The sequence below is a fragment of the Cavia porcellus genome, unplaced genomic scaffold, assembly GCF_034190915.1.
Source record: "Cavia porcellus strain 051 isolate PalLab524CR breed Dunkin Hartley unplaced genomic scaffold, mCavPor4.1 scaffold_7, whole genome shotgun sequence".
Taxonomy (NCBI): Eukaryota; Metazoa; Chordata; class Mammalia; order Rodentia; family Caviidae; genus Cavia; species Cavia porcellus.
The window spans coordinates 84,228,581-84,300,669 of NW_026947490.1; positions in this window are offsets into that span (position 1 = coordinate 84,228,581).

Genomic DNA, 72,089 nt, shown 5'->3' on the forward strand with positions numbered 1-72,089 from the left:
ATATTTGGAAAGATTTATTAACTATAGTAATGTTTTCATTCAGCTATCTATCTAGCAAAGATTAAAAACTCCAGTTGATTTTGTTTAAAAGAAACAGGCCAGTGGAAAAAAAATCTTTCTCCATTACAATGAGATGAACACACACACATACACACACACACACACACACACACACACACACACACACACATACACACACATACATGTCCAGATTAACTAAAACCAATTCTTTCTTGCCAAAATTCCAGTTTGAATGCAGGGTTATAAATAAAATATTTGGAAGATTAATGTCAACAGATTGTTATCTAAGTTTCCATCAGATTTTCAGTTCTATGGTCTTTGATCTCCTCTCATCCTGGGTCAGGTCAAGACACAGGTTTTATTTCCACCCTGAGACAGGCTGACCTCAGGAAGACCTTCCTTGGTCCAGGAGTTGATATTGCCATGCTCCATCATCCACTATGTCCTACACTATTGTGTTTCAATTTCATACTTATTTTTGCCTATGATTGAGATGCTGCTACAGAACACATTCAATGTATCTCTGAATTTTGGTATTATGTCCACTGAATCATGTTCTACCTCTGTCAGCATTAATGTTTGTGAAACAAGGTTAAAAGCACTCCATGGCACAGATTATGTCAGAGATGGAAACAGCCTCCTTGTTCTCTAGAAACCCAGTCATGTGTATTATGCATGTCCAATTCCAGATGTTCTGGAAACTTGAAATTTAATTGCTACCTTATAAATGCTTCTTTCTGTATTCAAATCATGAACTTCACACTTTGCTTCCAAGACATTCAGTATATGAAGTGTAACCATCACTGTCTGAGTCAAAAGAAGAATGATGATGGAAGAAAAAATACCTTTCTATATAGAAACATCAGATGAGCCTGTAGACTACACATGCACCAGTGAAATCACTATAAAGAGTGTCAAGACAGGAACCTGAAGGAGAATTTGCTAAATTGGTGCCACTTTCCATGAAAATGAAATTGCAGCAGCAACAGGACAGGGTACTGGGGTCTCAACTGCCAGTCAAGCCTCATGGCACACATCTGAAGGGATCAGGTTGAAGCCAATATACAGGTCGAGTCACAGATTTCACATATTTTAAGGAGAATCCAACTTCATCAGATAACCTCTAGTCTGTCTCCATCTCAGAGCACCTTATCCCACACTTGCCTTTCGAGCCTCTAGGTTGTTTCCTTGAGTATTTGATTCCTTCTCTCTAAGGAAATCATCCAGCAACCTTGCTCAAATTCTAGTGTCTTTTGTCAACATGTGACCATGGGCCCAAAACATGGTAGCAAAAATATAAAGGAAGACTCCCCATAATGTATTGCCCTCATCTCCCCGTGCCTCTTTCCAGTTGACAATGCACACAGCCATGCTGCATCACCCAGTAGCTGGTGATGAAAGACCAACTATTTGAGACTAAAGGGACAGGGAAAGTGATCCAAAATCTATACTGATGAGCAGGGGCCATTCCTGGATTAATATTGGCTACTGCAATGCTCGACAAGAGCATTAGTACACTTAAGATGAGGATTCTCTTGTCTTTACAGAGCAGATATTGACTAACTGTATTTTCTGCAAGTATACTTCTACATTCAGTAAGTAAGATGGGAACTATAATCCAATGATTTCATATTATGTAGTCTGGAAATGATTCCTAAACCGGGGGAGGGGGGGTGAGAACAGGCCAGATATATTGTGAGATGAGGCCAATCATTTTACTGTCTTGTGAGAAATCAAGTCCTATTTTAACTTTTCAGGGCAGATATTGGAATCCAGGACATTTATACAGACCTATCTCTTCAGCAATATTTTTCATTTGCAGACAGGTTTTCACTATGTTTCCAAGTTACCAAGCCTTGGTTTAAATTGCAAAGTTGAAATCCTCTTGCCTCAGGTTCCCAGATTGCTTAAATCAAATGAAATCCCCAACTTTCCTATATCTCAACCATTTGATTTAAAAAATGATAAAACATCAAAATTAGAGATAGGAACTACATTGTAGTAATTCATCAACAGTATTCTACATCAAGATCAAGTGTGCAGAAATGCCAACTGCCTCAATGTATATTAAAGTACTGGAGAGTAATATATTTCACACATGAAAAATTACACAGATAACATTTTATATATATTTACAGTTTTGGAATATATTGAAAAATGTATACAAGTAAACAATTAAATGGTACTAAATACAGAAATTGGCATAATAACCACAGTGTAATCAGAATTTTGTGAATGTGTTCTCTTTCTCTTCATATCTCATCCTGTCTTGCACTTAACTTTCTTGTCAGGTTGTGACATCAAGTGATGGCTCTCAAATGAAGAAAATTACATAATTGATGACTCTAAGTAACATGAGTTTTATTTATTGTACTGAGAATGAAACATGACTTAGACTTTCCCAACATTTATTTCTGAGTTTTATTTTAATATCATAAGATGCTGCTGAAATGCCACTGTGGAACATGTGCCTAAATGGATACTATGAGAGTTTAGCAGTGCTATGCCCCAAAGACTGTACAGAGAAAAGCAAAAGGGGTGAATTATCATCCTGCATGAATTTATTGCTAGAAAACTAATGCTACAACCTGGGCATGGAAGTGTATGCTTGTAATCTGCGGACTTGTAAGGCTAATGCAGGAGGATTGCTGGAAGTTCAAGATCAGCCTGGACTACAAAGGGAGTCCAAGGTTAGCCTGGACTACAAACTGAGCTCATGACTAGCCTGGACTACAAAATGAGCCCAAGATCAGCCTGAATTTCATAGCAAGACCATTACAGACAAAACAACACTAATGGTACAGTTTTCATGCATTGAATTCATGCACTTGTAGTTGTTGCCTTATTTATTGCACACTGGTGATTCTTTCTGGTGTCATGATATAATATCATTTCCATCACTCACTAGTACTATTCTGGCAATCATATTCCATGCATTTTCCTTTGAAATCTAGGAACTTATGTGAAATCATGATTCACTTGCATATTCAGGCTGTTTATAAATGACTGCCTTATTCTTAGAGGGATGGTATTTATATTTGTAGAAAAGTACATGATGTGTAATAGGGAGTAGGAGCATACTTCTTTCAAAATAGAGAGGATCAAGAAAGAGTAAAAACATAAATTAGGTATGTTAATGCAACAATAATGAACTCACACCTAGTATACACACTGATGCCTTCCAAAGATGAACATTGTGTACTAGAAACAGGCACTAATGCAATTATACATATTTTAAATTTTCTTTTGCTTTTGTAATTATCTTATCATAAGCATACACACATAGTTGCATATCATGAGCTTTTGTGAAGGACACTGCTATTGTGTTTGTGAAGATCCTCCTATAAGAAATAATTGATACACACACATCCAAGTGCAAGAGAGTGGAAAAAATAGGTGTTATGTATGAAGATGTCAGTGGATCAAAAATGTGGGGAAAATTTTTAAAAACCTTGAATTATCTTTAAACATTGTGATATTTTTAATAGTAAGACTACAAATAGGACAGCTAGTTATGTGTGATACTGAAGCATGAAATGAATGTGCTTTGGAATATCTCCATCTTCAAGTATGATCACTTGAAATTTGATCAATACATATTCACATCAAATGTTTATGGTATTTCTACAGGTCTTGACTACATGAGTAATTTCAAAAGTATTTTCAAAATAGTCACTTATATATGTACAATTTTTTTTCATAGTTCTGACTTTCATGTATTTGACCATACCCAGAAATACTAAGTGCTTTCTTACACAGCATACATAGACATGATATTGGAGGTTAGCATCTCTGTTAATGTAAACTTTTTCTCAATACATTTTTTTCACAGTTATAACCCAGTGTGTGGGAAATTTAGCATTTATAAAATGAAAAATTTGCAAGAAGTACTTCTTACATTGACTAGTTACCTGAAATGTTTCCCTGTGTGCATTATTTCATTATTTGATGACATTATTTTGCACTGACTGCTTTTCTACATTGTTGGAATGCATAGGGTTACTTCCTTATATGAACTCTTTCATGTCATTATAATCACTGGTAGTGGACAAGTTTTCTGCATTGCTTACATGCATACAGATTCTCCCCCTTGTGGGTCCATTAGGAACAAAACAAACTGAATGTTTTCCCAAGTTGCTAGCCTACGTAGGTTTTTTTCCAATTGTGAATTCTTTGATGCATTTACAAGCTATGGGTTTGATTGACAGATTTCCCACATTGCTTACATACATAAGTTTTGTCTTTGTGTGGAATCTTCTATGTCTACAAAATGTGGATTATCAGCAGATCTTTTAAAATATGACTTATGTAAGTTTTCCCCAAAGTGTGAATTATTTTATGGACAAGATTATAATACTGACTGAAACATTTTTCACATTATACACCTACATAGGCTTTCTCCCTACTGTGAGTTCTATCATGTTTTTTATAAAACGTTTGTGTACTCAACATGTTTCTAAATGTTTTGCATGATAAAATTTCTCCCTAATTTAAGTTCATTCTTGTTTCTGACACTGACTGAGTCTGCCTTACGATTTTTGATGCTATATCTTAACCTTAGGATGGCTACATGGATATAGGCCATGAATAAAAGCATAATATTGAATATGAATGTGTATACACTTCTTGGTAAACAGAGTGGGGAGCCCCAAACAGAGGGAGATGAATTCTCTTGTCCCAAGAAGAAATTAAGGTGACTTGCCAACCATCAAAGATCCCACCATGACTGGCTGACACTTTGACTTGCCAGGGTCCCACTGCACCTTGCCAAGAGGTCTGGCCATGACTTGCTGAGAGTCCTACTGTGACTTAGCGAGACATCCTGCTGTGACTTGCTCAGGCCCTGCAAGTAAACTCCTGGGGTCCTGCCACGACTGGCCCATGTTGCACTGCAACTTGCCGAGGCGTCAGTGGTCCCACCACTTTGACTCACTGAAGACACAGTTACATTGAGTTCAGGTGCCAGTGAGCCCAGTGGAGAGCTGAGTTGGCATATTGCTTATGTTGACCTGCAATGAGTGACAGGAGTGGAGCCATTCCATAAGTAGGGGAGCCCCAGTTGATGACATTCTGGGATCAGGCAGAACTGGCAAGTACAAGGTGCAGCAGTGATTTCCGTCAATTGTTCCCTTCCTCAACAGAGAGAACTAGGCCTGGGTCACATGACCTGGCTGAGACCCAATAGGTTATCTGAGGTCAAGACGTTGCAGTGGTGGCACACACTAACCAGACTGGCCCAGTGGGGCCTCGGAGGTTTGGCTGGTCTGGAGAGAGGTGGTGCAAAGTAATACAGTAGTGCAGCCCACAGCAGCTTGACTGATTTTGAGGGGAGGGGCCCGCATACACTGTCCCTGTCTGCAACTCACTAACACACAGCAGTTTGAAGGATCATCAGACCAGTGCACTTCAGAAGAATTGTAACCAAGAAAGAAAGAAACGGGGGCCTCCTGGAAGAAACACATAAGATGGGAAAGAGGAAACAACAACAAAAAGTCCCCAAACCCCAACCCTGAAAACATTGACCCAGGACAGGTAAATACAAAGAAGAATGAGAACAGCAAACATACAGTATCAGACACGGTGACAGTGGACATAGAGATATATTTGGGACCTTATAGATGAGTTCAAAAGTGAGATATTCAGTCAAATAAAGCAAGATATAAGAAGATTAATAAAAGAGATACTAAGCACCTCTCAAGCAGACACAGATGGAAGAAGGGAGGAACTCAAACACAGAAAAGAACCCTTTGGTGAAGAATATAAAAATAAATATAGGATACATGAATCAGATTCAAAGATCACCAGGAAGTGAAAAACTGTATGGAAAGATGGCAAGTCAGCTTGAATGAAACTAAGGATAAGATTATCCAAACTGGAGGACAATTTTGCACTGTGGGAGTATGAAAGGGAAAACTTTTTAAAAATAACAAGGAAACAAGCAGTAACAATACAAAGGCTAGTAGATGACAAAAGGATCTATAATTTGAGTATAAAGAATGTAAATGAGAAGCTGGGATACAAACACAGGAACTACAAAGATTATGCACAGAAATAATTAAGGAAAACTTCCTAAACATAGGAAAAGAAAATGATATTCTGATATATGAGGCATACAGAATTCTGGCCACCTACAAGCAAAACAGAGCTACACCCAGGCATACAATAATCAAGATACCAGAAATTCAATATAAGAACAGAATATTAAAAGCTGTTAGAGACAAGAAACAGATAACCTACCGAGGAAGACCTATCAGAATAACGACAAACTTCTCAACACAAACTGTCAAGTCAAGAAGTTCCTAGATCAAAATATTCCAAGCCCTGAAAGAAAATAACCTCCATCCCAGATTGATATACCCTACTAAACTGTCTCTAAAAATTAATGGAGAAACAAGATGCTTCCAAGACAAAGAGGAACTTGGGAAATTTGCAACCACCAATCCAAGTCTACAGAAAATACTCCAGGGCATTCTAGAGAGAGAAGAAAAGTGCTAGCATTGCAGGAACAGTGGCAGAAAGGCATCAGTGAATAGAGCAGAAAAAAGAAGGAAGAAGATAAGCAGACAACTGATGGCAAAAAGTAGCATAACAGAAATGAGGCAGAGAAGATTTTATTCAAAACTGATACGATTGATAGTATCAAGTCTGAGAGTATAGGCAACTACACTGAAGATGACACGACTATACAATACATATTCTGGTTTGATAACTGCCAGTTTTTGAAGTTCTATGCTATGTACAATGTTCTGCTTTTATTAATATTGTTACATACTGACATATTCAATTATACTATGTCTGATGATATACCCAGTTCTGTTGGAGATAGCAAGAGACAACACAGGAACTATGGTAGAATGATTTGTACAATGGTCTTATATGTTTATTTCATTTCATGTATTTATAGGAACATGTTTTGTTTTGCCTTGATTTGTTTTGTTTCTCCCTCTAACATAGAAAGGATAGAAATACATGTTAAGACTCATGCACATGTAGAATACATAAACAGTTTATGAGAACTGATCATATGACACATGGTGAAATGAACAGATCCTTTGAAGAAAAAGAGACACTAAAATACCCAGTGTTGATCCTGGAGTGTCATAATGTGAAACCCAGCAATAGTACTATTCTTTGTTCAAGGTGATGTTAGCCTGCTTTTGTTTATTCAATCTCAACACAATTGAAGTGTTGGATAACTGCATGTATGTTTAAGGGTACAAGATTGATAACCATATTTCTAAGTTTTTGTTGGATAGTTGAACAGAACTTGTTGCAATCTCACTGTTTGAATCCCCACTTTATATGCTCCACTTCAGTATCTTGAATAACTATTTATAAGAGGATAATCTGTAATCATCAACTAGTTATTTCTTATGGTTTATTTTTTTGAAATTATGTATAATTTCTACTCGTTTTCTGTTTTGCTTAATCTTTCTTTAAATTAAGAGTTTTAAAAAGACACTACAGTACCCAGGGCTGATCATGGAGTGTCATGATATGAAATTGAGCAATATTATTATTCTTTGTTCAGAATGATTTTAACATGCTTTAGCTTGTTTAATCTAAACATAAATGAAGATATGGATAACTGCATGTATGTTTAAGTGTATAGGATTGACAACCATGTTACTAAGGTTTTTTTGGATAGTTGAACTGAACTATTTGCAGAATCATTGTTTGAATTTCCACTTTACATATTCTGTTTTTGTATCTTGAACAACTATTGGTAAAATTACAATATATAAAAATCAAAAAGTGATTTCATACTTTTTCTCTGAAAGTATATATTACTTCTATTGATTTTGGTTTTTTTTAGTTTTTTTAAAATAAAATTTTAAAAAATTTTAAAAAAAGACTACAAACAAATGGATCCAATATTTATGTGTAATTTATAAAAAAGAAACAAAAATATTTCAGGATAATTCTGTTTCAAGTTGTCTTCAAAATGTATGAACATATATTGACAGCAATAATTTTATATTTTGCCAGGTCTCCTCTACATGAGTAATTTTGAAATTATTTTCAAAATAGTCATTTACATATGTATGATTTCACATAACTAGGTTTACTTTCACACTTTTGTCAATAACCATGAATACTGAATGCTTTCCCACATTGCATATATAAACTCGGGAAACAACATAACATCAGTCACAAGGTTAACAGCTGTCAGTTGAACTTTTACCAAATATTTCTTACATGCAGTTATGCTGCAATATGAGGGGAATCTTATGTTTGCAAAAGGGAAACACTGCAGCAAATCTTTGCTACACTGCCTACATACACAGAATATCTTCCTTGTGTGAAAAATTTCTCTATTGATGTGCTACATATTATCCACCATTGTTCAAATGCATAGAATTACTACATGGAGGGAGTTCTTAAATGTAGTGGCAATCTCTATGGTGTGTAAAGATTTCCTATATTACTTATGTTCATAGGGTTTTTCCCCAGTGTGGGATCTTTGATGTCATAAATTGAGAATGTATCAATAACTCCATTTACTTATTTCTCATGTAGATAAGGATGTTTAATAGAGTGAATACTTTTCTACACAAAAAAGCTACTACTATAGCTAAAATACATCAAAAATTGCTTACATCAATGGAAAGAGTTTATTTTCAGCACTTCTGCAAACTGAGTTTTGGCATATTGGTTGTACCATAGAGGTTCTACCCAGTGTGAGTTCTTTCATGAATAATAAGGTGACTGCTTTGTTAGAAAGATTTCCCACATTGTTTACATACAAAGCATTTCTTCCCAGTGTGAGTTCTATCATGCACTTTACAAGAGACTGTACTAAATGCTTTTCCACATTTGTTGCATACATAAGGTTTCTACCCAATGTGAATTCTTTCATGTCTAATAAGGTGAAATTTTTGACAGAAAGATTTCCCACATTACTTACACACAAAGGGTTTCTCCCCAGTGTGAGTTCTATCATGTCTTTTACATTTTGATGCAGTCCGGAATGCTTTCCCACATTTGTTGCATACATAGGGTTTCTCCCCTGTGTGAATTCTTTCATGGTTAATAAGCCTGTTCTTTTGGACAAAAGACTTCCCACATTGCTTACATACAAAGGGTTTCTCTCCAGTGTGAATTCTATCATGCACTTTACAATCAGAGGCTTTACTAAATGCTTTCCCACATTGCTTACATACAAAGGGTTTCTCTCCAGTGTGAATTCTATCATGCACTTTACAAGAAGAGGCTTTACTAAATGCTTTCCCGCATTTGTTGCATACATAGGGTTTCTCACCTGTGTGAACACTTTCGTGATTAGTAAGGTTACCCTTTCGATTGAAAGATTTCCCACATTGCTTACATACAAAGGGTTTCTCTCCAGTGTGAATTCTATCATGCAATTTACAAGCAGAGGCTGTACGAAATGCTTTCCCACATTGCTTACATACAAAGGGTTTCTCCCCAGTGTGAATTCTTTCATGTCTAATAAAGCTACTTTTTTCAGTGAAAGATTTCCCACATTGCTTACATACAAAGGGTTTCTCCCCAGTGTGAATTCTATCATGCACTTTACAAGCAGAGGCTGTAGTAAATGCTTTCCCACATTGCTTACATACAAAGGGTTTCTCCCCAGTATGAATTCTTTCATGTATAATAAGATGGCTCTTTCGGGTGAAACATTTCCCACATTGGTTACACGCAAAGAGTTTCTCCCCAGTGTGAGTTCTGTCATGTATTTTACAATTATATGCTCTAATGAAAGCTTTCCCACATTTGTTGCATACATAGGGTTTTTCCCCTGTGTGAATTTTTTCATGCATAATGAGCTTACAATTTTGGCTGAAAGATTTCTCACATTGCTTACCTACAAAGGGTTTCTCCTGAGTGTGAGTTCTATCATGTACTTTACAAGCTGAGGCTGTACTAAATGCTTTCCCACATTTGTTGCATACAAAAGTATTCTCCCCAGTGTGAATGTTTTTATTTTTTGACAGTTACTGTGTTTACTGAATGCTTTCCCACATTTCTTGCATTCATATTGTTGCTTTCCAGTGTGAAGTTTATGTTTTTTAAAGAAATTACTGTGAGATAATGCTTCTGAACATTTCTCAGTTATATGATGTTTCTCTCTACCATGTTTTCTAACATGTTTTTCAATATTGGATGAAGAAATAGAACTATTCTCATATTGTTTTTGTTTATACGAGTTTCTCAAACTGTGGTATGTCTTGTGGATTTGAACACTGTTAGGTGTTGTTTGGGCTTTCAAACTTTTTTTACTTATAGAGATTTCCTGCCCAGCATGATTTTGTTCACTAAGATCAGATCTGTCCTCCTCATATTGCCCATATTGACAGGGACTCTGTGCAGTCTTCCTCACTTCATGCTTCTGAAAAGGCTGGAGATCACTGTAAATCTCTACATATTCACTACATTTATATTGATGCTCTTGAATTTTCAAATAATTTTCTTTATCACATCTGTAAAGAAATACAAAGAATGATATCTATCACATGTAAAAGGCTCACCATTAGCAATAATTTTATGATGACAAATTTAGTTTGATTCCAGCTAAGTAATTCTAATGGTTAACTGACTCACTGCCCTGCAGGACTTCTTTCAAAGTACTATTCATTCTAAAATGGATGGTATTCTTTTGGCAATTTGAATTTTTACTCTTTTTTTTTCTTGGTACCAGGGATTGAACTCACAACTGCATGCTTGCTTATGCCCCTGAGATAAAACCCCTGCTCCATTTTGGCAATTTTAAATTGTTATGTGATTCTAATACTTAATATCATTTTAAGAGACTGGTACAAATGAATACCAAACATTGATCATTTTTTTTAGTTTTTCATGTCTTCATGCTCCCCTTTGTCTATTTCACCTGATTGTCTTTCTCATCTACAAACTTAAGGATTTCTGTCATATATTATCTCTCTTTATTTTCACTCCTCAGATTTGTTTTTAATTTCTCATTAAAGAAAAAACCTGAGTTGCGGCTAGGGATTTAGCACAGCTTCATAAGCACCTGCCTGGCAAGCATGAGGTTATGAGCTCAATCCACTGTACCAAAAAGACAGAGAGAGAGAGAGAGAGAGAGAGAGAGAGAGAGAGAGAGAGAGAAATTCTGTGATACTTCATTTTTAATTATGATTCACTTCACTTAAGGTCCAGCACTTTTTGTTTCTTGGTAAATGATATCATGATTCCCTGTATAGCGTACTTTTTTCAACATGGAGTTAAACACAAGTCATAGAGTGAACTATATTTGCTGATCTATTATTTGTTTTGTGGGGAGAGATTTTTAATGACCCTCAACTTGCCCAAGCTCAACTTCAACTGCTGATTCAGCCTCCCCAGCTGCTGGGATTTCAGGAATGCACCACCATGGTGAGCTGACTCCACATTTTGTTTACCTTTGCATGCAGTGATAGGCATCACAGCTTTTCTCATTGCTTAGCTATTGTTGAGTTGGTTTATGTATTAGATATTGTAAATGCCCTTTCATGTGATTTAAGAAACAACACAATCATGGATCACTAACATTTGATGATTTTAATGTATTTGACAATATACTGAGAGAAGCATTATACATAATGACACAGTACAACACACTCAAAAGTCATGAGGTAGAGTCAGGAGGATCGCTGTGAGTTTCAGGCCATTATGGGCTTTACAGTAAGTTCAAAGTCAACCTGAACTACAGTATAAAATCATGGCTCAAAAGACTTAAAAAAGGATATCATTGTGGATGTACATGTGAAACAATATGAAACATGTTGTCTTAATTTTCAGACCACTGAATAGTTTTTACCATGTTTGTATTTTATGCATCCATCAACAATGTATGAGGAATGTTAAACTTGAATAACTCAGCATTCTATAGGATATATTCAAAGTACTTATTATAACAAAAGAAGTCATTTTCATTTTGAATACTGATTCTATATGAAAATAATTCTTGATCATGAAAGTCTCAGTATTCACATGTATACATAAATGATATTTTGAAGATGAGTTTCTATCAACTTTCACAATTTGTTCATTTCCTACATATCAGAATACAATATTTAAATTTACTCCTATACATTTCTATGATGTTGATCATGAAGGCAATTTTTAAACTGAAGCATTAGTTTGTATTATTTACTTCATAGTATTAGAATTTCCTCTGATTCTTACATTGAAATACGTTTCTATGGATTCCCAGATAACACAAAATAAAATCAAGTGTATCTCTTGATATTTTTCAGAGGTTAAATAAAGTATAACATGATCTCATTTCTTCAAGTTCCTTTGTTGTAATATTTATGCTCACACACTGACAATTAAGTAATATCCCCTTTCTCTAATGTGTTTCAGTTACCTTAGATTTCTTGAGCAATTTTTGTCCTCTTCCTTAATTTGCTGATTATTCCATATTCTTCCTGTAATATGGACATAGAAATAAAATCACTCACTATAACTGTACATTAAAACATCACTGATTTGATTTATACTCAGTATAATCAGACTTGAGATATACAAACAAATATCAAGTATATTAAACTGCATTACTGAGCAATAATTAATGCTGTTTGTATAAATAAATAATCATGTCATCCTTACCTGTGGCAGTAATATTCATATATGTTTCCCACATCACTCCTCTGTAGAGCTTCTTTTGGGATAGAGTCAGCAAATCCCATTCTTCTGGGGTGAAGTTCACAGCTACATCCTCAAAGGTCACTGTCTCCTAAATAATGACAAGGGTCCTGAAGTTCTGGCACACACAACCTGATATATCTCAGTGCCTCTCATAAATGGTCTAACTGAAATTCATTTTTTCAACTATTAACTGCATGTCATGGTCATCAAACCTCAAATACATTCAAATATAGTCACCCAGTAACACTGACACTGGACTATAACACACTGCCAAAGCAATCACAGAACTGTAGCATGGTTTGTCCTGGAGGGCCATCAATAATGTAATTTTTCACTTACTTTAAAGCAGACCTCAAAGAGTGAGCATACAAAGCACCATTCACAAAATACTTGTTTATTCATAACACTGAGTTCCTCTTTCTTTATCAACAGCATTATTGTCTTGAGTCTAGATTTATAGATAAATATTTAGTGGAATATGAAAGGAGATTTATGAATTATTAAAATTTAATGACAAAAAATTTTTATTTGACCATTCTATAGACAAAGAAATTAGGGAAAATGTAGCTATAAGCCTATAGCTCAGGGATACTAACTTATCTCCTTGTGCTTATATAGTAGAAATTCCACTAGGGTGCAAAGGAAGATAAGGTGGAAAAAAACATATTTGAAATGCAGTAAAAATTGAGGCATAGCAAATTAACTGGTCACTAAATGCAGAAGAAAGATTTCAGTCCAATTGAGTAGTATATGCTTGTTCTCTCACTTCAAATGGTGATGTAAGAGGATTACCACAAATTTCACACTTGCCATGGATACAGTGCCAAGCTTGGGCTATGTAACAAGGACAGTTCAGACTACAAAGTGAGGCCATTCGTCAAACTCCCATACCAAATGAAAATTAAAATTAATTCACTGTCATTGACAAGTCACAGCTTTGTATCAGGGATATATCTCCACGGTACAAACACTTGTCTGACATTTGCAAAGGCCTGAGTATAATTTCCAGTACCAAAAAGAGAATACAAGCACATGTTTGATTATTTCAACTACTCTAGAAGTAAGTTAGAGAAAAAAAGCCTACAAACCTTCAATATTTGTGCACAAGTAAACATTTTGCATAATAAACAGGAAAACATTTGACGTCCAACATTCATACCAGTGGACAAATGGATCTCAGAAAAGGAAGAAAACCTTCAATTCATCCACATGGAAATAGAATATTATGTCACAATTCAGCTGGCATTGTGCTTCTAAGCAAGAATGTACAATATGTTTCTTGACATTCAGAAAGAAACAGGTATGTCCCTAGAAATCTGGCCTGCACACTATCCTTGCCTATGTGCATTGGTGAACTATTGAAATGGGAAAGAGAAACATGAATTACTGTGAATTTATACTGAAAAACATTCAGTTAGTGCAAAACTCTCCTCTGAAGAAAATCACACAACCATGAAAATTAGAAGAAATTGAAATCCATGAAGATTGGAATTAAACAAGAAAACCTTTATTGGGAACACAATACAAAGATTTTACATAGAGTTAAGTTCAATGAACACAAATGTAAAAATAAACAAAACTTATGTGATCCAGGAGAAATAATGAATAGAAAAGAAAATCTAAATCACATTTGTGAAAATAACCAAGCAATATTCAAGTGTGGAAGACAAAATAATTAAATTTATTCTTAAGTTCCACAAACTCCTTTACTATGGAGTTTATGAAAATCTACACACAAGTGATTTCTTTCTAACATCTACAAAATATTTTGTTCTATGATTCCTGGAAATACACGTGCTTCTTTTCAAGTGAAATGAAAGACTCAGAAACTGTGACCAAGAGAATAAATGAGAATGAACTTTGGCCTTGATTCACATATCAGCCCTTGTGAATGACAGTGAGAAATGATTGAACTGATAAGTACCACCTCAAAATATATTTCTCTGTGCAATTTCAATTGTAGTTTCTAGAAACTTAAAGGGAAAAAGTTAAAAAAAATCATTTCCATAAAAGAACACATTGTAAACTCTGGAATACTTCCAAAGAATTGTCATCAATCGTGCAATAATACTTTCTGACCTGAAGGTATTTTTCACATGGTTACCTTCATTTCTTGCTTAAGACCCATTGGTGAAACTTTCTGAATACACCTGTGACTCTTTCATTGTTCTCATTAAATCACAAAAAGGAATACGATTTGATATTTGAGAATAAGATTTTCTTTAAGTGATTAAAGCAATAAATTGCAATACAGGTATTAATTGATTTGTTTCTGTTTATCTGTCTTGAGATATGAAATGATCAGACAGTTTCCATATTAGATAGTGAAAGCAAACTACAGTTACAAATATCAGTGTAACAAACTCAGTGCTAATAGTTGTGAAATTCAAAGATCACTGAAGGAGAACAGGTCAGCCTATCAGGAGAGGACACATTATCAGGAGAACAGGTCAGAGTAAAAGGGACTGAGAGAACAGGTGTCAGAGCTGATTAACAGCTAGACCACTAGGTAATGGGCAAATACTCTCATGATCTGGAGAGCAGAGGTTATTACGTGCACACTGATATGATGGGTTAAATAGAAATCTATGCAACAAGACATACCTCGATGACATTGACTCAACAAAACATGCTGAAGTTACATTAGCTTCATTAAATTCCACATGTACAATCAGCAGTTATTTAGAAACAAATATCATCCTTAATATATGTACCTTACACAGAGCAATCAATTACATTAACAAAAACAGAATGGGAAAAGAAAAATCAGTCATTTACAAGTATATATTTAAGAGTTCAAAACATCTTCATCAGTGACTGGCAGCTCAAGAAGGCTGAGCTATCTTTAAAGTCACACATACATTCAACAAGATAACAATTCAAAGCAATATATCATATGGATTGTTTTGAATGTTTTGTCACAGAAAGACATAGCAAACTGTCCTCACAGCAAGCCAAGAAGTATTCACACATGTAACCCAGGTTCAGTGCAGCAATACAGAATGTAACATAGTCAGTGGAGTGGAAGTCATGCAAAGCAGGCTCTTACACAATACTGGAATAAAATTGTAAATGAAAAGCAGAAAACTTATGAAAGCTCCTAAATGAGAGATTAAATCACAAATTTTAAATAACATGTTTCAACAAAAAGCTTAAATAATTAAGGATTTCACACTCCATGACAATGAATGTACATTTAGAATTATTTCAGTTCCTCAAAATTGATGCCTCAAAACGTATTAAAAACAGTGAATGCAGGTACTGGAAAAGAACAAAGAATTCAATTATAGAACATTAGAGAACATAATGCAGAGGGAGGCTCAACAGAGCAGCTGTGAGCTGAATGCATGGCATCACTCAGCATGGCAGTCTTTGGGAAGTCTGAGACTAGGGCCATCAGAGCACATAACAGGTCCATCCCTGAGCCTCTGGAAGCTAAGTTTCCAGAGAGAACTAGAGAAAATTGCTACAATATAAAAATATTAATCACTCCACAAGAAATATGATATTTCATTGCTCTATATTTGTTCAGATTCCAAAGAACAATAGAGAAGTATCTCTTATAAGTATTAGAGGCATTACTGAGTAATTAATGTAACTAAATACATAAATATCTGAGGAAAAATATCCTACATTGATGTCAGTGGACACAGAAAATACACAAGATGAAAAAATTAGCAGAGAATAAGTTGGAATGCATACAAATATATTCACTTTCAAATAGCAGTCTATATGGTGAAAAAATTAAATTTGCAATAAAAATTAAGAGAAATTTCAAGATAATGTACCACAGACAATGTCTCTGGATTGAAATAGATATTTGCCACATAAATATAAATGTGGTATCAACAATGGATTGAAATTATGAGCATTGTACCACATGCTATTTACACTGACATAATTTAAAAAATATGAACACTACATATGGAACATATAAAGAGCACAAAGTGCATCATTTAATGTGTCCTTTTCAACAATGTCCAGTCATTGATACCTCACTATCAATGAGGTATGATAATCACATGAGCAATGGTGCTTCATTTTCTGCACATAGAGAAAAAAATTCTTGTACAAGATCAGGGATATACCTCAGCAGCACAGTGCTTATTTGGCAATGTAGCATTGTGAGTTTGATTCCCAGTTTTAAAAATTTGCATGTACATGTGAATGCCCTACTTCACAGATCAATTTTTATTTCTAACAGGCAACCCCTTTGCAAGTTGTCCTTTACAGCATTATTTCACTTTCTGCTTTTTAAATTCCTACCATAACATCATATTTTCATCATTATAAGGAATAGAACCTAATGTATTCAACAGTTTACTCATTTATTGCATGACCCTAGATGTAAGACAGTAGTTTACACATGCCTGGAAGGGTCTTAGTAATTATTTTCATCATAGTCATAGTAATATGTCTGTTAAAATTTATTGATGTTAAACTTTTAAAAAAATTCTCATGTGATTTTTAAACATCCTAGAAGGACTTGGAATTGTGAGTGTGTCCACTGATTCTGGAATCTACATCATTATAATGAAACACAATGTAGAGGATACTATCTGTCTGCTTGAGACCACATATTTAAACTCTCATTTTATTTATCACAGTTAGATGTCCTTGGCAATTCCTATGACTGGGTTAAAATATCCAACAGTGTCACTACAATGGATTCAAGACTTATGAAAACTAAACCTGAATGGAGAGCAGAAGAAAGGCTACGTGCAGTGTCCCACCCTCAATTTGCCCCTGTGAGAAGACAAGGATTCAGCATGGTAAATTTCCTGTAATAGACTTTTCCATCTCACGGAATGAAAGTTAATCTCTTGTGGCTTACTACTTTTTCTAAAGTAATGTACTCAACTTTGCATGCCTGATGCCTAGACTTCTACTGTCACATTCGGAGTGTTTGAACACTGAGGTTATTAGGAAAGACATGTCTGGGTGTGGCCTCATGTTACAAGGAAACATGACCCACAAGATTACATCTTGTGCATGGCGCCTGCCTGTCATACTCTGTCTCTGCTGAAGAATCTCCACTCAAATGTTCAAGATTTGATTCTGAGAGCATGAACAAACTGAGGCCAATATCATAAGGCAATGCCAAATATCTGTGCCCATGAAGAGAAAAGTAACAGACTTGTTTTCCCCTTATTATTCCAACCAGGTCATATTGGTTGTTGTCAAGCACATAGAAAGTGAGTCATTTGCCATGTGCTATAAATCAGTAATCCACAAAGAAGTGCAGAGCATTAAAAATGGACTGGGACATTCATACTCATCATGAGACACACCACAGTAATCATTACAAAATATTAATCTTTATTTTGCTAAGAATTCCCTTCACAGATATTCTACATACATAGTAATTATTTTCAGATTCTCTTAAATTTTTTCAGAACATAAAGAAACATTTTACCAGTAAAGGCTTATAATCACCAGAATCCCTTCCTCAGAAAGAAAAGACTCACAAAATTATCTGTACATTAGACACAATCATTCCAATATTCTGCAGCTTGCCATACTCAATGAGTACTACATCACGCTCACGAATTTAAAGCAGTAATTCATATCATGAAAAACCAAATATGCCCAAATCTTATTTTAAGTGGAAAAAATTAATCACAAAATAGACAATGTGCTTTGCCTATTTTTCCTGGGCATTGTCATCTTCCCCATTCTACTTGAGTGAAGGCCCCAGGAGCTGAATCTATTCATTTTCATGCTCTAATCACCTTATTGAATGATTTCTGTGTGCTCACACAAGTATGCATATAGTCCATACTCTAATAAAGTCTTAGATACCTTAGAAACTCCTCTCCCTTTAAAAGAGATGAACCTCCTGAAAATATGAATCCTTCTGATGATAAATCACATCACTCAGTTGAAATTATAAACCTGAAGCTGTGTTACAGAGATGACATTAAAATATATATTACAGAAACACTTGTAGTGTCTAATTATAAACTTAATGCTAACCTCTCAGCTCAGTTTAAGCTAATTTAAAATTTCCATTTCATCCTCTTGTCTGGGGGATATAGGTCAAGCAGTATGACTGTATGGCCATGTCAGTACAACAATAAGTAAAAAAATCCAGGGAAACACAGACACAAGATAACCAGAGTAGTGCTGACATTTCCAAACAGAATTGCACTGCACTCCTGATAGAGCTGCTCAAGAGAAATAGGTGAATACAGCTATCCAAACTGGAAACAACTGGTAATTCAGGCTACTGTTTTACAGGGGACAATAAAAAGTCTGGAAAGAGTGACACAAAAGAGATATTTGAGTTTCCTTAGTAAAATGACTTGATCAAACTAAAACTAACTGACAACAAAATGAATTGAATATGCACAAAAACAAACCTGTTATTGTAAGCGCTATCATTAAGAATTAGATTTATTAAGCCTACTGAATACAATTGATTTGATCTGTATTTCAGATATAACAGAAAGAAATTCATAATACAATGCTAAATATCACATTTACCTCACTGAATGAAGGACACTCTGAATCATTGGTTGTTCATGCATGGTGTCCTTTTTCAGAGAGTGGAGACTCATCTCTGTATTCTCCAACATGAGCATATAAACTTTGCATTGTGCCATGTATCACTAGCACAAACTATGTGTCAACTTAAAAATTCAATGTAAGTTTAATCTCAAACATTTTCTCTTCATTATCCAAGCCCCATGGACTTTAGAAAAGATAATTTGAGATGGACATAAACTTTCAATTGAGAGAATCGACTCCCAGTTTGTAATGTAACCCCCCCCCCCAGCTATAGAACAGAGCAGTAAGGAATGTGTCACTCCCTAAATCCTCCTTGAGAAATTGGGGCAGGACAGGAAGGAATGCATCTGCTAGTCATTAACCACAAGATGATCTGTCCTCTGTAAAGATAAAGATAAGTAAAGGAATGTGCTAGATTAGACCAGGACTCTCGGTCTCCATGGTTACTCAGCCCCAGACCCCTCGAATCAGCATCTGCCAAGTCCTGCACCTTTCAAAATTAACCAATGTGATCTGCTTCTGTAAACCTGCTTGCTTCCCGCTTGTGCCCTTAAAAACCCTGCACAAATTCCCCTCGAGGCCCTCCGCACTCGTTTGCCTGGAGGACCCCATGCGCATGGAAATAAACTTTTTTCCCTCACCAAGAGTTGAGTCCTTGGGGTCTCTTTCCCTGCGGCGTTGGCCCTAACACAATGTGCATCTCATATTGAAAAACTTCTTGTTCAGTTATCCAGGGTGGCCTTGATTTTTAAACCCTTCTAACTCTCCCAAGAGGCTGGTATTAAATTTGTGCACCACCATGACTCAGTGTTGTTTACTTTACCCCAACAGTGAATTCTTGGTGAAATTTCATGACATGAAAATAAAACACTGATCCAGGCATGGTAGTGCATGCCTGAGTCCCTAGCAATACAATGGATGATGTATGAGATGCTGAGCATTAAGGACTGTGTAAACTACAGAAAGGGACCCAACTCCCTCCAGCAAAGCAGAGGCACAACCTTCACCACCAATATAGCATTTTTCTGTCATCTCCTCACTGGCAGTTGAGCTAGTTAGAAATATTACATGCACCAGGCAGGGCTAGGACCCAGAAGGAGCCTGCACAGAGGACCAGATATCTGGTGACTTTGGAAGAGACACACACCACTTGCTGTGGACCAGATCTCAAGATACATGGCAAAGAAATGCAACCACACCCTTAAGTATAATCCTTAGGGATTAGATATGGATCACCTTGAGAAGACAGGAGTTGCCATTACAACCCCGTATAGAAAAAGTCACTGACCCAAAAAGAATTCTAGCTTGTTACATGACTCAAAGTCCCATTTTCTCTGATTTAGTCAATTTTACCTGAGGAAGGAAACTGATTGTTTGACCATAGCTCTTTTGCATCTCATGCCTGCCTGTCTTGTGAGTTCTTCATCTGTCTTTAGACTTGCCTCATCTCATTGTTTTACATTATAAAAAGTCCTAGAAAGTGCAGAGTCTTTGGCAATCCACATGGGACCCCTTCTGTCTCTCACAGAAGCATTCTTTCACTCAATAAATACTTCTCTCTTAACCTTGGTTGTACCTAAAATTCATTCTTAAATTTAAAATAACATGAACTTTTGTTGGACATATAGAGCGATGACAGTTTCATTCCCCTATATCAAACTCAGCAGTCAAAGTGCTGGCAAAGACTCAACTCTTCTTGCAACCATGTGCAATAAGACGTCATATTGAAATGCCAAAAAGTTTTTATTAATTAAATCTTTTTCAAAATTTGGAGGATGTACATAACGGCCAGATTTCTAATGTCAGTCACTGATCAATAAGGAACAACATATGTGCCTTAAAATCTTTGGTGTCCAAAAGAAACTCCTTCCCATGTTATTTTTGCTGTGATGTCCAACATATTTTCAAGCCTTCAATACTAGGGTTCTAATTACCTATCTTACCGCAGAGATAATTAGGAGAGCTGATCAGCAGACAGAGAAAAAGTTTTATCCATGACTAAGTTTCCATACTTTCTATTGGCCTGTGTGGTTTTACCTACTCTCAGACCTACCAAGCAGACAATCCTCCAGTGCTGTCACAGTAGGTCAAACTCACCTCAGAAGTCCTTTACTGTGCTGGCTGCTGAATGAGCCTCCCTCCCCATTCCCCTGCTTTCTGATTTCCTTTCTATCATGTTGGCACACATTATTTAAAACATTTGTCCTTATTCTTTAATACTCATGCAGATGCTGACCATGTGAAGATACCCCTACTTCAGGAAAAAGTCCATCTCACTGTTCAAATTTATTTTTGAGACAAGGTCTCATGATGTAATTCAGGATGTCTTATCCTGGAAATAACTTCATGCCCCAGGCTTGTCTTAAACTTGCAAGAATCCTCCTGTATCAGCCTCCTGAGTAATGGGATTAAGGCCATGTGCCACCAGACCCCTCTCAGTGCTTCAAATTTCAGGTCAAACCTAAGCACAACCCAAATGTAACAATTATTTTCAGTTTTGAAACCTACTTCCATTTCCACTCTCATTATTTATCACATATCTACATCCCTGTAGACACCAGTTTGCTATGTTTCTCAGTGTGGGATAAACAGGCAGCCCCTACAGGAAGTTGTTCTCTGCAGGAAATTTTTCCTCAGGAGCTAATGCATCAGCATCCCCCAAATACCTCAAGGCATTCTAAACTCTATGAAAAGCTGTGCTTAATAGTTCAATTTTAAAAAGTACTTATCTACTTAACTTATAAATAAGGCACTCCCTAAGGAAATGGCCTGAAGTAAAGTTGGAAAGTAGAGGCTAATATGAATTAAAATGACAATAGACCATGATCTAGGACTTTTAACCTACAGTGAATTTTCTCCCTCACAATGAAATGCAAATTCCAGTCTACTAGAGTTCCTTTGCAATTGGTAAATACTAAACTCCTGAGATAACAGAATTGTAAATACAAACAGGTAGCTTATCTCTAAACTCTGTTTCCTGTAGATCCCAGAGGCCGAATAAATGGTTTGGAGAATCTCAGCTCAAAGTATTTCTTTTTCTTAGTGCAGTGACTCTGGACTGTAATCTCCTCACACTGGAGGGAGACAGAGGAGGATGGCCTGGAGCACAAGGGCAGACCAGACCACAGAGAGACACTCTGTATCCAAACAATAAAAAATAAAACAGAAAAGAAAGAAAGATGGAGATCTATTTCCAATCCACAGAGTCAAGTGTACCCTCATGGCTGTCTGCCCACACAGGAAACATTCCAGAAGTGAAGGAGCTCTTCTCATTTTTATTTTGCTTCCAGAACTCATAACACAGTGTCATGAGATCATGAGTTCTGTTCATGCATAACATCACTGCGAGTAGAGGTCTCACATAAGGAATTCAAATGATAATGTTTTGTCATTTTGAGGACAGAATTCAGGTTTGCCTCCAAAGCATTGTACTCGGTAAACACCGCTGCGCCTGAGGCTGTGCAAAAGACATTTTGGGCATACAGGGGTTTTGCCCAGTACCTTCCAGACCTCCCAAATTCCACCCCATTCCCAGCTCCGATAACATCATTACCATTGTGATGCTTGAGGGTTTCCAAGGATTCTTTGCAGCCCGCAAGAAGTTCCAGAAACTAGAGGTTCACTCAGCTCCAGGCTGTCAGCACGGAACTCACCAAGAGGGTGAGGAAGAACCCTCCTCCCTTGGCCCAGCTGATTGGGTGTTCACCCACTTGCACCTTTATCAATGATTGGCTCCTGTCCCCATCTCTCTCCTGTGATGTCACCTCACCTGCCAGGATTCATACTTTACTCTTGGTTTTACAGTGCTGTCCTGGGTTTTCTTTTTCTTTTTTTAAAATTTTATTTAAAAGGAAAAAGAGAAAAAACAGAACAAAACAGTGTAAGGGTACTAGTAATACAGAACTACAAAACAAAACAAAACAAAACAAAAAAACAGTAAGAAATATCCAGTTATTAGATTACACATTATCATCTTAGAGATAGTGGTTCAAGTCACAGGATCAAAGCATACAAATTGGACATTCAAAGAGTGAGACTGCAAATAGTTGTGTTCAATGATTCAATCAAAAACATTAATATGGTCATTATTTAACACACCTAAACACACTTGCTGTTGTATCTTTTAGAGCACTTTTTTTCCGCTCTTTATTACAACAAAGTTTACACATTTTGGGTTTTATTACTCCCATAGTTCTTATTACTTTTTTTTGGAAGAGAATAAAATCAAATATGACAGAACAAAGCTGTCAGTCAAAGCCAAGGATAGACATAGCACATGATGTAAAAACAGAGTACAAGGTTATCAACAATGGTTACCATAATGCCTCTTGCTTCCTTAAGAAGAATTTTCTATCTCATTAGGTATTATAAAGGTGAACAAAACAGTAGTGAACAAGACCAATAAAACCTAAACATTGTAAACATTACAGGTCTTCCAAAGGAGACAATAGTCAAACCAGAATGGGCATCTTATGAATCTTACTGCCTTCAAAGTAGTTGCCTATACCCTCAAACTTGATACTATTATACAGAAGAGAACAGAGTCTAATCAGTCAAAACAAGATAGTTGGGAGTATTACAGGACTTCAAATCAAGTTAATAGGAAATAAAAAAGTTACTGTAATATATCCTGCTAATTTTTAAAATTTTTCCCTTAGTCAAAAAGTAATAAAAAATTAAATAATTTTTTTAATGAATAAGGGAGAGATTGAGATTAAAGAGGACATAACAACATAACAATACAGGTCAAAGCATGACAGTTTCAGCAACCTAATGCTTCACCACCAAATAACCTGATTTAATAGTAATTACCATGGTGTCATTTTCCTTGAAATATTTGAATATAACTTTGTATATTATAGCATCAAGCATAACAAGACAGTGTAAGACTATGCAAGTGGATGAAAGCATTGTAGGGTATGTAGAACCAGCTAACGGAAAAAGAACAATGGTTTCTATATTATCTCTTTGCCTATAAAAATTTTTTACACTATCACATATAATAAAATCCAGAAAGATACAACATGATAAAACCAATGGAGACAGAAGAGCCATAGTTTGGTGGGGCTTCAAAACCAGATGGTATTAAATCAGCACTAGCTATTATGATATATTGTTTTCTTCAAAAGAGCTGTTCATTTCATCACAGGCAATAATATCAAGCAGCCCAGACCATTTGAATTAATAAGTGAAAACTTTAGAAGGCTTCAAGGCCATGTAATGGGGAATCATGATTACCACATACTTTTATATATTTGAATCATTTCCTACACTAGGGAACTATTCAGTATTCACACATGCGAGCTTGATTTATTTCACTTGAGTATGGTTTCAAGCTGTGCCCATTTATTGATAAATATCTCAATGTGATCCTTCTTTATAGCTGAGTAGTACACCATTGTAGAGAAATACCAAAACTTTTTTATCTATTCCTCAGGTTGTTTCCAAGATCTGGTGATTACAAATTGTGATGCTATAAACATAGGTGCACATATATCACTGTGGTATGATGCTTTAGGTTCATCTGGGAATATGTCTAGAAGTGGAATAACTGGAACAAATGGGACTTCCAATCCCAGCTTTTTGAGAAAGATCCAGACTGACCTCCACAAAGGTTGTACCAGTCTACATTCCCACTGACAGTGTAGGAGAGTTCTTTTTTCCCCACAGCCTCTCCAGCATTTGTTGTTGTTGGTTTTCTTGATCCTGGCCATTCTTTCAGGAGTGAGATGGAATCTCAGTGTGGTTTTAATTTGCATTTCCCTAATGACCAATGATGATGAGCATTTTGTCATGTATTTATTTAGCATTTGTATTTCTTCATCTGAGAAAGGTGTATTCATCTCAGATGACCATTTTTTGGATTGGGGGTCGGAGTTTTTTTAATTCTTTATGTTTTAGACAAAATCCCTTGTCTGAGGGGGAGTTCACTAAGACCTTTTCCCAGTCTGAAGGTTTTCTTTTAACTGTGCTGGAGATTATTTTTAAAATACAGAAGCTATTTAATAAGAAGTGGTCCCAGTTATTGATTCTGGGAAGTATTTCCCGTGAAGTTTGTGTCCTGTTCATGAACTCTCTACCTACCCCTATGTCTTCAAGGTTTCTACCTAATTTGTCTTCCAATAGTTTTAGTCATTCTGTTTTAATATTCAGATCTTTGATCCACTTAGATTTTAATATACTACATGGTGATAGGCGAGGGTCCAGTTTTAGTTTTTGGGAAATGGAGAGCTAGTTTTTCCAACACCATTTATTAAAGAGACTGTCATTCTTCCAGTGAAACTGCTTGGCTCCTTTATAAGGTGGTTGGGTGTGTTTGTAGTTGTTGTTGTATCTTCTAATCTATTCCATTGATCTTCGGCTCTGTTTTCATTCCAGTACCATGTTGATTTAATAATTTTGCTTTGTAGTATAACTTCAAGTCAGGGATTGTGATGCCTCCTGCCTTGCCTTTGTGATTAAAATTGCCTTTGATATTCTAGGTCTCTTCTGGTTCCAGATAAACCTTAGGAGTGATTTCTCTAGATCTATAAGGTATGTTGATAGTATATTTATTGGGATTGCATTGAATCTGTATAACAGTTTTGGGAGAATGGCCATTTTCACGATGTTTGTTCTTCCTATCCATGAGCATGGGATATCTTTCCATTTTCTGAGATCATCTTCAGTTTCTTTTTTTCAGTGTATTATAATTTTCCCTGTATAGGTTCTTCACTTCTTTTGTAAGAGTAATTGCTAAATATTTTCAATTTTTGCTTGCTAGTGTGAGGAGTGTGGCTTCTCTTATTTCTCTCTCTGTGATTTTGTTGTTAGTGTATAGGAATGCTATTGATTTCTGAGTATTAATTTTTTTATCCAGCTACATTACTCAATTTATGTATTATACCTAAGAGTCTTTCAATGGAGTTTAGAGGGTCTTCTATGTAGAGTATCATGTCATCTGAAAACAATGATAATTTAACTTTTTCTTTTCCTATTTTTACCCCTTTTATTTCTCTCTCTTATCTAATTGCTCTGGCTAGTACTTCCAGTACTATATTAAATAGGAGTGTTAATAAAGGACATTCTCATCTTGTGCATGTTTTTAAACTAAAGGCTTTTAATTTTTGTCCATTTAGTATGATACTGGCTGTTGGTTTGTCACAGATGGCCTTTATTATATTGGCCTTTATTATATTGGAAATACCATCTTTTCCAATTTTCTGTAAAGTTCTTATCATGAATGTATGGTGGACCTTATCAAAGGCTTTTTCTGCATCTATAGAAATGATCATGTGATTCTTACTTTTGGCTTTATTGATATGGTGGATTACATTTATTGATTTACATATGTTGAACCATCCCTGCATGCCTGGGATGAATCCCACTTGGTCATGTTGTATAATCTTCCTGATGATTTGCTGCAACCTATTTGCCAATATTTTATTGAGAATTTTTGCATCTGTGCTCATTAGGGAGATTGGTCTATAGTTCTATTTTTTAGTTGGATCTTTCTCAGGTTTTGGTACTACAGTAATATTTGCTTCCAGGAATGACTAAGGAAGGATTACTTCCGTTTCAATTTCATTGAATAGTTTGAGGAGTGTTGGCATTGGGTCTTCTTTGTATTTCTTGTAGATTTCTGCAGTAAATCCATCTGGGACTCGGCTCTTCTTTGTAGGTAAGGACTTAATTACATTTTCAACTTCATTGATAGAGATTGGGTTATTCAGCAATTTTACATCCTCTCAATCTAGCTTTGGTACTTCATATGTTTCTAAGTATCTGTCTATTTCTTCTGTGTTATCAAACCTTTGAATGTAGAGGTTTTCGAAATAGGTGTTGATGATCTTCTGTATTTCTACAGAGTCTATAGTAATTTCATCTTTTTCATTTCTTATTGCATGAATTTGAGCTTTTTCTTCCCTTTTTAAAATAAGGTTGGCTAGGGGCTTATCGATTTTATTTATTCTTTCAAAGAATTGACTTTTTGATTTTTGATTTTTTGGATTGATTTTTTAGTCTCTATTGCATTGATTTCTGCTCTGATTTTTGTAATTTTCTTTCTTCTTTTGGATTAGGGCTTCATTTGCTCTTCTCTTTCTAGCTGTTTGAGGTGTAGCATCAGGTAATTTATTTGTATTTGTTTTGTTTTCCTGATGTGGGAAATAAATTTTCCTCTGAGGAAAGCTTTTATTGCATCCCACAGATTCCAGTAAGTTGTATCTGTATTTTCATTTTCTTGTGGGTATTGCTTAATTTCTTCTTTAATTTACTCTGTGACCCACTAATTACTCAAAAGTGTGTTATTCAGTTTCCATTAGTTTGTGGGAATTTTGCAGTATCTTTTATCGTTAATTTCTAATTTCATAACGCTATGGTCCGATAGCATGCAAGGGATAATTTCAACTGTTTTGCATTTATTAAATGTCCTGTGAGTTAATATATGGTATATTTTAGAGAATGTCCAATGTAGTGCTGAGAAGAATGTGTATTCTGTTGTTGTTGGGTGGAATATTCTGTATATGAATATTAAATCCATTTGTTCACAAGTGTGATTCAGTTCTTTTATTTCTTTGCTGATATACTGTCTGGTTGATCGGTCCATTGGTGTCATTGGTGTGTTAAGATCTACTGTTAGAATTGTGTTACTGCTAATTTGCTTTTTCATTTCTGTTAGTACTTGTTTTATATAACTGGGTGCTCTGGAGTTTGGTGCATATATATTTAAGACAGTTAGCTCTTCCTCTTGGAGTTTTCCCCTAACCAGCATGTAATGACCTTTTTTATCCCATTTGATCATTATCGGGTTGAATTTAACTTTTTCTGCAAACAGAATAGCTACCCTCGCTTTTTGTTTGGGTTCCTGTTGCATGAAGTATTGTTTTCCATCCTTTGACTTTCAGTCTGTGAGTATCCTTTTGGGTTAGATGGTTTTTTTGTAGACAGCATATGTTTGGATTTTTTTCTTGATCCATTCTGCCAGTCTGTTTCTTTTAATTGGTGTATTGAGATCATTTACATTAATGGTTAGAACTGTTAAATATTTGTTTATTGTTGACATGTTATCTTTCTGCTGTTGCATCTTTATCTTTCTACTCTATTTAATTGTCTGCTTTGTTTAGTGGTTTTTTCCTAAATGTATGTAGGCTGTCTTTCAGTATTCTTTGCAGGCTTGGCTTGGTAATCATGAAGTTTTTCAGCTGATGTTTGTCATGAAAGTATCTTATTTCTCCATCGATTTTGAAGGATGGTTTTGCAGGGTACGACAGCCTAGGTTGAAAATTATTTTCCTTTAGGATCTGAAATACTTCACTCCGTGTTCTTCTTGACTTTATGGTTTGTGCTGAGAAGTCTGCTATGATTCTGATAGGTTTTCCTTTATAGGTGACCTGTCTTTTCTTTCTGAAAGCTTTTAATAATCTGTTCTTTTGTTCACTTTCTGGTATGGTCATTATTATGTGTCTGCGTGTATATTTATTTTGGTTACGGCTATTTGGAGTTCTATATGCTTCATTGATCTTGATATCAGTTTCCTATCTCATGTTTGGGAAATTTTCAGCTATTGTTTTTCTAAATATCTTCTTGACATCCTTTATGTTGTACCCTTCTTTTTCATTTATCCCTATCAACCTTATGTTGTTCCTCTTTGCATCATCTTGCAGGCATTGAATTGTTATTTCCTGATTTCTTGTTATGTTTAAAAGATCTTTCCTTTCCAGTTCACTAGATGCAATCCAGTGTTCAAGTCTGATATTCTATCTTCAATTTCATTGAGGTGGTTTTTAAAGCTTTATTGGAGTTTTTGATTTCCTGTATATCTCTTTGCATCTGCTTTATGTATTCTGTTTTTATCTTATATTGTTCATCCTGGGGTTCTGTCTTTTGGCTTAGTTCCTCCAATTTTTAAATTGTGTCTTCTTTAGCTATGTTCAGCATCTCTTTCATTTCTTTTATCATTTCTTCTTCTACGTGAAAGATTATTTCTAGTTTGAATTCCTTTAAGGCTTCGCAGAGTTGCTTCTTTATTTCAGTTACTATTATTTCAGGTATTTTAGTTATGTGGCATGTGTTTTCTTCTATGCAATGGCTCCTAGGCTTTCTTGGGATGGGCTGGATTTTTGAGATTGCATTTGGTCTTTCATTTTGTAATTTTGCTATATTTTCGAGCTTCAAGTGTCATTCCAAGTGGGGGGGAGAGTTCTCCCAGCCTGGGATAGGGTTCCCTGCAGTGGCCCCACTCACTGGACCCGGCAGGGCACTGTAGCCTGGCCTCTGGGCAAGGAAGAGAGTTCGCCTAGGCTGGGATGGGATTCTGTACCGCTGCTCACTCACCAGTCCTGGCAGGGAACCACAGCCTGGTCCCCATGTCCTAGGATTTTAAAAGCTTCAGTGCCCTCTCCTGAAGCTGGGTCCCAAATGTAACCAGGTGAATGTCTTGTGGAAGAACCAATCCCTTGAGGACATAAAAGTTTATTTGGAGAGGTCAGACTGGGACAAATTGGCATAGGTATGGGCTGCTGTCAGTAATGAGGCCATAAGCTTTATTGCTCAGATTTTCACAGAATCTCTCTCAGTCTGCTCATTTTCATTAAACTGAATAAAGAAACTACACATAAACAGTAACATATTTATGGGAAAAAGTAAAGATAAAGGAAAATCAAACAGTCCTACTGCATCAGAAAAGCTTTACTCTGAACACAGTGTCATAAATCATACCCAAATTTTGAAGATAATCCTAGCCGAGCATAAAGTTCACTATTTTTGCTGAAAGAAAGTACCATACTTGATGCACTAGATCACTTCCTTGTATTGAGTGTGGGACAAGAAACAAAACACTATAAACTGTAAGTGAAAACATTTTTTTGCAAGCATGTATATATTCTACTCTAGAATCATTATATTTTTGCATTAACTTGTCGCCTAATGTTGACTTGATTTTATATGTAAGATTGCTTTTAGCCAATTTGTATATTTTAGACCTAAAATATAGAAATTATAAAAGAAAATCTAATGAAGCTCAAGTAGGAATTTTCAGGCAGGAAATAGTACCTGAGTTGGGATCATAGAGCCTGGAACAAGTTCCAGGGAAAGGGTTTTTTGTCTCTTTAATCAATGCATCCAGGAACAAAGGTTCTCAATTATGAGGCCACTACCTTCTCACAGGTAGCTTTCTGACCTACATTTCTTCTCTTTTTTCCAAATGGAGTGTTTTCATTTTCCATTTCAATCTTGCTTTCTCTAAGACCTTATTTTTATGAATGTTACATTTGCTCATATACTATAAGAATGGGGTAGGGTGCACCCCCACCTCTGTCTAGTTCAGGTAGAAAATGATTTCTCTTCTTTTTTATGGATTCCAGTTAATGAACAGCCAAAAACTCTTTTTTTTTTGCTATTTTATTTTCTACTCAAATAGGAAACATATTTCTCCTAAGTTCCTGCTTTTGTGCACAGCTACATTTCTTGCATTTTTGAGTCCCTGAACTCAGTTTGTACCAAATTAACAGGTTCAATAATTTTCTCCATGATAATTACTGGTCAGCTATTCATAACAGTCTTGCTCTCCCCCTGATAACAGTGCCTCTTGAATAAGAGATTTTCTTGTAAGTGTGCTAATGGGGTTTTAAATTACCAATCATATATCTAATCAGATTTATTGTAATGGGTGTATTTGACATCAGCTGTGTAAAATTCTGTTTCCAAGCATCAACCTTCTGACTTATCTGAGTCCCTAATTCAGTCCTTAGAAAAAATTGGAAACCTGGCACTAGCAGGTTCCATATGAAATTCCTGCAAATTAATTGGTACACTGTGTCTGTGACAACCTTCACACTGCTCAGGTACTTTATTGGTCTTAATATTAAATAAATTGTTAGTCATGAATTTTGGACTTTTGTGTGTTTTTTAACCTACAAGAAGAGATGATATCTGAATTTTTACCATTCTGCATTCATGTTACTGAACTTTCTATCACTGTGATAAAGTGTCTGAAAATCCAGATATTAGAAATAGAAATTTACTTTCAGTGTATTTTACCTCATAATGTGAGACAGAGCACAGGAGCTCACCTCATGTTTGTTAGCAAACATGTAGAGTAAGAGCTGATATAGCTACATCAAAGGAGGCAGTGTCCAAGGATATGCGCATGTGTGTCTCTGTCTGTGTTCCTGCCTCTCTCTGTTTGTGTCTGTATCTGTGTCTCTGTGTGTGTGCCTGTGAGCACATGGGGATTCTACAATCCCACCAAAAGTCACCTGCCAATTCTTTCTCTGTGCAGCTCATGGCCTACATCACTGTGCATCTCAGCCCCTCAGTGCCCTAAACTCAGTTTTCTATCTCCACATGTTTATTCTATCTTAGTGCACATAGATCTCATTCCCTGTGTCTCTCAAGAAGGGATGCTCAGCAGTGTCCTCATGGCCACACATGGCAGCTTCTGCAAAACAGGCTCTTGGAATGGTCTCTGGAGTTGAAAGCATTATATTAAATTAAAGCCTGTAGTAAGCACAATGTTCAGCATCAGTGTGCACAAATCATTACAATCCTAGAAATCACTCAGGAGTAACAAGTAGGAACCAACATACGGTGATAATTGAAAATGTTATAGAAAAATCTAAAACAAAATTATTGACTAGATACACTCTGTACTGCTCCCTTCCATCCAAGTTGAGCACTCAAGATGGGATACTTGACATGTCCTATATCTAGCTCAGATAACACTATGTCCACCTCCATCCTGATATAACCTCTGTCACCTAACCCCTCACATTCCCCAGGAAATCATCAGGACTGGCATTTTAGGATATAGTGAAGGCCCCTAGTCTGCTGCCAGTGTCTCCTTGAGAAGGAAGTGGCCCCTGCAGAGGGCTTACACCTGCTTTTGCTGACATTCTGCCTGTATCCATTTTCCCTGACAGGAGTCTGATCTGGTACACAAGGCTGACAGAATTAAAAGGTACTTTTACTGGTCCCTGATGCTTCTTTGGCTCTGAGTTCACCTGTTTCACATCTAGTATTCTCAAGGCCTTCCTTCATGGTACTGCAGTCCCTTCAATGTGGGAATTCAAAATTGGCATGTAAAGTTGTAAAGACCTTTAAATTCCAATCTAGATTTACTACAGTCTGCACTGGGGTTCTGAAGATGTATCATCTATGGATAAAATAACTCCTCTGGCCAGAATAACTGCTGTTCTTGTCAACAGAAAACAAGGACATGTGTGGATGAAGGTGCACTGTATTCCTGCAGGTTGTCATTCCCAGGGCCCCCTATAGAAGAGAGATAACTAAAGGATTTCAGTCTTTACAAGGTTTTAATTTTAAATCATGCACTGATCCAAGTCCTTGAGGAACAGGTCCCTTTTTTGGAGTTTCCCTTTACTGAAGTGCAGGGCAGGTCCCCTGTTAAAATCTCTTCTGCAGTCTCTACTTCAGTCCCTTTTTAATCTGTCAGGAAAAAAAAAACCTGAGGCATATTCTTCCCTGTGGTGTGGTTTGTGATGAAGTCTGGCTGTGCATTTCAGTATCTTCTATGTAGTTTTGTTTTGTTGAGCTCCCAGCAGCAAGGAGTGTGAATTTCTACTGCTCAGCAGGTTTGCAGGCTGGTAACATCATGTGAGGACTGGATTCAGTGAAAAAAAACATTTTGTGCTTTCTTGATAATTAATTGGGGTTTCCATAATTAAAATAATAGTTTGGCATTCACACGACTATTTGCCATCTACATATCTTGTTTAATAATGTGTCACTCAGATATTTTACTTACGTTTTTGGGAAATGTCAACAGAATAGCTTGTAATTTGTAGTGGTTTCTCAAGGTTGGGCTGAGAAACTTGTTCTCTAATTTTCAATTGCTTCTTTGAAAGTAGTTGTGCACATATGTATGTACACTTAAAAAGTGACCTGAATATAAATGAGTGTTATGTGCCAATTCCCCATCTAAAAAATATGTACTGTATATAAGGCACATTCTAATAAAAATAAACAAAGCTGTAGAATATATCTTTCAACTGTAAATAAATATGCTTATTATCTTAAAAGCACTACTAATGTGACTTTCTTTTAGAATAATCTAAATTAAACATTTACAATCTGCTTGAAGCAAATTTTTAGTTGACAAAATACTATGGTAACATTTGAGGAATTAAAAAGAGACTCAGTTAAAAACTGTGAGTTAATAACCTCATGTCATGATTGATGTTTTATGTGAAGTAAAAGGAGCACGCTAACATGAAATGCCAATAATAGAGAAAACTGGTGCCAGCTAATGAAACTCTATATATTGTTAATGTTTCTGTTAATTGATATTTATTTAAATAATCATTAAGTGAATTGATGTTTGTTCACTTTTTCCCAATTTAAATCCAATATCCAGCAAATATCATTGTAAATGACACTTGCCATTTTTGGAAATGGATGGAAATGAAAGAAAACTGAACTAAAAACCTGTTCTGTTGGAAATTGGCCAGAAGGTCATGAGCATGTGAGGCAGTTCTTTCCTTCAGGATTATTCCCAGGCTCTGGTTCACTGGTGTGGTAGCTGGAAAGGGGGGCATGTGGAGACTCCAGGGGGTAAGAAAAATGGCTGCTGCTCTGAATGGCATCCTGCTGTTCATGAGTTCTCCCACGGGGAAGCTTATGTTTGGGCTCACACAGATGGCCCCACACTGTGTCTCTTGCACAGTTATGCATGGCCATGTCCTGGAGTCTCGGGCTGCTCAGTTCCATGTAAGCTCTGCTGGAGGATGTATGAGGTGAGGGGCCCCAGCTGTGGAACTTCAGAGCATATTCAGTTTCTCCACCCTCTGGATCAGTCCATCTCATCCATTCCAGGCACTGACCAGGGCCTCTGTCACACCATTGTATGAGGCAGTCTGTGAAGGTGTATACAGACTCCTTACAGGAGACCTTCACTGAGGAACTGGGCTTTCTCAGTTAAACTCCAGACAGCACTAGCTGCACTTTACCTTAGGAACGTGTTGTTCCCTAGATAGGAAACTACAGCAGTGAGAGGCCGGACCAAGGGACATTTACCTTGAGGTCATTTTCCCTATACCTAGGCAATTTACCTGTGGTGCAAAATGAATTTCAATGGGCTGCTTGGGTGTTATTGATGCCCCTTTAGACACCACCACAGACCAAAGCTATATGTATACCCTCACACCATGTGTCCAGCAGAGAAAGCCAGGCCCTGGCAGTCATGAAGTGTTTCTCCACAACCTTAAAATAAAGGCTACTTTACTTTATTTTCTCATCTAATTTGGCCAAAAGTCCTATCAGTTAGTTCCCTGGCCGGGAACATCAGAGCAAGTGACTCCTGGGGTCCTCCCAGTTTGAGGCCCCTGCTGATTCATGTACTGGACTGCCTCTGAGGTTAATTCCTCATATTGCAACACGCTGGAGATGCTTAACTTGTGGCTGCTGGTCTGCAAAGAGCACTGGCCTAATTGATTTACTGCAGGTGAGCCAACCCCTATCCGAGGATTACTCCATAATTTTGGGCCAGGCCCACACTGGATCTTCCTTTTCCATCGCTGAACTGGGGTAGCAGTTCTCACATTCCTTGGGCAATCTGAGGCAGAGCCATTACTGTAGCCCCCTGGGACTCCACTCCTGCCTTTTGGTGAGGGCTTGAGGGAAAGAGTTAGAACCAATTAACCATGCATCCAAAAGATTAGGTGATGATCTACTTCTGGATTAGCCAAAGTCCACTTTTGGCTCATTTTAATTTTATTCAATCATGGGAAATACTTTTTCCTCTCCCCAAGTAAACACACTTCTGGGGAGCCTGGTTCATAACCGTGGTGCTCTTGGCCTCTAAAAGGCTATGAAAAACCAGAAAGCTGCTCTTATATGTATGTGTTCATCACAATGGTGGCAAGTTGGCAGAAACTCTTCATCTTTAGGCCTTTTTCACTTTAAGGATGTGTCTTTCACTCTACTCCTCTGGAATTTCTCCCTCGCCCAACACTTAGTATGCCACTCCTTTCTGTACAGTTTCATGTCTGAATCTCACACACCAAATTCTGTAGCTTTCTCAACCAATGGCTGAGACCCTTGCATCATTTTCACCTCCCCCTTCACTCACGTGGCTAAAATTCCTCAATCCCTCCTCCGAGCACGCAGGTGGCCGGGGTGGGGGGAGGTAAACATGGACTGTGTTTGGCTTTGCGCAGGAAGGTGACAACAGTGCATGGAGCACACGGACTGACCTGTGCAGGCTGCTCTGGGATCTCACACCATATGCAAGCTCTGCACTCCCCCTGTGTGTTCCATGTGCCTCCCAGGCAGCCCCATACCCTGTGCGTGGCTCAGCTCAGGCCAGACTCAGAGTGTGGTTCCAGGTAGCAGTGCAGAGGAGGTGGTGACAGGACAATTGGGGGGCAAGGGCCGCCCAGCAAGGTGGCAAGTTGGGGTGCCCTGGCACTTTTTTAAAAACTTTCTGAGCTATCTCAGATTAGCCATAATTTAGGTTCTTTTTATGATATACTTATTTCAAGAGACCTCTATTAATTGGTATACAAGAAGTTTCAAACTAGTCTATGCATTATAGTTCAGGTGGGCCAAATATATTTGAGTGCACTCTAATTTTATAAGAAGATTTTCAGTCTATATATCTGTTGTCTTTTTGTTCAGTCCATTTATAACGTACAGATAATCTGCCCATGTTTATCCATTTGCCTGCTCTGTAAACAGCTGTTCATTTTTATTTGACCTCAACAATCTTTTTGCCTCTTTTTGCAATTTTCAAACCATTTAATCAAATTTTATTTGGGTTATAGATTTAGAAAACATGCTTGACCTAGTTTGCCAGCTGGTCAAAATGATGCAAAAATTGGTTAAACAAAATCTGTTGGGGTGAGGAGACATTGGACAGCACTTCAAATGATAAAACAGGAAAGTGGCCACCTGGTAATTTTAAGCAGTTCTTGTTCATTAATTGGAGCCCCCAATAATCTCCATAGCCATATGGGAGATACCTCAACTAAAGTTCATATGACTAAGTTGTTGCTAAGTTGTTCATTGTTGCTGATCTGATAGTATATTCACACCTTCAGATACAAAATTGGGATTGTGTTTTGCTGACTTTTTCTTGTTTTCCCACCAGGAGATTCAGATTAGACCCACACAAGGTCGCCACTCAAATAATAATTTTTAAACAAAAATTCATATAATTATGATGACAAGTGTTTCTTTCAGATCTAGACATATGCTTAGAGATGCTTCACAACTTCTTTTATGCTCAAATGTTAAAATACACATGGTTAATAGCTATTTAATGTGCTAAGTTAAGCTTACTGCCTATACTGCACTGTATTGTTATCAATCTTCTGGATGTTCAACAACTGAAATTAAGAGATAATTATAAATTCCTTTTGGATTCCTTTTACTAGGATCCACTAGATCTTTTTCAGAAAAAAAAAGATTATATGATACATGCAGAACAAAGAGCCCAGCGCTGAGGGAGGGGCCAGGTTTGAGCCTTTCCCAGCCTGTCTGCTGGCCCTGGTTCAGCCCTCTACTGAGCCATAATTAACTATACTCAACTGGCATTAAATGACACTGTAGCTGATCTCTCTTCTAAATAAAAAAGTAAAATTAATAAAACAGGCCATCTTCCAAAAATCAGATAGCACTAGACACTCTAACAGCATAAAAAAGTACTTATATATGACAAATGAATGACATGTCAGTTTCTGTAATTCCCTGGACCTTATCCTCCTTACAAGAAGCCTTTACTAAAGTTATAATCATAAATACCGGGTTGATTGTATTATTTGACTCCTGCATACTTAAGTGATTCTTCGCCTTTGTCTCCTTTTGACTTAATTGGTACACCTATCCAAGATAAAAAAAAATGGATGCCTTGTGACTATAAAAGAGACCAATACCTTCCACTATGGGCCAGATCCCAAGACAAAAGACTAAGCTTGGTCCTCAAGCCCCACGGGGAGAACTTCTTAATATGGCGTTTCAGGTTTTCAGCAACAAAGAAAAAAAGTAACAATCTGATCTTTTAGCAGTGACACTTGGAGCTCTGAGACAGGTAAACTGACAAAAGGTAGAGCTGCCTGAGCCCCTCCCAGACCATGCTTCAAGTGCAGCAAGGAAGGACATTGCACAAGAGAATGTCCCAATACTGGAGTACATTTGGGACCTCTCCCAAGGCCACTGGACTGTTCTAACCACTAGAGAGCATGTAACCCTTTCTCTAATTACTTGCCCTCACAGGAAATGCCACCACTGCCAGATTCATGGCTGACAGATTTTCTCAGACCTGCTGTGGAAAGTTAATTGGTCATGTGCCTCACAACCCCCATTAAATTGTTCTTTTCAGAGCCCTACGTACCACTAGATGTCTCAGGTAAGACATTCTCTATACTTATGGACATTGAGGCCATGTATAGTGTTCCATAGTTTATTGGCCACTATATTAAGTCCTCAGTCTCTATAGTGGGTGTTGATGATGAACCTATGCAGTCTTTACAGACAGGGCCTATTTCATGCAGGTTCCAGATTCACTTCTTCTCTGGCCAATTCCATAGTTTGACATACCTCCAATCCCACTTGCACTGCCCGTGCCATGCCTTACCACTTATATAATCATAGTCATAGAACTCATGTATTTCTTTTTGTCATTGATCTTAAAAATGCCTTTTTTTTATTCCTTTGTGTTTATGCAGACTGACCCAGAGGCTCTGAGGTATCAACAGCTTACACTTGTTATCTCTAGTAAAACCTCTCCTCAGGGACACATAGCACCCCCTTCCTTTTCGTATTCATCAATTTCTCAGATACAGCACCAGTCAAGACTCACAGATAGATTTTACACACATGCCCTGCCACAACAGTCTCAAATATCTGTCACCTTTGTATTTTTTCAGGTTAAATAAAAGCCTTTCCTATAACCAGGGAGACTGCTGATATAATTATTAAAGTTCTGTTATAGCAAATCATTCCAAGGGTACAACCAAGGACGAGTGGCCCATACATGGTCGTCTTGGCATCCCCAACAGTGGTCAAAGTTGCTAAACTGCCTTCCTGCTAACACATCACTCAAGTGGTGCCTTCCCAACCCTAAATCTAACCATCCTATCTCCCACTTACCTCTCTTTCACCAAAACCTCACAGCCACAACTCTCAGGATATGTCATGTTTTGTTATTCAGTTTGGTTCCTAATTTGTTACATCTTATTAATTATCCTTTTTATAGCAGGACTCTTAACAATGTTTCTTAAAGACTCCCAAGTCATGCCTAAGATTGTCTTTATATTGTTCTATGTGACAGCTGTCTTAGTTTTCTATATCCTCAGCTGTTTGGTCAAACATGACATCTCTGAAGGCTTAGGCTTTTACCTTCCCTATAGTGACACAGCCAAGGCCATTCTCACTCCTCTTATTCTTTCCAGCCCAACTCGTGGGCCAGAGACAAGTCCTACCTACCTAGCCAATTAACTTCTACACTTTCAAATGGGGGAATAATCACCTCTCATAACTTCACTCCTTCTAAACCCACACTTAGGTTTTCAGAATTCTACCTCACCATGGTAATGATTCTACCTCACCATGGTAATGATTCTGCATATTTAAATCAAAGGCATATTTCCTTCTACCTCAACTGGGTCCTTAAGTATGATAGTGTCCTGCCTCCTCATAGTGCCTTATCTCTTTGTTTTTCCAGTCTAACATGCAGACATTCCCCAATGATAAAGTTGTCCTGGCTGAAACACCTGGCACCAGCTTGTGCATGGGCATCAACCATCATCCCATCAAACTTCCTAAACCCCAAAATGGCACCCCTTTTCATCAGGAAGTAGTAAGAGAGAGAAAACCGTGTCCCTTTTCCTAACAATAAAAAAAAAAGAAAAATTTTGCCCTACATAGGACACTACAGCAGTGAGAGGTTGGACCAAGGGACATTTACCTTGAGGTCATTTTCCCCACCCATAGGCAATTTACCTGTGGTACAAAATGAATTCCAATTGGCTGCTTGGATGTCAGCAATGCCCCTTTAGGCACCAGCCCAGACTAAAGCTATATGTATGCCCAAGACCATGTGTCTGCCAGAGAAAGCCAGGCTCCGGTGGTCATGGAATTTCTCACCACATCCTTAAAGGCCACTTTATTCCATTTTCTGTCATCTAATTTCACCAAAAATCCTATCATTTGTGAAGGGAAGACAGAATTTGGAGTCAGTGTCTCCTGGCAATCTCTGGTCCCTTTGCAACCCTAACATTCAGGATGACCTTCCACTTAACAGCTGCCACCAAGAAGAGGATTCTCCATGCCAGGTCCATGGTGAGGAACATGGTGTAGAAGAAAGTGATGGTTGTGGAATCATCTAGCCACAGACGTAACCATATTTACCTCAGGCAAATGAGGTATTGCATATTTATCTCAGGCAAATTGAGTTATTTGCCTATTAACATGGCAGAAATTTCTTAGCTCTTCACACAGGCCTAATTCAGCTGGAGGACAAAGTAGTTTTCCAGAGGCCATGCAGCAGTGTGCTGTGAGGATTCATGTGCTTATCCTGTCTGAGCAAATGAATGTCCTGCCACTTCCATAAGTCCTGCGCATACAGGCCTCACTTATCTGAGAATCAAAACACACACAAAGGCTCTGCACTCCGAATCCCCCTCTGAATGAACTACCTACCACCTGAACTTCTTCTTGTACATCACTGTACTGATTCTAAATGTGTGCATTGACCTCTTCCTGTTTCTATTATTTATCAACAAAATTCATTGTTTACTCTGTGAGAGGGACACTGTGCACCCCAAGGGAGTACTCAGATTGAATTGAGGACATCTCTGATGTCAGCCAGGGACGCTTGGAAAATTTCTTCAGGAGCTATCTGGGTTGACAGTGTCCCATCTTCTCAATGGAAAAACACCATCCTCAGAGCAGCCCTATGATGTGTGGTACAGGGCTGTGTTTCAGTTGTCAACAAGAATGGGTCTTACATGTGAATTCTGATAACTCATTTCAAAAATCTTGTTGATGAGTTTGTGTTGCTTTTACTTGATTTTCATTCTCCATGAAACAAAATAGAATTTTGCAGTTTTTACAGAGTTTATATTGACATCCACTCTTCTTTATCTTTAATGATTGATTTGTCTACATGGTCTATGCACATGTCACATACTCAAAACCTCCTGAACTGTGCAACACACTCACATCTGGTGTCAATTCCAAGGCTTAATATTGAAGATCATATTTCACTGAGCTATGTGTCTTTCACCAATGTTGCATCTTTTTAAAATAAAATAATCCTTTCTATTTTCCAGGTCCTGATTTCTAAAATATGCAAAACAGTATGAAATCCACTTTTGTGGCTCTTTTTGTAAGATTGTTAACTAAATTCACCTGATAAATCAAGATATTTACTAACAGGTGTTCATTATAAACTTCCAATGTTGCATGAATTTTTAATAGGACAGGTCTCAGATCCTAAGGAAACAGCTCTGGGTTTCACAACTGCTCCCAAACTGTAGTAGTATATGGAAGATCCTAATAAACCAGCTTCTCCTGAACCTCAGGTGAGTCCCTGTCTGGGTCACAGAAATTTACATACGCTGTTTCCAGCCCACAGGAAAGAGTTGAACCAGTTGCAGAGTATCTTTCAGTGAGGACAAGCATGATTTGTACCTAGAGGCAGGCTTCCCTCCATCTACAAATGTCCCCAAACCAATCATCTTGATCTATATAACACCTTGGTGAAGAAGGTAAGGCCTGCAGAGTGTCAGCCCACCCAGCACATATATTAGTGCATGGCTCTGTGCCCTACCTGTGGCAGATTCTACTAGACCCATCTTGTTGGATCTCTTGCTCAGTTTATTGGGCAAGGCACACTACAATGATGACTCTGTACTGGATCTCAAGGAACAAAATTAGATTTACCTAGGATCTGGACCATGATCAGAGGTGCTTTAGACTAATTAGTGTGGCCTGTGCCTGGAACTACCAGTGGAAGCACATGTGTGAACCTGGCCCAGACCAAATGGTATGTGAGCTCAACAGCAGGACACATACATCATGTCAATAATCATGGCTCCAAAATAGAGCAGCCTGGCTGGACCATAGAATGGTCCAGAGATTGTCTAGCCCAGAAAGGACTGCATGCAATCTGAGGAGGACTAGAGTGACTTTAGCAAAACTTGGATCAGGAATCCAAGCTGAGAACTTTACAATGTAGCCTTCAGCATATCCCAAAATGCGAAAAATTGTGTTTTTCTCATACCCTCATTGTGTCCTGAGTTTCCTCCCAGTAACTATCTAAGCCTTGGTATCAGGACCCCATGTTTCAGTCACCACAAGTCATATGAGCCCAGGGTTGAGTTGAGGGGAGCCTTGGAAGGACATGTGTCTCTTGGTGTCTTCGGAATCTGATCTGCATAATATGGACACTAGAGAAAACACATGAGGAGGTAGCATCATTGCCCACTGATCCTGTGAGTTACTGCCAGGGAAATGTCTGGGTCAGCAGCTGTCTGGCTATCTGCCTCTTCTCCACGAGGGCACCTTTTCTCCTATAGGACACCTTGTCAACTGGAGTGTCATGGTGCTATTCTGCTGGTTTCAGGATGCTTGTTTTTTCCCCTTGTGTGCTCAGATCCCTTATCAGACATGGATACAGAGTCTGAATTTTCAGGAAGGAATTTCTGTTTTGTCAACTTTGGCCTCTGAATCTAAGTGTGAATGCATAGAAACACCTGGATGTCCCACAAATCCTCAAAGGGAAAGAACAAAACTTGAATAAGCCATGAAGAGGAGAAGAAAAGACCCTGAAGCTCTGAAGGATGTGGTCAGAGTATAGCAGTTATTTGTGAGTGAGGCTGGACAGGACTGTCCTTCTTCTGTCTTTTCTACAACCTGGTCCATGGCTTCTACAAATTTTCACTCAAATTAACATAGAACCTGTAGCCTTTTCATCTCTCAGCCACTTTCATCACACTGTTTAAATGAGCAAATCAAATTCACTCTTTATCTACTTTAGGGAAAAACATCACCATGAGAATAGAGAACAGAGTATAGAGGTATGCTTGATAATTTAAGATAAGTTTTAGAATAAAATGTGACTGATACATACCGAATCAACTGACTTAAAGAATATCAATATGGAATTTTGAGACTCTGATAAAGAAACAATGAATGTTATGAAACATGTATATTTTATCATAAATATTCTCTATTGTTTTATTGACTCAGATTGAAATCTGCAGGAGAAAATGGGATGGAGAGGAGAGATATAGAGAGACAGAGAGATGAGACAGTGACAGAGAAAGAGACACAAACAGATCTTATCTCATTGGGGTTACAAAACACAAAACACACAGAATTTTAAGGAGGAAATTTTTATTTAAATAAGTTTATAGATGTTCCAGTGCCTCGTTCTTTCATTCCAAGTCATGACTGCATGACAGAGAAGTCTGGAACAGGGTAAACATTTCATGGAATGACAGGCATAAAGAACCTACCTTGATTTTCAACTAGCCATTTGTATTTTATTTAGGCTTCAAGTCCATTTGTTGGTGCTACTCAGACTCAAGGTGGGCCTGCCATTATTCACACTCAGAACTGTGACAAATCCATTTAGCACACTAATTTAGCCCCAATTTCCTCACCCTTAACTACCCAAAACCATATATTCCCACATAAGTAAGCAAGTGGTATTGGGGGACATCTAGATCCAAACCATAACATTTCAGCCAATAGTTCCCAAAGCATTTATGTGCCAAACTTAATTGTAAATGCATTTAGTCCACCTATAAGAGTTGGCAAAGTCCTAATGTTTTCAGCAATGTTGACATCTTAAGCCCAAATTTTCCTCTGAAGTATAAGCAGTGAACCATTTTAAGAACGGTTTTAATACACAATAGCACAAGATAAATATTCCAAAAATATACACAGAGAAAAAAGAAAAGAATCGAACTTAATCAACTCTAATATCCAGCTGGAAAAACTTTAAATCCCATAGTTCCATGTCCAGTTTGTGTTACAATCTGTAGCAAGTTTTGAACTCTCAAGGGCTTGAGTTCTGTGACACTACAGAAATGTGTGTGAATGTAGACTCCATGTCTTCCATGTTGGGGCACTTTTGCTCCCTCTGTGTAAATCCCAAGGAAAACTATTTCTGGTGTCTCCAACATTCTTGGTACTTCACTGGACATTCAGCTTACCATACAGTTCCAAACACTGTGTGGCAGGATTACATTGCCTGATATCCAAGAATTTCTTCTGAAATCTGGTTGGAAGCCTTCCTGACTTCAAAACTCTTGAATTCTGCATGTGCCAAAGTTCAACACCAGGTGGAATACACCAAGTATACCACCAAGTGGAACAATGATCTTCTTTTCTTTGTTTGTAGGGGACAAGTGTCTGGATTTCTAACAGCTATGAAATCAGTCTGAGGAACAATTTTGTTGGGCCACAATCCTATGTGTACATTATGACCTGTGACTGTCTTCTCAAACTAAAGGTTGGCAAATTTGAGACTGCATAATGTGTAGTACTTCTAATATTTGTGATTTCTTCGTGCTATCTTTTCTAAAATCTTATTCATATTTAACAACCAGCTTATTCTCTTTTCCATTTTTCAAGTTTTAGATTTACTGAACTTTAAGTTCTGTCCAAAGTAAAAAATATTTTTAATCATTCCACTGAGCCATTTGTTTGTAATTCACAAAATAAATGTGGTTAAAATCCCAAGTGTAGTCATGCAATCACCACAGTATTAGATGGCATTGAAATTTTTTCTGCCAGGTTTATTGGCCCAAGTAGATTTAATTTGTCTTTTGAAAGTCTGTGAACAAAAACAAAGTACAACCAATTTTCTTCCAAAGCAGTACACTCGTGGTCTGCAGTCCACCAAGTAATGTAGTCCTTATTGCTAACTGAGTTTTACTGAGCCTAATCTTTAATGGATATACTTCTTTCATCATTCTGGACTTCTGATCTCTGATAAATCCTCCCATAAAGTTCTTGTGTGTGTGTTTGTATGTGTGTGTGTGTGTGTGTGTGTGTGTGTGTGTGTGTGTGTGTTTGTGTATGTGTGTGTGTTTACATTTGTGTCTTTTTGAGGTAGTCCCTATCCAAGGTGGCCCTGAACTCACTAATTACCACAGGCTATCCTCAAACCCCACACAACCCTACTGCCTCAATCTCCCCACTGCTGAGAAGAGTGGCATGCTCCACCCTTCCCATCAAGTTCAGCATAGAGAAATCCAGGGTTGCTTCTTCAGCAGGCATTTACAAATCTCTTCAACATCTTTCTTCAAATCAGGTTCAGACTCATGAAGATCATAGTCAGGTAAGGTAAAAATCACATCCACACTCTTAGAAGAAAATCGATCTTGGTTACTGTCAGACTGATGGGACAAAATGCCTAAATGTCATAAATTAAAAGAGTTTGTAAGTGCTTCAGTTTGTAATCTGTTGGCTCTAATCCAGGCCATTATCATCAAAGGGCATGGCAGCAGAAATATTTTTCACAGTGTGACAGGATGGCAACAGTAAGCTTGATTTCATGTTTTCCTTTATATTCTTTTGAGACTACAAGCCTATTGATTAGTGCCACATGACTGGGGTGTCTAATTTCTAAACTCAGAAATATGCTAAGCCTATTTTATTAGCACACAACATTGATCCATACTCACATGCCCTGTGTCAAAGCCCCTTTCAAAAGCCCCATCAGTTAGGGCATGATGCCTTAGAAGGACATGTAGATGCAAGTTGAGATACACACACTGAGAGAGAGAGAGAGAGAGAGAGAGAGAGAGAGAGAGAGAGACAGAGACAGAGAGAGAGAGACAGAGACACAGAGACAGAGACACAGAGACAGAGACACAGAGACAGAGAGAGAGACAGAGAGAGACCACAAAACACCTTAAAGATAGAATGTCACCATGGGTTCACTGAGCTCTGGCATAGTACAGTTAGGTGGCCCCTATTCCTTTCCTACCTGAGCACAATGCCCTGTTGCTGGTTCTGGCACTGATATATTGGCAAAACTCCTGATGATGTGTAGCATAAGGCAGAGCTGTGTGTTCTTAGACCTTGGGGAGAGGAATGTGAAGGACTTATGCCCCTTATCTTAAACATTTATTTCAACATGAGAAAACTCTCTACCAGGGGGATAAAATTGCTACATTAATTGTATATCATAATAATTTTACATTCAATAAAGTCCTACTCTCAAAATTTTTTCAATGTATTTTGATGTCTACGCAAATCATATTCCATCATCTAGTAAAATTCCTATTTGGAAGATCACTAAACTAATCATGTAAATATATATTATGCCATTAAATTTGAGAGACTATTTATTTGAAACTCCATATCATCTGTAGCTTATGTTTTGCAGGGACCCCTCAAGTCATATGATTTTAAGACAATGAGGAAACCACAGAGCCTGAACACAAGTCCTCTTTCCTCAGCTTCCACTTCTGTACCTACTTCTGAGAACTTTCCTGGGGCTGAGGGGATCCTCAGTGCCCCCTGCTCATGGGGAGGGGTTTCTGAAGGGAGATTTGTGTCTGCCCTGCATTGATGTTCCTTCACTGTCTTGTGCTGTAGACCATAACCATGTCCTATATTCTCAAACTGATAATTTGTAGATACTGTGTGCTCTTTACCTTGTCTCTGGATATGGTCTTTTGATCTTCATGGAGTCTATGTAACACATGCTTTCTCCACCACTTACTAATTAGCAAGACCCTGTCTTCATGTAGCCTGGAAGAAGTGGTGCACCTAGCTTCTGAAGGAGAGTGAATCCAGAGGCTTCACATTATTCTTCAAACCTGAGGGATTCTTGGAGGCTCTGCACACTCTAACCAATGTAACTCACATTGAATACCTGCAAACAGAGTGTCAAGCTCCTGAAAATCACACATAGTAGCTGTTTATCCTACTCATGCACACTTGTGCACTCAGCACATGTTATTCTTCATAAACCAACTTATAAAATATGAACCCAAGTCAGAATAATCTCCATGGTGTTTGTTCATTTCTGACCAGTGAGTCAGAGCACCATATCATTGAGGTCTGGGTTACACTCCAGAGCTGCAGAATCAGGCCTAGGCTGATCCTCATCAGCAGAGAGAGACCCTACTACCTAAGCAGGCAATAGATGTCTCAGAGAGGGCAACAACCACACAAAACATAGGTGTGCTGGAGAAGTTTGGTAATAATGACAGCATTCAAGAAATCATGATTGCTTACTCTTGGATAGTGTTTTGAGTATATTATTGAAGAGACCAAGAAAGCTCGTTCCACCTGGTGTTTCCCCTCCCGTTCTCCCTTCAAATCCAACTAGGTTAAGTTTTAACTTCCTAAAGGCCATAAAACAAAGGCCTGAGGTAATAGCTCCTGACATCCTGGGTCTTCCCTATCAAGAAGCCCCATCACAAATTGTGTTAATTGCATCAGATTGTATTAGATTGTACATTCTTCACAAAAATAGCTTCGTTTATATCATAGTAATACCTGTAACTGTAAATGTGTGTCTTCCTTTTACTCTGGGTAAAAGATTGATATGTTAATCAATGCTCTCTGTAAAGAATTGTAAAATCTTACCTAATCGATATGCTAACCATTGTTGCCCTCTACAAATAGAACGGTTGTGGTGCTAAAGTATGTGCAGCTCCACCCCCACAGGTACCAGTGTTCTTAAACAGTTAAGAAAAACAGTCTTAACCTAAGACAGATCTCTCAGTCATGAGACAAACGCCCATTCCTAAGAAATGCCACCCCTTCTAGGGAGACACTCCCTTGCCCCACTAAAAAACCCAATCCCTTAAGGACAAATCACCATCAGCTCTGCTCTAACCGCTATGATTGGCTTCTGTAACAACGCTTGCTTGCTTTGCTGTTTTAGGCCTTAAAAGGCACAGCCCTGCTCCAGTAAGGGGTTCTCCGTTTCCACCTGTTTGGAGGACCCCGTGTACACGGAATAATAAAAACCCCTTTGTTTTTTACATGAGAGCGAGGCCCTTGGAGTCTTCCTCGCGACACCAGTCTAACATTTTGGAGGCCCCAGCGAGATCAAACTGAGATCAGACCTCCTCGCAGAGGGAGACCCCAACGGCACCTCTCTGGGGTAAGTAGTACGGCCGATTTTTGTTTACTTTCATTTTGGATCGATCTGCTGTTTCCTTTCGTCCCAGGCCAAACTCCGGCTCTACTTCAGGGGCAAATTCTGTTCTTGGGTGATCGGGGGACGCCCCACACGGTTTTCCGTGACTCACCATCTGCGATAGGATTTTCCTAACTATCTGGGGAATTTCATTCCCAATCTGTGGTCCGTCTGGGCCGATCTGGGGAATTTCATTCCCAATCTGTGGTCCATCCGGGCCAATCTGGAGGCACCCTCTAAGGTGACTCGTTTGGTGTGAAATTAATGTGTGAGAGTGAGGTGGCCCGGCCTGTTTGTCCTGTGTGTCGTGGCTGTTGTGATCGGTTATTTGTTGTGTCGCACGTACGCTAACTACTCTTTGTCTTCAGAACACCATGGGACAAACGACATCGTCCCCATTGTCCCTCACCCTCGACCATTGGTCGGAGGTTCGAGAGAGGGCTCACAATCTCTCCTTACAGGTTAAAAAAGTAAATGGCAGACTTTCTGCTCGTCTGAGTGGCCCACATTCTCCGTGGGTTGGCCACCGGAGGGGACTTTCCACCTTCCCCTCATCTTAGCAGTTAAGAACATCATCTTCCGCCCTGGACGAGAGGGCCCCCAGACCGGGTCGCCTACATCTTGGTATGGCAGGATCTCAGGGAGGAGCCCCTACCGTGGGTAAAACCCTTTCTTCCTCCACCCTCTCCTTGGTTGCCTGTTTAAACTTGTTACTAACTTAGGGGCTTGTTGCCCATTTCTGTTGCAGGATCCATATGGCTTATTAGATTCAAGGTTCATGATAATAAAAATTATTTCCTTTAGCTGACCAAACTGTACAAGAAGCTCCCTTTGTTTGTGTCTTTAATGTTGTGGCGCCTTGTTTAATATATAAGACTTCAATTGATTGCTTGCAACCTTGGCATGCCTTTTAAAAGGAGTATTTTTTCTCTCTGGTGAAAATGTAAACATGTGCACATATATATGTATATCTATGGTTGTTAAGACTCATATCAACTTTGCCAAGTAAAAAAACAGGCGGTACTATATTTGAGCCAGTTAAAAGGTTACAGTTTTGTTTTTAAAATACAGCATTTTTATGTGGTAAAAAGACATAAAATAAGTATGTTTTGGACTACTAAAAGGTGACTTCAAGGGTTTTGTTGAGAGTTTTGATGTTGTCTGAGAAGTGAGAGAAAAGGTAATTGACTGGTAATAGTAAAAAGAGGGACAAAGAGAGTGGTCTTCAAGTAAAGGTGTCTGGCTATGCCAGAATGTGGAAAAAGATTAAAGCTTAGTTTGAGAGGTATTATTGTAAGTTGTAGAAGGCTCAAGAGGATGTGAATTTTATTTGTCTTGGTTTATAGTACTACAAATAACAGGTTTGACAAAAAGTAAATGTGTTCAGAATTTGACAGTATTAGATCAGTTTTGGTAAAAGTATACATAAGATTGTACTTTGCTACAAAATGTTTTCATTAAAATGAGATGATAGGTGATACTAGAAATAAGATACAAGTTCTTGCATGTGCTGTAAACATCTGGGAGATTATACAGCACAATTTTGTTACCTATGAAAAAGCCCTTTTTGTTAAGAATATAATTTTATTAAAATAATGGCCTGTCACGTGACACGCTTGGACAAAAAGCAGTGTGCTATTCAGATGAAGCCGGCTCTCTGATCCGGAATGCCAAAACCATGTTCTCCTTTTGTGCCACCCTGACTGGACATCCAGAGGTAAGGAGGTTTCCCAATATTGCCAGTTGTTCTCTTTGTAACTCAGTCGGCCCCACATGTTAGACAAAAATTACAAAGGTTTGAGAGGTTTAAGGAAATGCCCCTCAGCCAGTTAATAGAGATAGCACAAAAAGGTCTTTGAGAACTAAAAAATTTACAAAAAGATAGCCAAGGTGTTAAAATTGCTCTACGAGAGAAAACTTTAAAAAAAACAGACGAGAGTTTCTGGAGGCAATTGGATACTGTAGGCTAAATTTTACTGAAAAGCTTGCCTCTATATGACTCCCATAAGGGAGAAACTCAAAATTCGCTGAACTGGACTGATGAATGTGAACAGGCCTTCCAGCAGCTCAAGCGGGCCTTAACAGAGGCCCCAGCCCTGGGACTCCCTGACGTTACCAAGCCTTTTATCTTGTTCATAGATAAACTCAGGGACATTGCCAAAAGAGTCCTAACTCAGGACATTGGCCCTTGAAAGAGGCCTATAGCCTACCTCTCCAAAAGACTTGATTCAGTAACAGGAGTATGGCCCCCTGCCTAAGAATACTAGCTACTGTGACAATGCTACTTAAGGAGACAAAGAAACTCGCTTTGGGCAAGTGATTTCTGTGGTAAACTCTCACAGTTTAGAGCCTCTTATCAAAACCCCTCCTAAAAAAGGCTCTCGAATGCCAAAACTCTACTGTCAAGCCCTGCTTCTAGACCCAGAGTCAATGATATTCAAGACTTCTTCAGCTTTAAACCCAGCCACCCTTATGCCTGATGATGATCCGGAGGAACAAAGAACACCTCTCTCCATGAGTGCGCTGACATCCTTGAACTGCAGCAGAACCTACAGGCTGATCTTATTGACCAGCTTTTGGGAAATGCTGACAATTGTTCGATGAAAGCAGCTTCATCCAAAACGACAAACGAGTGGCCGGGGCAGCAGTGACCACCGAAAAGGAGGTACTCTGGGTTAAGCGGGTAGAGTCTGGCACTTCTGCCCAAAAGGCGGAGCTTGTTGCTTTGACTGAGAGGCTAAAACTAGCCACGGAAAAGAGGGTAAACATTTTTTTTTACTGAAGATATCCCTTTGCTACTGTACATATACGTGGAAGCCATCTAAAAATGCTCCACAGATTCTAGATTTGCTGGCAGCTGTCTGGCTGCCTCAATGGGTTGCTATTCCTTACAAGGCTCACCCAACCAGAGATGAAAAATAGCAACCACATCAGAGGGGTCAACCAAAAAAGTAACTACTCTGATACTAGTCCTCTGACCTTGTCAGAACTAGTCTACACAAAGAAAGACCTACAGTTGGCATCTCAACTTGGAATAAAGTCTCCCACCCCAAGGGGCTGATACCAGTTACCTGATAAACAAGTACTGTTACTGGAGGCACTAGGGCGGGAGCTGTTTCACCTTGCAGAATTGTTCAGAACTCAGTATTTTATTCCAAAACTCTACAAACTGACCACCTCTTCGAGCTCCAGATGCCCACAGTGCTTGTTAGTCAACTCAGCCAAGAGCTCTGCGTTGGAGACCACCTGACATCAAGAAATTGTTCCAGGAAAACATTGGGAAATAGACTTCATGGACATGGTAAAACTTAATTTACAGGGACACTGCTATCTCTTGGTATTAATAAACATTTTTACTGGCTGGGTAGAAGCTTTCCCTACTAAGTCTGAGTCAGCCTTAGTGGTAGTTAAAAGGCTATCGCATGAGATCATACCTTGATTTGGCCTCCCACTATCAATGGGGTCCGATAATGGCCTGGCTTTCATAGCCCGAGTCACCCAAAAGTTAGCCCAGGCATTAAAGATTAATTAGAACTCCACTGTGCCTATCAGCCACAAAGCTTAGGGCAAATAGAATGTATGAACCAAAGTCTCAAGGACATTTTAGCTAAGCTGTCTTCAAAAACTGGCGATAATTGGATGAGCCTTCTTCCCTTTGCACTGTTAAGAGCTAGATATACCCCATATGTTTCTAGAATTTCCCCCTTTAAAGCCATGTTTGGGAGGCCCCCGCCATTGGTTCCAAGATTGTCAGAAGACAAATTAGCTAAAATTACTAATCGAGATCTTAAGTCCCTACAGACACTCCAACCTGTGTTGGCCTGGATCCACCAGCTGTTTAGACAAAAACACTTGGACCTGCCTTCAGAGACGCCTCTCAAGGCCCCAAGGACTCCAGTCTTGGTTCAATGTCACCACCGTGACTCCCTTGAACCCCGCTGAGAAGGACCTTTCACCATGGTGCTCCGTATCCCCACTGCCATCAAGGTAGCAGGAAAAACTGCGTGGATTCACTACACTCATGTAAAGCCACTGAAAACAGCAGACAACGAGGGACATACTCAGTGGACTACACAACAGACTGGTAACCCTTAAAGTTAAAAATTGACTAAAACATAGTTAGATTATGCTGGTCATGAACTGTTTTAGCTTGCTTGTTCTGATTTTAATAACATTGATGCCGACCTTACACGGCGGCTTTGGTCCCCCTGTAAGCAAAAAAAAACAATTGTTACAGATCTTTGTATGGGAGCCCCCTTTAAAAAATGTAAAACGGAATTCTCCCCTATCTCCTTCCCTTGATAAGACCATTAGTGACCTTAATCCTAATCCTAGCCATTGTCCCTTGCCTCATTAACTGGATTACCCAATTCATAAGGGGACAAGACTCTCAGGTCAAAGTAATGGTCATACATCACCAATATAAACCCCTAGCTACAACAAACCTCTAAGATTAGAGGCCATCCAAAAAAAAAAGGGGGGGGGATGAAGAGACCAAGAAAGCTCCTTCCACCTGGTGCTTCCCCTCCCCTTCTCCCTTCAAATCCAACTACGTTAAGTTTTAACTTCCTAAAGGCCATAAAACAAAGGCCTGAGGTAATAGCTCCTGACATCCTGGGTCTTCCCTATCCAGAAGCCCCATCACAAATTGTGTTAATTGCATCAGATTGTATTAAATTGTACATTCTTCACAAAAATAGCTTCATTTATATCATAGTAATACCTGTAACTGTAAATGTGTGTCTTCCTTTTACTCTGGGTAAAAGATTGATATGTTAATCAATGCTCTCTGTAAAGAATTGTAAAATCTTACCTAATCGATATGCTAACCATTGTTGCCCTCTACAAATAGAACGGTTGTGGTGCTAAAGTATGTGCAGCTCCACCCCCACAGGTACCAGTGTTCTTAAACAGTTAAGAAAAACAGTCTTAACCTAAGACAGATCTCTCAGTCATGAGACAAACGCCCATTCCTAAGAAATGCCACCCCTTCTAGGGAGACACTCCCTTGCCCCACTAAAAAACCCAATCCCTTAAGGACAAATCACCATCAGCTCTGCTCTAACCGCTATGATTGGCTTCTGTAACAACGCTTACTTGCTTTGCTGTTTTAGGCCTTAAAAGGCACAGCCCTGCTCCAGTAAGGGGTTCTCCGTTTCCACCTGTTTGGAAGACCCCGTGTACACGGAATAATAAAACCCCTTTGTTTTTTACATGAGAGCGAGGCCCTTGGAGTCTTCCTCGCGACACCGGTCTAACATTATCCCTTCCTTTCTCCCTTTTATCCATGGGCACAGGTCATGTAGTTTTTGTATTAATGTTTTCCTTGTAGTCTTGTAAAATTATGAAAGTGTCAAAATTACCACGTGTCAAGTCATGTTTTCTGTGTAGGTCTTGATGCTCTTTAGAACATTTTTTGGGTCTGTTCTCCACTAAGTTTTGAACACACTGTGCCTGATTCAGTGCATGACCACAGAAGGATTCACCTGAAGCATGTTGCAGTTCTCCATCCTTAAATTGTAAACAAGTGTGATTGTGTCATTCACGGTTTTCTGGAGAAACAGATAAAGTGCATGACATACAAATGTATGGGAAACTGCAAGATTGGCTTATGACAGTCAACTAAAGATTCAGATGAGTTTTGTACAGGGTGCCTACACACTGGAAGCCAAAATTCCAGCTCAAGGGCTGGAGCTTACTTCAGTGTCCTGTGCTAGTCTGTATCAGAAATTCAGTGGATTTATGACAGACCACTGAGGGATCTCTGAAGGAGGGCTGAACAGTCTAGGATGAAGGCTGAAGACTCCCAGATGAAAGCTGAACAATTTATGCTAAAAGCCAGATGTCTTGGTTGCTATTCTCTTTTGCTGCTGAGACAAATTACCCGATACCCAAAGTTCATGAAGAGAAGGATTATTTCTTATAGTTTGGAAATTTCACTCCATACTCATTTGGCTCCAAGGCAAAATTGCATGGAGGGCTGGCAGTGGTTCATGGCTGCTCCTGGAGCAAAGTACAGACCAGCAAATGAGAAAGAAAGCACAATTTCTTCAAGCTCTTACACTGATGCTGGCTCCATACTTGGACATAGCATTCATACCACTAATCCAAGTGATGGATGATGAACAAATCACATATGCTTGATTCAGCAATGCTCATGATTGCATGATACACAGAGTGGGGGGCGGTGAACGTGGCATAAACCATAACACCAGGAGAGGATGTCCAATGTCCAGGTGAAGGCTGGAGTTCCTTCACAGACCAAGCAATCATTTTGCATTTTCCTGATTTTTGCAGGTGTTGGGTGTTTTTGCAACACTTGGGTATTGAGTTGTTTTGGAGATTATCTAATGTTTCATGTCCAATGGTGACTGTTTTATGATACTGGGCAAAAAAGAGTCTGGTACTTTTCAAATTACATTTGTAAGCCGGGCTTGTTGGTTCATGCCTGTAATCCCATCACTTGGAGGCTGAGTCAGGAACATCATTGTGAGTCTGAGATCAGCCTGGGCTTCAAAGGCCATCCAAACTGCATAGAGACCCTGTCTCAAAAAGACAAAAAATTTACATTTGTAATTATGTTTACTTCCTGTTTAACTGCTCCCTTAAACAATTTGTAGTGAACTTCTTTCTCTCTTCTGATGTGTTCTAGTTTAAAATCCACTCTGCCTGAAATTAATATGGAACTTGGTATTCCTTCCCAGATTCTTATTGCAAGGAACATAATTTTCCATAATTTATTTTAAAACCATAGACTTATAATTGAATTATATGGATTTTTTATTCTGCATAGTGTTGGATTTTTTATATCAATCCATTATGCTAATTTGTGTCTTTTGGTAGAATTAAGACCATTACTGGTTCTTACTGTAAGGAATTGAATTATTATTTTCATTTTATATTTCCTTTGTTGATTTACATTTTTTGATATTTTTCTTTTAAATAAAAGAAAACAGTGGTACAAAATTTCAAAATAAGATTGTCAGAGAGTAATTCTGTCTTTAAAATAGTCACTCATATTACAAGATATAGAAGTGAAAAATTAATGAAAAAATATAAGCATCAAGCTTTCTTTTAAATGAACTGATTGTAATTAGTGGTACAACTGTCTTACACATTTTGTTTGTGTATGTTTTTTCTTTTACATTTAATCTATTCTCCATTTGCTCATTAAAGTTTCTTTCCTTGAACAGTTTCTTTGCAACTTGCAATATCTATCATAAATTTTGGATTATTTACTTTTCAAGCTTCTTACATTGAGAAGATGTAACTCTGATTTATTTCTTTTAGGAGTATGAACTCATATTGCATGAGCATTTTGTCTTTAAAAGTATTCAATTTGCCCTAATTTATAGCTGAGTAGTACTCCATCATATAAAAATATCACTATAGAAACCTCTGTGGAGATTTCTTATAAAACTGGGATTAGAGTTCTCATTTAATCCAGATATTCCTCTTCAGGTATCTGCTCAGCAGAGTTAAAAACTTATTACCACAGATACCCATGTGTACCTGAGTTTATAGCAGCATGATTTGTAATTGTTAAATCTTGGAAACAAACCCAAATGCTCATCCATATAGACAGATGTGGTATTTTTAAACAGTTAAGCACACTCAGCCATAAGGAAGGACAAACATGAATCTGTTATAGTTAAATGCATGCAAGGTGGGACATATTCATAAGTGAAAGAAAAATCAGACACCAGAATGTAAACATCACATTGCCTGTCTTGTGTTAGAAAATGAAATTATAAAAAAGACAAAAAAAAAAAAAATAAAGGGGCTGGGGATTTAGCTCAGCGGCATAAGCACCTGCCTTGCAAGCAGGCAGTCGTGAGTTCGGTCCCTGGTACCGATAAAAACGAAAAAAAGACAAAAAAATAAAAATAAAAAAAAAAAGAAAATGAAATTATAAATAAGGTCTAAAATTCACAATAGATATTATGAAATGGGAGGAAATTTTGCAAAGAGGAGAGAGGAGAGGGAAAAAGACGGAATGAAAAACGCCAAAAAATGCAAGTCAGTTATACTACTACTGTCTTCTAGCTGATAGAAAAGTCAAGTTTGAGTTAATATCAATTACAGAAATTTTGATGCCTATATGTTGCATTCTGAATAAGACAAGAGATGAAATTTTTCTAGAAACTTACAAACATAAATTTCAGTATAATATTGTAGATTTACAATAAATTTTAAGGTTCATTTTTTATTTGGAGTGTTTTTTTTTTTCCTGAGTCATGTTACATATTACAGCTTTTGTTTTATATTTTTGTAAAGGCAATTTGAATGAATTTTATCCACACACATAGGATTAAAAACTGAAAGGGATTTTCCATATTAAATTATTTTTCATGCTATTGTAACAGTAGCCTGCATGGTCATCACCATAAGGAAAGTTACGATTGTTTCCAGTTATTCACCATGTAATGCTTATCCTAATCTCATAGTCCCCAGAAGATGTAGCTCTATTTTCTTTGTGTTTGGATATGGAGAATGTAGAAACTGAAAGTCACCAGTGCCATATGGGAAGTTTTTGTATTTGTGAGAATAATTTTCAATGAACAGTCATGCAGTAACAAAAATATGGATGCCATCCCTTTTATGGTTGAAGAATAACTCATATGTGTATATACCAATAACTCTTTTTTGCTCAGTGTTTAAGCAATGACATACTTTTGAGTAATTTCTAAATTTTGATTATGACTAGAAGTTGCACAGGAAGTAAGATTGCATGATTTTGTGTAAAGGAAGAGTTTTAACACTCTTAGTTTATTACCTAATGACAGAAATCATATGACTTTATTTTGGTAATTTCAGAATTAGTTTAACTATGTGTAGACAAGCCATGATATTTGAGTTTCATTACGAATTTTGATGGCTCCAATTTTTCCATGTCTTCATCAATACATGCTACACTCTGTAAGTTTATACCAACCATACAAATTAACACAAAATGAATAAAATTGAAATTGTTTTCTTAAATTGATGAAGTACTTTGATAGTACTTCATCACTTGTTTTCTTAAATTCATATGTACTTTGATAAATGTACACACTTTGTATTCTTTAAACATTTGAAGAAATTTCAAGAAAGGTGAATCCTTAGGAAGTGGATTTGTCCCTTTCAACTCTGAAAAAGACTATGAAAAACAAGACTAAAACATGATGGACAAAGAAGTGTGGTGTTGCTTTGGTAATATAAAAATAATTTATAATGACATTGTATTGATGGGTATAATGTTTTTATGGGAATGTGTTAATAAAAAATGGAAATTTTGATTTTCATGTTTGAAATTGCTGTTGTAAGTAATATTTTAAATAAATTTGTTAGAATTTTAACAAATCTACTTAGAAAATACTAAAAAAATGTTACAAATATTACATAGGATTTTATATATAAAAGGTAGCTTGAATTAAGCTGAAATGCAGAGCTGAAATGAAAAACTGTACAACCCTTATGATTCCCTTTGAATAAAAGGAGAGAAATGACTCAGCAGGGGTGAATAGCAAGGAAAATTCAGGTAATGTTTCCCCAGGGCCTCAATGTGTCTGCTCCTGATTTGGGACCCTGGAAAGTCTTGCCCTGGGCATCTTGACCATGCTAAGGGCTCTAATGTGCTCCTAAGTACTCTGGAGCTTTTACTCATTCTGCTGAGCATGGCCTGTTGATGCTGATCACCTCAGAAGTGGACTCAGATTGATGGCTTCTCACCTTGGATTCCAAATTCTTATCAGAGTTTACCATGTTCCCTGAGTCTCCTAGGGATCAGGTCATGATGGCCACAGCAGGATCATATTTAGGGCAAGTGTTCAGAAAAAATTTTAGCACAAGTGTTCCATTGAGTTTTACACAGTTGAGAACATATTATCCCATTTAAAGAAGTATGTCTAGTGAGATACAGCAGAGGTAAGGACAGGCATATGAAAGAGCAGTGTCTGAGAATATTATACTGAAAAGAAGTTTCAGATCCTAAGATGAAAATAATTTTCACTTTCTACTAAATATATTCACTCTGTGTCCCTAGCCTCCCCTGCTGGTTCTGAGTGGCTCTGCAGGGAGACTTGTGTCTGGGCTCATGCTTATGTCCCCTCACTGTTTCACCCAGGAATACAGGGCCCTGTCATTATCTCTGGAAATGATGAACTGGCCCTTCACAGAGCCTGGGTAGTTTATGCTACCACTCTTCTGGCTAATTACCCCAAGGCACTCTAGTCACTTTCCTGGACCCAGGGTGATACTGTTCATCCAGTAGTCACTGAAGGTGACTCCAAGGGACAAGGAAGAGAATCTCAATGATTTCTCAGGCTGCACCATGCCTCTGCCAGGCTCCACTAGCTGCACTTCACACTGGACATCTGCAAACACAGAGACACCTTGTTCAGGGAACTGTCTCCTTTTACTGACACATTATTATACTGCTAGTGCAAAGAAACAAGAACACATAATGCTGATGAGTACAATTTGAATGAAAGGCCCTGGAACATTACGGAACACCTTGCAAGGATATACATACGGAGCTGGGCTGGATGGAAGCAGGGAACTCGTACATCATTCTCCTGTGCAGGAATAGGTGCATTTCTAGAGGAATCTAGGACCTGCCCAAGGGGAAGGAAAGACTTAAAGCTCTAGAAACTCCTGAGGATGAACTGGGAGCTTGAAAATGATGAGTCAAAATAAATGCTTTCTCTTTATAAATTATTTTTGGGATTTATTACACTGATTGGAAGCAGACCCACACACTGGGAGAAACAAAGCCAGGCACAGAAGGACAGGCATTTCAGGAGGTCTGTGCTATGTAGAAGATTAAGTAGCTGATCTCACAGAAAAAGAAAGAAAACATTTTTGATTCAGACTAGAATCAAACTGTGTGCAGATGGTGGGAAAGGTGGAGACTGATCCCCAGGAAAAGAGTGACAGCAGATAAAGGGAATGACTCGTGCTATGCTTTCATACAAATGGCTTGATACAGCTTACAATACTGTACCATTATAACTCTAAATAGATGGAGATAAGGCTAGCAACATTTTCATTACAAATTATGATCAGTGCTAGATAAGACAGGTAATTTAAATGTCCTGGGTTCATAAATACACAGATGAGAAATGTAACAAAATATCTAAAAGGCACTAATTGAGATATAAAATCATTTTTTATTGTTTAAAATTGAGCATTGAGGCAACCCATTGTCCTAACTTCTTCTATCTTTCTTAATCAGAAACATTACTTCCTTCCAATTAATATTGCCTACTTTTAAAATAATGAGTGTTATATGCTTGCTGGTGTTGCTGAGGGATACAGACTGTGCCCTACATGCACAAAGTCCAGAACCTGTCATGAGATGTAAGAGAAACTTTAAAGTCTTTTTAGGTTAATACATTATATTATAAAGCAAAATGAAATTTCCAGCAGCATAAGTAAGCTTTAGCACAAGCTACTTTTCAGAATAACAATGCTATAAAAGTTTTAAGACACCAAAAATATCTTCCTTCCAAAAAATAGAAAATTTATCAAAACAATTAGAAAACACAATACATAGCAGGACTCCTGGCCTTCGAGAAGTTATTTCAGCGGCCACACTACACACTACACAAGAGGCCAAGAGTTCACTTTCAGACAATTAATGACAGTTCACTCACCTCATAGCATTATCAACTTTATTTAACAAAAATCTTTCCCTGTCTTAATGACTCCTTGTCACCTACAGCAAGTTACCTTAATAGTCAAATGAGATCCAACTGTCACCTTCTCCACCAACAGGTCCCTTGAGGCAGCCACCTTATATCCCACCTCTGATAAAACTCTTCTCACAATTATATTGAGGTGATATGAATGATTCCTACCCCCTTCCCACACATTCAAAGAACTTTTCTCTTTACAGCCTTAGACACATGGTTTATAGATGGCATCTCAACCAAAAATACTCAAAAAAAAAAAAAACAGCAAGATAAATCATAGTTAAGAGCGCTAAGGTAATAGAAGCAAGACTACTGCCACCCAAAACAATGTCATGGTTCAAAATATACAATTACACTATAAAGGACACCAAACCTCATTACATTTACATTTGCAAACACAGGTGAAATGTGCTACACAACAGCCAGATACCTTCCATCTTCTACCCCTTATCTGCAATACTCACCTACAACATTATAATTATTTCACAAACCCACTTATAACCAAAAATCCTAGGGATGGACTTTCCAAGGATCAAAGTTCCTCCTGCCAAGAAGATAAGCCTTAGACCAATCTACACAACTAATTGCATGTAGGCACTCAAGTTCTATACAATCTCCTTATTCTAGTGACACTTGTTCTTGTATAAGAAAATTTTTTTCAGCTAACCTACAAACTGTCATTTTTGTGCATAACCTTACATCAGAGACACTTACTTCCTTCATATTCCCCAACCCACGAACTTCAGTGAAGTGCTACAGATGAAGACCAACCAATGGATTTACCAACACATCTACATCATAAAATATACCTGTTTTTGTCTCTCCCATTCACTGTCCCAATGTTCTGTTATTCGCTTTATTTCTTTGTCACATACTATTTTTGATTTCCATCTTTGCTGTCGTACTTTACACAGTGTCTCCCACAGTATCAAGGTAATCATTGTTCTCCATTGTTTTCCCATTTATCAGTATGATTTTAATGCCATATTACTTTTTGTAGAGAAAATCTCAAATATTTTATTAAGGAAAGAGAGAAAGAATGTAAAAGAGAGATAGTATGTAGGAGAAAGAATTAGTTAGAGGCTATTAGTATCATAGAAGGAGAATGAACAGAAATAGTAGAAGAGGAAGTAAGATTTATTTTAGGCAATATTAAATGATCATATTAGATGATCAAGCCAAATAGTGGTGAGAGATGTGAGAGTGATGATTGTCTTGGTTTTGGTTTTTCCATCTGATTTTATCTGAGGGCTTAGGAGTCCTATCTCCTCCACTTGATAGCACCTTCTCACTACTGGTCATATTATTACTAATAGCTCCATGTCTTTTAAAATTTTTTAAAGATTTATCGAATCCAGGATATGGGCCCTAACTATCAGAGATCTACATGTCTTGGCTGAGACCTGTGGTACTAGCTTCCATGTGAGCCTATCACACATCATCCCAACAACTGCAACAGTCCTTAGCATGATGCTCCTCACCAGCAAAAGGCAGTCTAAAGTGACTGCAGTCCTTGATCACCCAGAAAACAAAAAAAGATGAGCATTGATAGATTATGCCAGACTGGAGCACAACTACCTCTAATAGGACTTGGCATTGGATTATGAGATGTAACTTACTTTAAAAGTAATTTCTGTTAACTGAAAAAGGATATATGCCCACATACAATTCCCCAGATAATCATGGCAACATCTCAGCACACCTAAGCAGCCAATTCAACACCTTATCACCTTCTTCTTCTATCAACTTCCAGTAAAACATTCTGGTTTCCATTTTACACACAAAGAGGCACCTTCAAATTAACCGCTGCTGACATACCATTTTGCACACTTCCCAATCTATTCCCCCAGTGAGATCTGATAAAATTTCTTCCAATTCTTTCTTCTTGGCAGAGGAATCTTGTATTCTTTCAGCAGCTCTCTCACACCATTAATAAAGATCTTCTTATCTCTTTCACTCTTTGTATCTTAACTGCACTGGAAAACTTAACACAGCACTCCTTTTTCCCAAAACATTTGTAACGGGATAGATAAAAGTGTGGGTTTCTATTTGGGGGTTGAGAAAAATGTTTAAAAATATGACTAAGCTTTCTTTCTACTCCATATAACACCTGCCCATTTTCCACGATGGACTTTTCTAAAAGTATTAATTGGTTTTTGGATGTAGTCTTCATAAACAACTTATAGAGTTGTTTTCCAGGTCCTCATAGTATCCTGACTTGGAATCAACTCATAGAGTCAATGTAGCTCCATTTCAGCCATCTCTTGGCTTTTCAAAATCAGAAATGTCTATAACTGTCTGGAAATGAAGGGCTTTCTCCAGGACTGAGATATTCTGCCTCTTCCTCTCAGATTGTTGCCCCTGGAGACTCATGTTTTCATAATGAACCAAGTTTCCAAATCTTCAGGCTGAATCCAATGTTTGGATAATCACATCTAAAGTCTGAACTCACCTTACACTATCACACTGGAGATAGGAGACAGACATTGGGAGATATTCACAGATCAAGTGCTTATGATACTTTGTTCCTGGCCTCATCCCCACCTGCCTCTCATGGATGCTGAATATGCTGTTATGAGGAAGATCCTGTGCTCACCCACTGCAGATACTCTTAGCAATGTCCATCAACTAGCACCAGGGAGCCACACAAATGTGACCATGCCCTGTGTTCCACTGCCCCCACTGTTTACCTCATAGGCCAGGAGAGAGTAAGGCAACTGCTTTTGGTAAAGTATGTGAAAATTTAATCTAGTTTTCTTCAAAATGGTGTTCTGTTATTTGAAATTATAAACAAATTGCTACATAAATTGCATTTTTAAAATGTGACATCCAATTGGACATAGTTGTACATGTCTTTTTAATTTTTTAAATTAAGAAAGAAAAAAGGAGATTAAGATAAAAGAGGACATAACACCATAGTTACACAGGTCAGAACAGAGCAATTTAAGCAACATAGTATTTCACCACCACATAACCTGACATAAACATAGCTACCATAGTGTCTCTTTCCTTGAAATATTTGAGTATAACTTCGTATATTATAGCATCCAACACAACATGACAGTGTAAAACCATTCAAGAGAATTAAAGTGTTACAGGGTATTTAGAGCCAATTAACATAAAATAAACAATGATTAGTTGTACATGTCTTTAATCACAGAATTTGAGAGGCTGAGGTAGGAAGATTGCTGAGACTTTGATGCCAATGCATATTGCATAGTGAGTCTAAGGCCAGGACATAGTGAGTCTAAGGAAGTACATTGTGAGACTCTCTCTTAAAAAAAAAAAAACTCAACAACACCAGTAACCACTAAGAGCCACACACATTAGATTCTCTAATAAAAGAATTTTTTTCAAAATGCAGGTCAGAAGTAATACTCATATAAATACAGAACATGAACTGGGAAGCTACAGTTTAGAGCAGGTAAATATCAAATACAAATAAGACAATAAATGATCTATATTTTTAAAATAGTGTATAATCTTTCAAAGTCCATTATCAGTGATTCTATAAATTTCACCTGATCTTTCAGATCTGAAAAACCTAGCTTCATAGGGCTCTGAACAGCAAAGGCTTATCAATGTCACTTTACAAATACTTCCTAGAATCTCCCCATTAGAACCCATACATGCAGATGTATTTATTTTAGAACTGAAGCTTTTGTGTGTTTATTTTATGTCCTGGTGCTATTAGCATGTCCCCCATGGTAATAACAGTATATGTGTTCTCTTCACATGTCATACACAGTGCAGGTGCTTTAGAAAACTGAGTTCCATTCTCTTTATTATGTGAATATATAGATTATTTCTTTCCACTGTGTTTATTCATATTTCATTTTATGTTGTTAGGTAAGAGTTTCCAGTGTAGAAATGAGAGGAATATTCCACTTTAAAATTAGATTCTGTAATTTGGTCATCCTTTGCATCCACCTGAATCAACTAAGATAAAGCCTAGGCCACTTTGTTGATGTCTTCCCAGATATAGCACTTGAAATATTCCCATTCTTTTTGTTTAGGAACAAGCAATATAATAGAAGTGGCTGTACTCCAAAAATTGTGATACAGATTCAATACAATCCAGATCAAAATACCAATATTTTATTTCACAAAATTTGAGCAAAAAGTTCTGAAATTGTTCTGTAACAAGTAGAAACTTAGAATAGCAATAGCAATTATGAGCAAGAAAGACTAAGAAGTGGACACTACAACCCCTCAGTAGAAATAATTCTGCAAAGCTACTGTAATAAAAAAATGGCACTGAAAAAACTCTGACCTGAAGATCAAGGAAAATTATTAGAAAAGACAGAAACATCACCAAACACACTGAGTCACCATATGTTTTACAAAGGCTTTAAACTTCTTCCTTGGAAGACATAGCCTCTTTATTAAATGGGGAGGACAACAATTTATATTGACATGTTGATGATTGAATTGTATTAATATATTTCAATATGCAATAAGCTAATATCAAAATGAAACAATGTTCTCAGTATGAAAATAGAAACACCAGAAGTACAGAAAAATGGAAAATTGATATGTAGCAGGTTAGAGAGCCTCTCTGAAAAAAAACAACTCAGACACTAGAATTGAACACTATGGAGAAGACCAGATGAAAGGAGAGGGATTCTCATGAGTCAAGAAGAAACTGAGGAAAAAGAAAAAAAAAACAAGAAAGAAAGGAAGAGAAAACGTTGATGAAAGGCTGGAATCAGGCACATTGTCACTGGAACCAGTCCTGTGCTATGTTGGGCATGCCTTGGAGTCAGACGACTAATGGTCATGCTGAAGTTGTGTAGTACCATTGAAATAAGGGGTTAGTGAGCCCAAGACCCTTGGTGGGAAGATGTGGTGCAATGGAGAGTGTAACCAATATGGAGAGCTGCATTAACTCGTGGTGAGTACTTGGAACTGGGTCCCACAGAGGGGGTGACCAGCTGGATGACATATTGGAATTGGACAAGAGGGGCCAGAAGCTGGAACCACAGTGGCATCAGTCAGCTATTCTGTGGTCCAACAGGACTGCTGGGATCTGCTTGAGCCCGATCATATCCCTGCTTAGGACCCAATAGCCCGGGATGAAACTGTCCTGAACCTGTGACATCTGCATAGAAAATACTAATGTGCTGAAGGCACTTGACTGGCCCAGAGGAGAGGGGCCATCCCACATCATCCCTGTGTGCTCCTCACATATCAACAGTAAACTGGATAGGGCAGCAATCCTCTAGCCAGCACATTTCAGAAAAAAAACATAAGCAATATGGAAAGGGCCTGAGACCTCCACCAGACCTTGACTGAAAGAAACCAGAAACATGACAAAAGAAAGAAACAAAAAAAGTCTTTAGCAACTGACCAAGGGAAAATAAGTGCAATAAAGGTAAATACAGAAGCAATTCAGGGCAGCAAACATGCAATATTGGGCACAGCAGCAGTGGATATATAGAAATACCTTCGTGATCTCATAGATGAACTTAAAACTGAAATTCTAATTCAAGTGAAACAAGATATACAAAGATTAGTAAAAGAAATGCTAAGCACCTTTCAAAAAGACACAGATGGAAGTATGGAGGAACCCAGAAAAAGGTGAAAAACCTTGGATGAAGAACATAAACAAAATAGAACACATGAAACAGATCCAAAGAGATTACCAGGAAATTAAAAATTCCATCAAATTTGGCAAAATTCCATGACAGAAACTAAAGTTAGCCTTTCAAAACCTGAAGATAGATTTGCAATGTGTGATCATGAAAGGAAAGATTTCTTAAAAATAACAAGGTGCCAGGAAGTAACAACACAAAGACCAGAAGATGACAAGAGGATCTATAACTTAAGAATAAAACATGTGAGTGAACAGGCATGAATAAACACAAATTAAATACAAATACTATTCAAAGAAATAGTTAAGCATAGGAAAAGTAAAGAATATTCAGATACATAAGCCATACAGAAGTCCAGTCAGATACAAACAAAAGAGAGCTACATCCAGATATATAATAATCAAGATCCCAGAAATTCATCACAAGAACAGAATATTAAAAACCATCAGTGACAAGAAACTGATCACCTATAAAGAAAAATCCATGAAAGTCATGACAGCCTTCTCCACAAAAACTATCAAATCAAGGAGAGCTTGGAGTGAAACATCCCAAGCCCTAAAAAAAAATACCCTCCAACCTAGATTGATGTACCTTGAAAAACTGCCTCTCAAAATTAATGGAGAAACAAGATGTATCCATGATAAAGCAGAACTGTGGGAGTCTGTGACCACCAATTCAACCCTATAAAAATACTGAAGGACATTCTAGAGACAGAGAAAATATCACCAGGATTCCAGAAACAGTGGCAGAGAGGCCTCAATGAACAGCGCAGGGAGTTAAATAAATGACAAAAGTAGACAACCAACAGCAGCCAGTCTATCTACTCATACTAAAAATGAAGGCACAGAACCTGGAGCCCTGTATTACTTACACTGTCTTACTATGATTGATCTTATTTGACTCTGATTTGTTAGATTGCTGGTTTATCTTTGACTGGTGTTATGTGAATTTGGTGTGCTTCATAGTATCAAGTCAAAAAGAGAGGCAACTACTCTGAAGATGACAACATGCAATAGTATACCTATTCTGGTTTGATTATTAACTGATTTTGAAGTCCTATGATGCCTCCAATGTTTTGTTTTTATTAATTTTGCTATGTAGTGTTATGTTCAATTATATTATGTCTGATGATATAGACAATTCTATTGAAAATAACAAGAGACATTATAGTAATTACTGTAGATCATCAAGTATTGTGGTTTTTTTATGTCTTTTTCATTCCATGTTTTTCTAGGAATTTGTTTTGTTGTCTTATTTTTATTTGTTTTTCCCTATAATACAGAAATGATAGGTATACAAGTAGAGATTCACATATGTGTAGAACTAAACAGTTTATGAAAATAGATTATATAGTACATGATGTAATGAACAGAAACTCTGAAGAAGAAGAGACAAATGGAAAACCAGTGCTAATTCTGTAGTATTATGATATAAAATTTAGCAATACTATTATTCACTGTTCATAGTGATATTAGCCTAGTCTCTTTTTTTTTCCTTTAACATATGTAAAGAAATCGACAGCTACTTCAAAGAGAATGAGAAATATTATGGCAGCCATTGTTGACTTCCCTATTGTCTGGTCTTGACCTAAAATGCCTTCACCATCCTGTTCTGATTAGTTTAATATGCTTTGGTTTGCTACAAATGCACTGTGTGTGAAGATATGGACAACTCTATGGAATAAAACAAGTGACGATACGGTAGACAGTGCAGAGCTCCAGTGGTCTTGCTTTGAAATCTGTGTTTCTTCAATTGTTTTCTTATGATCTGTTTTGTTCTGTTTGATTTTAACCTCCTTAAAATAAAATAAGAAAAATATAAACACCAAATCTAGTAGAAAATGGAATAGGTTGAGCTCACCAAGACATTGGTGTAGGCTTTACAAACAAAACCTTGAAAGTACACAAAATAGCAAAAAGAATGAACACTTTGGGTCTCATATTATTAAAAAGATTTTGAAGGTGTGAGAAACCACCAACAAAATGAAGAGACAACACACAATGTGAAAAAATTTTGCCTGTTGTTCCTGAAACAATATCTTGAACATGCAAGAAGCTCAAAACACCGGATCCTCAAATTTAATGATACAATCCACAAATAGTTCTCTAAAATGAATAGGCACTTCTCATTTTAAGAAATAGAAATGACAAATAATAGGAAGAAAATTTCATCATCATGGGTCATTTCAGGATGCAAATTAAAACAATGATGTGATTTAGTTTCACATGACAAATAATTGCTATTATCAAGAAATCAACCAGTAAACCACATTGCAGGGAAGTGGGGAAAAGGAACACTTCTGCACTGTTGGTGGAGTGCAGACAGCTGCAGCCACTGTGGTAATCAGTGTAGAGTTTTCTCTATAAACTAGAACAAGAGGATCCACTCAACCCTTAACTTCCTTGGTATCACCCAGAAAGAAAAGTATCTTATTACAGATATATAAGCACAAGTATAATTTTAGTAGCACAACTTGTAATAGACAAATTTGAAAGCATCTCAGATTCCCATCAACTGATAAATGGATAAACATGATATATTTTTATACATAGTAGTGTACATTCCTGCCCTAAACAAAGATAGATTTGAGATATTTCTACCTAAAAGGATACATTTTAACACCATACAGTTAACTGAAATCAGGAACACATGTTTAAATACTACACTGTTTCTCTGGTATAGGAAAAATAATTATAAATAAAATTCAATGTACATATAGATGTGGAAAGTGAAAAGAAAATGTTCAAATTAGAAGGGGAACAAGGGAAAAGTGGAGAGAGAAATGAAGTTACAAGGCAAAAAAAGAGAATAGAATGAAAAATCAAAACAAAATGTTTTTAAATAAGGAGTGGGGGAGGAGTTTATGGGAGAAACGTAAGAATGGGTCAAAGCATGATAAAGCAAGATACATCATGAACAGGTACAAATTCCATATGATGAATGTTATAAGTATGCATATCTAAAATATACCAATGTGAAAAAAGTAACAATAATTACAGTAATTTCAATTTATTATCCCAGTTACTATAATTATCATGTTGCTGTTTGTAGGCATATCATAAATTTGTCTTCATAGTTTTATGGATTTTTCATCAGTAGGATTTAAGCACTTTATTCAGTTCTAACTTTTTCTCTTCTAAATATTATACTTTATTTCTAACCCACATAATGGAACTTTCTAAGGAGTATGCTGCTTGATGGAGAACAAATACTAGAATGTGAAGTGAATTTATATGTGAGCATGAAATATACTGGGTGTAGATGATATTGATAAGAACATTTGAACTGTGACTGAAATACTTGGAAAAGAGAAATCTGTAAACTACCCAACACAACACACTGAGAACATCAGTAGCTATTTGGATATAGGGATGATGCTACGTTTCCACCTGAGTAGAAATTCTCTTCAGAAAGTCAATTTGATTAATAATTGGCAAAAAATTATTTAAAGCAAACAATAGAATGCTTTGAAATATGTCCACTGTACAATGGTCGAGTTTTACTATTTAAAACCTCTATTAGCTTACATGCCCAAAATATTAGAAGTATGTTTCTTTCAGAACTGAGGGGAATTGGGAAATATTCACAATGTACAGGCCTACATATGGAAAAAGAACTAAATCAAACCAAGCCAAACCAAACAAAACAAAAAAATCCTGAGCAACTGCTGTTCAGAAAGAGGCCAGTGATCTAACCCACTGTAAGGAGCAGCAATGACCAGTGAAGCTGCTCTGAGTGAGGGATGCTGTAAGTAGCCTGTGCGACCTGGACCTGAGAAGTAAAGTGCTGTCCATGTGACTTTTCATCAATGAGCAGTGCTGAGTCCCTCATGTTGACTTGCAATTAGAAGCCATATGACCAAAAGAAGGGACATGCTGTGTAGGCAGACTTAGTCAAAAAAAAAAAAAAAAAAAAGATGTAAGCCTTTAGAGGCTTGCACACAAAGTTCTTTTCTGTATTTTGTAATAGAGTAACATGCATTAACAATGAACACCTGGAAAAGAATCAACATATGAAGAACAGACCTTAGTATAGAATAACTTTCTGATGTGTCAAAAGTGAAAATATGCATTATAATTATAGGCATTGAAATATTAACATTTGCAATGATGAAATCACATAACACTTGAAATTCCATATGAAATAAATATTGAATATATATTTTCAAGGTCTCTAGCTTAAAATCAAAGATGACTAAGGCCATTACATCATGTATGCTGCAACAATAGCAAAAGGAAGAAAAATGAAAGATTGGAAAAGAAAGAATAAGAGTATCATATGCTCAGATGTGCCTAACACTTTTTTTTTGTCTTTTTCTTTTTTATTGGTACCAGGGATAGAACTCACCACTGCCTGCTTGCAAGGCAGGTGATTATGCCGCTGAGCTAAATCCCCAGGCCTCAGTAACACTTCTGCCAAACAACAACCTTTACACACAGGACGCTGACTATGCCTGGGTGTGGTGAGGCTCAGTAGAAGACAGGACCTGAGCCAGCTGAGTCAGGATCCCATGTGTCCAACCCTGTCCTAGAACCCATCTCTTTGGGAGCTGATCATGACAACAGGAGCTTTCTGGATAGTTATTTCAATGATCTAGACATGGGAACATATGACCCTGCATTATCTGTGTAAAATCAACATGATCCAATCCATCTTCACATGTAGGAAAAGAAATCTCAGAGGCAGAGCAAAGATGTTGTACTGACAACAACAGAGATTACAGTGAGGAATTTATAGATACAGTAAACAGCCAAATGCTGAGGAAGACAAGCAGATTCTAGAATCTGGACAATGTATGAAAATTGAACCTGGACAAATCTTTTAAGGAAAATCAGCATTGCCAATATCACACTTTCAAACACTAGCACCCAATAGTTACTGAGAAGCTACTCTGCATGAATGTGTCTCTGACACAGAACACAGCACTGTGTTCCTACGTTGTATGAGGATGTAAAAATGAAGGAGATGATAGAGAAGATTGTAAGGACCTCATTCAGAGCCTGGGACAGTTGACTGCTACTGTGCAGGAAGAGGATAAGTTAGAGCAAGATAACGCTCTAACTTTCAGATTTTCAGATTTGTAATGGGCAGAGATTGGATATCCAGGTGTAAACACAGAGGGGGAACCATGTATGAGCATAGTGTTTAACAGATAATTTGTAAGGGGAATTATGATTTTGAGCAGAACAAAAGGGCTTGACTGGGATTATCAAAGGAGTATCAAAAAGTGAGTCATGATTCTTGTTAATACCTTGTGTTAATACCTAAGGGAGTAAGGATACAGAGACAGACATAAATTGATGGGTAGTGAGTGTGACACAAGCCTCTGGAAGGTGATCCACAGCCTCTCTCAGTATCAATCCCTGGGTAAAATTGAGAAGTAAAGTATTTTTTTAAATGTTAGAAATTCAACACACTAAATTATAAAGTGTTAAAATTGAATAAATGATTGTACCAATGTTGCCTTGCATAAAGGAGACACAACAAGAAAGACACAGCTCCCATTATGATTCCATTTGAATAAAGGGAGAGAAATGGCTCAGCAGGGGATTGACAGCAAGGACAAAGCAGATAGATTCTCCTCAGAGCCTCAGGGCACCTGGTCTTGATTTGGCACACTGGAAGATCTGATTCTGGACATCCTGATCATGCTGTGTGCTCTATTCTGGTCCTCATCCTGCTGCGGAGGGACTGAACAGGCCCTGTACTGAGAATGGCCTGTTGGTCCTGATCACCTGAGCAGTAAAGTATGTGTCTGTTCTCAGACTGACTGTTTCCCACTGTGGATTCCAAATTCCTATGAGGCTTTTACCAGGTTCCCTGAGACTGCAAAGGATCTGGTCCTGATGACCAGAGCACAGTCATTTTTAACTTATGTTAAATTGAGTTTTGCAGTTGACAATGTGCTCTCCTGTTTAAACAAGTGTGTCTAGGGATACATCATAAATAAGGACAATTTATGAAATTAGAGTACCTAGGAGAAGTGTATGTAGAAAAGAAGTCTGAGATCCTAAGAGGAAAACAATTTTAATCTCCCACTAAATCAGCTCATGGTTCTCTCTCCATTCTAAGATCTGCCTACTTATCCCGAGGACCCCTTCAGGGAGCTTTGCATCTGGGTTCACACTCATGTTCCATCACTGTGTCACTGTGTCTCTTGCACAGTAATACAAGGCTATATTTCATTGGTTTTCAGTTTTCTCATTTGCATATACAGCATGTTCTTGGCATTGTCCTTGGAGACAGTGAATCAGCCAGTCACAGATCCCAAGTACTATGTGCTACCTCCATTCTTTTCAATTTGCCAAACTCATTCTAGTCATTTTCCAGAAGCCTGGTGGATGTAGCTCATCCAGCAGTCACTGAAATTGAAACCCAAGGCCATGCAGGAGAGGCTCAGTGACTTCTCAGGCCACACCAAACCTCTGCCAAACTCTACCAGCTGCACCTCAGCCTGGACAACTGCAAAAGCAGAGACATCCTGGTCAGGAATCTGTCACACAGGGCCATTGTTTACCACATTCATATCCACTCACATGCTCACAATCACTTTTTTATAAGTGACCTTTTAAAACAGCAACAATGAAAATCCAACTAAACTCAAACTCAATGGTGAGACTGCTGTCCGCAGTCTTGATCATGCATGATTGGACTTTTTTAAAGAGCTACACACTCTGGATTGGGCAGATTTTCATCAGCAGAAGGAGGCCCTATTTGCATGGCCTCCTGCTAAACAGCCAGCTGTGAGGTGGAAGCCTCAGCTAGAGATAGGGCTAGAGCACAGGAGATCATTCTGGGAGACAGTTTGTAATATTCTTATAAGGAAAATATACAGTTTCACTCTATACATGAATTGTCACATTCACTGAATCTCATTAGTTGTCTCAAAATTATGGCTGAATGTAATTAATGGGTTTGATTATTTCCTAAGTCTCTCAACTATATACCTAAAGGAAGAAGCATAAGAGATATATAGGATATAGCTCACACTGGATAAGAACATCTCATGTATTTGAGCCTATATCATTTTCACAGTGCTTACTAACTCCATTGGAAATATCTGTTCAGATTTAGCAAGCTTATATTTATAAATATCCATTTGTGTGATGTCACCACAGGGACCAGCCATGTGCAACATAGTCACGGTACCATGAGTGTTATTGGTCAACACTGCAGCTATAAAACGCCCTCTAGATCCTCACCTTTTCAACTGTGATCCCACAGGGAGTCCTTCCCTGCTCCCCTGACATGTCACAGCTGTCTTTCTTCTCCATGTCCTCCTCCTCCTTCCAATCCTCCCCCTTCTTCTCCATGTCAACACACATTATGGAGTCATTTGTGTGCAGTGATCCCTGAAATTCCTTTTACTTCCTATCATTGCATGGGCAGGGCCTAGAATTCATCACAGTGCACACTGATCATTCACAGTTTTTATGTTTTGAAAATATATTTTTGTTAGTATAATTTGTAGTATGTAGTTATTAAATTCATCACTGAGAGTTGGTATATGTGCTAAATACATCTTAGTTTTTAATTTCCATTCCTTCCTGTCCCCAA